This window comes from Hibiscus syriacus, unplaced genomic scaffold, assembly GCF_006381635.1.
Source record: "Hibiscus syriacus cultivar Baekdansim isolate YM2019G1 unplaced genomic scaffold, ASM638163v2 tig00003398_pilon, whole genome shotgun sequence".
Lineage (NCBI taxonomy): Eukaryota > Viridiplantae > Streptophyta > Magnoliopsida > Malvales > Malvaceae > Hibiscus > Hibiscus syriacus.
The window spans coordinates 741,222-800,051 of record NW_024061969.1 but is presented as its reverse complement, the minus strand read 5'-3'; the positions used below and the strand labels follow the sequence as shown (position 1 = coordinate 800,051).

Below are 58,830 nucleotides of genomic sequence, written 5' to 3'. Positions count from 1 at the left end.
GCGGTCATTTCTTCTCCAATCGAAAAAAGAAATATTATTATTTCGTTCTAAATCATATTAATTCAAGTGCATAAATGATGATAAAAATAAAAAATAATTAAAAAATGAATTACCAATCCTTTTAGAAAGAAGAAGGGTGTTCGATTATTTAAAGACATCGAGATCAGACCTTTTATAAGTTCTAACGATCTTTTCTCGATAAATTTAAATATACGAACATTTCTTTTTCTCTCGTTCCAAATTTTACGTGTAGTCAATTTTAGGTTTCACTTAATGTGATACACTTTCATTCTAAAACTATCGAAAGCAACTTTCTTATACATTAATAATTTGGAACATACTTTAAGCAATACATTAATATTTCACATCTACAAACATCTTAAATAATTTGTACATATCTAAAAACATCTTAAAATAAAAATTAATGTGTATATTTCACATTAATAAATTAAATAATTTGTTATGTTAAATTTAAGGTGAGAGAGCTAAGGAAAATGAAATATTTATAAAATTAATGCACTAGGAAAGTTCCACATCAAAATACACGTCAAATAACAAATAAGGACTAAAGTGCATTAAACCAAATTAAAAGAGCATGATAGTATTTAACCAAAATAACAGTGAACAAATAGTGACCAAAATATAAGATTTGTAAATGACATGGATAGAATCAAATATCAGTAAAATATGACAATAAGCAATAGGGTGACTAAAATGTAAATGTAACAAAATAGAAAGCTCAAAACATAAACTTGAAAACTCCTATTCAGTACTGAAATGAAATTTTTTAGAACCAGGATGACCCCTCTCGTGGTTTCACCAATCGCTACACGCAGACACCCTAAGACCTCTCTAAACGGCATCGTTTTGAAGCCCCCTTATATACCCTGTTATAGATTTTGGAAAAACCTAACCCTTTTATTTCTCCCTCAACCATTCAACCCCGCTTTATCTCAACTTTCTTTCTTTTTTGGTAATTTTTAAAAGCCTTCGGCCATCGCCTAAACAGCTCTGGTGAGGGTCTAGTGACCCCTCTCGACCCTCTAAAACTCCTCTCTTCAAACCCCTAAACAAATAAACACCCAAATTATAAACTCTATGCCTTTCTTTTTCTCAAAAACCCCAACATGAAAAAGAGAAGAAAAGGTACCTTAAAACTACTTTGTTGACTCTGAAGAGTGAGGCTTCTTCCTTTCTATTTTATTTTCTTTGTTTTTTTCTCTCTCTCAAAATGGTTGTTGTTCTCTCTATCATTGGCTCGAACCATTTTTTTAATCCAACTTAACTCCTCTTCTTCTTTCTCTCAGGTTTTTCTTTTTTCATTTTCCTCTCTTTTTCAAAATCGAATACCCCTTTCTTCTCTCCTCCTTGTATGTTTTATCTGAATCCTTTGTGTGTTTGGTGCTGATTCGGTAAGGCTTCTTTATAGGGGCATGATTTCCCCTAAACCTAACAGTTATCATCCCAGATTTCTCGGGATTTAACTTATTTTTTAATAGGTTTAGGTGTAGATTTAAACTGATTTATTTGTTTTTCACTATTTGCAGAGATTATGATGATGGGTAGTTGAAACGATGACTGTCAAATGATAGGAATCGATAACCAAAACACTGACGGCGACGAGAGCCTTCTTTTACTAGCGGTGGCCGCTGGAAACCCTAGGGTTTCAAACCCTAGTTGTTTGGTTTTGTTGGGCTAGGTTTTGGGCTAGTTTGCCCTTGAGTTGTAATTGGGCCAATTTGGGCATGTTGTAATGGCCTGTAAAAGAAAGAAATAATATAATAATAATATTTAAATAATAATTATTATTAATAATATTAATGAAATATCTGGGTGAAAATGGATGTATACAGTTACATTTTTTCAAAATAAATCAATAATGACGTGTCATTATCTTATGATGACAATTAACACACCACAGTTGAATTCTTATAATTTGCTTATGTTGTAACTAACTTTTTTTACTATGTTTTTTTGTCATGTACTTATTGTTGTAACAAACCTTTTTTGTCTAATCTATAAATTTAGTACTTCTAAAAATTATTATTTAATCAGAATTTATATAAAATAATATGAGAAAAAATATCAATATTTTAGTTCAAGATTTCTCTCTTCAATGATGTCATTTTTTCGTTTTTTATTATCAGAAGGGTTGACTAACATGCTTCCTCCATATCGGCTTATTTTGGTAACAAACTTTTTTTAAGTAAAAAATGACTTCTTACCTTTTATATTTATACTTTTACTCATTAAATTTAAAAAAAATTACTTTTAGTAGTTTATGTTATCGTTTATTAAATCTGGTCACTAAAACGTTAAATGTTATTAGTTTGATAATGTGACACATTAATAAATGATTTAATTTTATTTTAGCCCTTTAATTTGGGATAAATACTAATTATAAGTTTTTTTATAAACCAAAAGCAGTTAAGGGAAAAAATAATTTAGCCTTTTAAATATGTTTTTTTTTTATCTTTGTCGAAACTTTACCTCCCCTACGCCATCTTCTCAGTATTCATCTTCAAAATGCAAAAAAAAAAGTATTTTCTTAAAAAATTAATTACAAGTAGGAAAAAACATAACCAGACGAGTGTTAGAGAGAGAAAGTAAAAAAGTATTATTTTTTTTTATAAATTTTAAGTCTAATCTTAATCTTATCTAGAGAGGAAGAGAAGTGGAACTCTAAAGGAATGAATGAGAGTGCTCTTAGTAGATTTAGAACATATAATCTAAGACAATATGAGAGAATAAAAATGAGTAACTTGACCAACCAAATAAATATGCTTACTCATAAAAGGGTTTTTTTAATAAAAGCATCTAATTTTATTAAAAATAGAAAATATCTAAATTACAATAAATGTTTACAACCAAACCATAAACTAAACATATAATAAATATATTTTCTGAAAAACAAGAAAATTAGCCACTTAAGATCACAACACAAGGACCATAATAGGAAAAGGTCAAAAAACCGAACTAAATAAACTCGAACAAAAGATAGATACGAACAACTCTAACCGCGTTGGCAAACAAACAACGAAAGGGGATGAAGTTATTGAAAGACCATCGACAAACCGCAAATTAGACACGAGCGATGTGAAACACTATCCACGAACGCAAATCATGTATCAAAGTCCAATTTGAGGGTTTAAAGTACGAAAGATCTTCATGATAAAAAATAACCCAAAATTTTTTAATCAAATTTTCTTCCCTTTAACTGTTAACCAAATTAATTTTTAAATTTATTTAATCAAACCAAAATATTAAATATTCAATACTTTCAGTTAATGTGATTAAAATCAAAGTTTAAACACCCCTAATGCTAAGTATATATATATATATATATATATATATTTTCGGTTAATTCATTTAATTTGATTAAAAAACCCTCCGACCATGATGAAGATGAGTCATTGTTAACCCTCTCAAAAGGACCCTCCCATCGGTTTATTATGCCGACGGCGAAACTAGAGAGCTTTCAACGAGCAAGAGATTCTGGAATGAGCTTACAGAATGTCGTTGTGCATAGTTATATACCGCCAACCCTTTCATTACATCAACAACAGCAGCAGCGAAACATACTAGGGTCAATGGGAGATGAGTTTTTTCATCCTCATCCTCAATATCATCTTCCAGGCCTCAACTATGTCGAAGACGAACCTGCAGTGCGTTGGACGAAATCATCAACATACCAGGGTCATGGCTTGTATTGAGCAGATAATGTAATGGTTTTTTAGTATTAATAAATTATTTGGACACTATTTTCCGCCTTCTGCTGTTCGAGTAGTAGCTTCTGAACTATGATATAAGGGAGGATTTTATCGAGGCCTCTTTTTTCCCCCAAAAGAACCTCACTTTAATTTATCTACATTCTATAGATATTCTTAAAATCTTTAGTCATTTTATTGTAATTATAACATTTTCTAGTAATATTTTAATAACCAAGCTTGTTCGTTAATAAAAATGAATTTGTTTAACCATTTTTTAATTCAATCAGATAATTTTATCAATAGAATAAACAACTATCAGCAGTAAAATACAAAGAGTTTAAACTCCAATACAAACTAAAACGTCTCACACCCAAGTCTCCAGTTAAAAAGCAAGGCTTAGAATCGATTTATACTACTAGATCCAGCTGAAACTCACACAAAACATAAAATTCTGCCTCCAATTCAAACTAGTTCCATCAACATAGTTTAAAGAAAGTATCATCTTGGATGGCTTTGGCCTCCCACAATCAAGGGCTGGTAGCTTTCTAGCTAGAAATTATAAGAGAGTTGTCAATGACCGCATGCTGCAATTGGCTAAGTGAGAACCAAGCCTAATTCAGCGACCGGTGTTGATAAGGTTTGTACCAGTTTGTTGGCTCTGTCAATCAACCTTCCATTGCAGTCTCTCACCAAAGCTCTAATTCCTGCTACCTTCATTATATCGTCAAAGGATGCATTAAATTCAACTTAAGTAAATTCTGCGGTGGACAGCTCTAATTCCTGCTACCTTCATATTCTAATCTTTTTTTTCTTCTGGTATTATAATTCATGTTGATGTCATATTGCGTTCAAAGTTAAAGGATCTGATTTTTAATAAAGAAGACACTTAACCAGCGTTCATTTCATCTCAATCCAGAACCTGAATGGAACTCAAGTTGCCACTTGTTTACAGTTTTCCTACTAGCAAAACAACTGCAGTCCAGTACAAAATTGCAATGAAAGAAATTGTCATACATGGATTACTGCTAATAGCAAAAGCAATGCTTTTCACCATTATGGTGATTCTTTCAGCAGCTTGAAACTGGGAATGTACTTAGGATCATCCCACTGCATATGCTGTTCCAATGGCTCTGGACTAGCTGCAAAAGAGTCGAATTTCCTTAACAAAATATGTTTTGGAGGAGATGGCTCTTCGATCAGCATCGCAGTCATCTTGTTCAATTCGGCATACCTTGGGGGATCATAGGCTGTAACATAAGTAAAACCAGTATCTTAAGACAATGCATATGCTAAAGCTACGAGACAGCTAAAATGATTTGAATGTTTTACCTCCAATATGTTTGACAATGAATATTCCCTTGCTGAGGCGAATGTTTGGAGAAATCTGAACAAAAAGCATGCATACAAAGGTGTGAGTATTCAGTCATCAAATACTAACTCAAAGTAAACATATGAATGCCTAGCAAATTTCTTTACCATCTAATCCAAGAATCCGCAAAAATTCATTAGTGCTTATAGCTCTTTTCTGTGTTTTGATGCAATCTTCATGATTGTGCAGACACCCTTCCTCTGCAATATCTTCGAGTTGACATCGATCCTCTTCCGGATTACCCAACTTTGCCTTTTGGTTCTTCTTTGATGTTCCTTGCGAGTACGGCTTACCTGACTTGGAAATGTCACAGAGAGCTTTCCTGCCAGTTGCTTGCACTTTCTCAGCTTTATAGACACTCTTTGTTTTGCTTGAATCATGTGTGGGAGATTCCAATCTCTTTCTCAATGAATGGAATGCTTTTGGCATTCTCCTTCTTTGATGACTGGTTTGGTGTTGGTTTCACTGAATTGGATAGATCACCAAGTGGTTTTCTTCCACCAATACCAGTTTTCCTCTGTGCTCTAGAGACATTGGTCTTGCCTGATACGAAGCATTTTCCATTATCAAACTCAACTTGAGAAACAAAATTAACAAAACGAACAACAGATCAGAAAGTGTTGAGAATAGTACCATTGAACCGAGCATTTAAATCCTGATTTTGAATCAAACCAACAGTATGTGTTGCTATTTTGGAAATTTGTTGATAAAATACACCAATCCAACAGTACCTGTGAGGTTCCAATACATAGGGAATCATTCATATACTTGGGAAAATAAAATCAAACACGCAATAGTGGAGAAAGAATGCTAAATCCTGCAGAAAAATCTGAAGTATCTTTGAAAGGCTCTTTTTACATTAAAGCTTCATCTGAAGCACATGAAATCAAGAGTATTACTTAGTTCAAAATGAAAATTGCAAGTAAAATCCAAACTCAATTTGCAAAACCCAAAAATCTTTCGGTATCTAAGACAAATGTGGTGAACAGGATGGGACAAAAACCGAACTAACGTGATAATCACAAAGGAAAAGACAAACAAAGAAACTAGAATAATCATGTTCATACAGTTTAAAATGATCCATTTAGTCCTTTCTGTTCTAATGATGATACAGGGAGGATTTCTTTAAGTTAGTAATTATATTCCCTCTCTGTATTTTCCATTCACTACAAGCCCCAAGATCATCAAATCAGTCCCACAAAAGTAAACCCAGAAAGGGAGAAAAGAAACATAGGATACAACAAACTTACAGATCATTCTTGGAAATTTTTTTTTTCCATTTTTCCATTCGTTTCTCAACAACAAAACAGAAATTCTTGTTTTCATGTTTCTTTCCATGACAAATACTTTAAATCGCCTTTGCATTCTCAGAATAAGTTTGAAAAACATAAAAATATATACTTTGATAAGTTTTCTTTCGGATAATACAGATCTTACTTATCTGTGTTTTCCATTAAAACAAACGAAACATTGCTCATGAATAAATAACTTGTAGACACTCGTTTTTGTTCGAGTTTTATATTATATTTATAATTATTATTATTAATAAATAATTATCATTTACATTGCAGGTCCAATATGAGAAACTCAATTACATTGCAGGCCCAGCCGCTGAACAAGACCCATCGATCTAGACCCGATTACAACAACTCATACCTATGCCAATTTTTAGTTCCCACGTGAAGCACCAACATATTAGTGCAATTACATGCAGCACTCATTATTCCACTATCTATATTTAATAAGGTAGTGGGTATAGCATTAAAAAAAATGGGGAGCAAATAAAAGTGGGGTGGGGGAATTATTGTTTTAATAATTGTAATTTTGCAAATATAAAAGAAAACAAAACGTGGGATACAAGGGGAGGAGGAAGGAAGAAAAAAAAAAGAAAGGAGGGGAGCCATATATTAGGCGTGTAAAAACGATTCAGGAGAAAGGGTAAGGTTACGCCTATGACCTCTCAATCAGGTCATATAATGAAAGTTCAACATTCTATTTTGAGCTCTTTATTTGCTTCGCATTTTATTTTAGTCCTTTACTATTTGCCATTGTTTGTTTACATGTTCAGTTTCTTGGCTGCTAATTTTACATATTCATGTTTTGGTTCTTTATGATTACTGAAATATAGCTTTGTGCAATTTATGTTTTGAATATTATGTTTAGCTCCATATTTATTTTAGTCAACATCTTTAGTATTTAGAACTTGTGGTTTATTGCTCATTAGATCCCTGTTATTCTGTTTGTCTATTATCTTAAAACATTATGTGATTTTTTTTTCTGACTTGTCTATATATATGTGTAGTAATTTTTACTTGTAAATTTATGTTAAATGTTACATTTTTTATTTTAGTATTGAATGTCATTTATGGTTTATTTGTATTTTTAGTACCGTCGTCGTTAATATTTTCGATTATTACCCTGATTGTTGTAAGTGTTGTTACGTCTTTTAAGTTACTATTTATGTGATTATGATCCTTTGAACTACCAAGTTTGCTTAATTTCATATGTTTGAATTCCAGTTTGCAATAATTCCATTTTTTTAGTCCTTTACATATTTTGTACGCATATGTATGTGTATATTATTATAGTTTTATCTGTTTTGCATATATTCTATTTACTATATTATACACATGTGTTTACCATATATATTTATTAAACATTTGTGTACCCTTTTATATATTAAATGAGCATACATACGCATATAAATTAAAACCATCAACCAATTTTTTTTGTTTATTTATATTTACGTATATGTGATTAAATGTTTTATTATTATGTAATATTATATCTGTATGTATATGTATAACTAATTTTCCGTAACATTAATATATTGTATACATATATGTGATTTAACTAATTTTTTTATTATGTGATATTTACGTATATGTTAATATATTGTATTATTCCATTTCATTCATGCTAATTTAGTTTATGAATTAATCTTGTGTCAAAATTTTGCATATTTCCCGTACTTGATTAAAATTTTATCAGCTCATTCGAATATTTTCAAGAACACGTGCAGAACTTGCGTAGAAAGTATTACTTGATAGAAATAGCACAATCTGATATGACGTTTTAACGAAATTGAAATATTCAATAAATGAATCATATTTTAACTTTATATTCAATTTCTGATTTTCCACCATTTACGACAATATGTAAGCAACACAGTACTAGTTTTGGGCGCTGTGGGGGTGTTAATCCTTCTCCAAGCGTAATCGACTCCCAAACCCATTTTAATCGAATCTTTGGTAAACGCATACCAACTTTTGTCTTAAAAAATGATTTTCTTAAAATTGTTTTTAAAAGACGTTTTTAGGTATTCGACCTACCTTACCCAAAGGTTGATGGCGACTCTATCCAATTTTATCCAATTTAATTCAAAATCACTCATTTTCAAAAATTAAAAGTCGTAACTTTTTTTAAAACAATAAATAATTGTGCCGCCTAAAAACGGTTATGACAGTTTGGCGACTCCGCTGGGGATTTTTGTAAAGAGTCAGGCTGTAAGTCGCTTACATATTGTTGTCTGGTGGAAATTATGAGTTCGAATATTTAGTTAACTTATTATTCTTTCATTGAAGTTTTTAATTGTTTCTTTTTTTTTGTTATACTAACATTTTGATTTTTTGCTTTCAGATCTGTCCAAGTTTTTGTTGAGAGGTTTCATTTTTCTTTCGAGTCAAAGAGTTCCTCCTCATACACATCAGATGCATTTGCATAACATAAGCTCTATACTCGAGCTACAAACCCTTTTTAAGTGGGGGTGAAAGCTACGCCTTCGAGAGAATTTATTCTCTCTGCAGGCCTAGTAAGTAACTTACGGGATTCATATACCTTATGTCTTCGAGGGAATTTATTCTCCGCATAGGCATAAGGGAATGTATCATGTCGAATTGAACTCGTTCCGTTTGAAACTTGTAATGGGTGAGGATCGAGGGCTTGGCAGCCCAAGGGGGCACTGACATCAAGGACAATTCGAGTACCTTTTCTTGTTAGAGTCGAAACTATACGCATAGTGAACCGTAGAACAATCACCCTAGGTATAGACATACCAAACCTCTGTTTGTCAGTAGATACCCAAAATAGGTGTATACAAAGGAGGAGCATTTTTAAACCTTTATCTTTTACTTTAAATTTGTAGAATATATTTTCTTTTCGAATAAAAGCATGCGAACTAGATACTATGTGGTTAGGATTAATTTCTTGTAAATACATCATTGTGGGTAGAAAGCATGTTTGGGTAGATACCATGATGGGGTAGGTGTTATATTCATCTTTGAATGACATTTTTTATATGTATCGATCATCTTACATGTACTAACTATTTTCTTTTCTTTTGTTTGTCTACACTAACTTATTTCTTTTGTTTGTGTCATTTTTCATCTTTCTTTGCATTGCATTACATCAACATAACATAATGCAAAAGTGTTGATTTGCAAGGGGATACTCAAGTGGAAATTTTGCACATAAGATATAAAAATTTTCAATCAAGCAGTCGCATACACAGACATGCGCTGGGGGCTAAGAGAAGTTCAGAGTACCAGAATGAGACTTGTTCGAAGATCGTGCAACATTTTGAGATTGGAAAGATGATTATTTGATCCAAGAAATAATCCAACAGTAGATTCTTATCTACGATCATCACATAACTAGTTTTCAAAGAGCGACGTATTAACTTCAGCACTGTGGAGGCATTAACGAAGTTAGTTTACAGAGCATTGAGGGGCATCAATTCCAAAGACGAAGATCCAAGATGAAGCAGTGAGCTCAAAGATCGTGCAATATTCGAGACTGAAATGATAATCCACTGATCCAAGGAGTAATCTAGCCATATATTTGTATATACGATCATCTCATAACTAGTCATCAAGGAGCGATGTACTAACTTCAGCACCGTCAAGGTATTAACAGAGTTAGGTTACAAAGCCCTTGAAGAGCATAATTTTCAAGGATGAAGATCCAAAATGAAGTGGTAATCCACTTCAGAATCAACATCTAAGCGAAGACATGTCTATGAAGTGCATTGTGTTATATTGTGAAAGCTTTTATTTATGGTGCAAATTATTCTACGATATCCATCGTTGGGATCAACATTTTTTCATCTGCATTTGCATCATTGCATTTTGTATAGCATTCATTTTACATGCATTAATTGTACATTGTGAGGACTTTAAGGAAGTGTTTCTAATGGTAACTGCATTCATACAGTACTGAAAATGGAAGCAAAATTTGAGCAAATGAAGAAAGAATTAGAAGAGAGTTTGCAAAAGATGCAAGTATAGTGGGAGATTAAAATAGAGCAGGCACAAAAGGCCGCCATGGATCATATCTTGCAAAACTAAGACGGCCTGATTAATCAAATTATAACAAAGCTTCATGGACATAACCAAGAAAGAGGCAAAGAGAAAATTTCCTTGACCCTAGAACCTTCTGAATGTGTAATTTCACATACTAATCCACAAGACTTGTTTTGCCCGAAAAACTTCCAATTCATCCCGTGAGCTTCTCTTCCAGTAAAACTCAAGCAACAATGTTAAATCCTCAAGGTAATTCTACTTATCATAACATATCCGCTCCAGTCGGATTGGTTACATCGAGATGTGTCCAGCCATAGTGGCCTCCGAATGAGAAATGGACCTATAAGGTGATTCCTTGGATAAACCAGAATGAAACCCCAGATTGTTCATTTAAAGTTCCTAACAACTTTGAGGATCTTTTAGAGCAAACAATTCAAAGGTGCAAAGTAAAAGAGAAAGGGGTTAAAGTCAAAAAATCGAAAGTTGTTGCTTCAACAGAAATTAATACAATCAATTCCTATGAAGAACACAGGGCACAAGAGGATGAGAAAGGAAATCAATGCAAAAGGGCTTCCATGAATATAATATGAGACTGGCCCGTGGGTTTAAGAACGAATGGGACAGATACAACCTTGAAGACATCTCAAACACCTATATTAGTTTTCCTGAAGGCAAGTGGGGTTTTGGGCAGTACGTCAATCATAGTTGCAATATGTGTTCAAAATCTAGCCAAAAATATCATCACCAAGGAAAATCATTTCGGATCAAAATTTGGGCCAAATTTCCAATCAGGGAAGAAAAAATTGATGAATAACAATAAATTGGAATTTTACAAAGAAGTTGCTCAAGAGGAAGCATAAATTTGTGCGTCGAGGGTACATCGAAAGGAGTCATGGCAAGTGAAATGGTCGAGAAATAGGGAGAAAATGAGGATAAAGATCCTGGTCCAACCACACGCCCAACACTCTAAGAGTAATGGGGCAGTTAGATAAATAAATGGAAGTTGTTATCTTCCACAATTGCATTTCATTTTCAACATCTTGTTTGAACATGTTTTTTTGTTCCTTTTTATGCCTTTTTGTGATAAATAAATTTGTGTTGCTTTTATGGTTATGAGCAAGGAATTAAATTTTAATCTTGAAAGTTTTTTTAGTATCAAGTAAATTAAATATTATTTTATTTTTTTCCAAGAATTATAGATCTTGGCAAGTGGTAAAATTATACCTCTCATATTCCATACAATTACATGATCTATTTTGGGTCCTTACCAAAATCAAATCCTGACACTACATTTATCTGAGGATTTGAAGTAATGTCTCTACCAATTTTTATTACACCAAATCTAGATATTTACCTTCTTGGGTAGAGTTGATTGGTTTATAACATTCCACCATATAGGACTTCAAAAGTCACACATTTGTCATTCCAGATACAAAAACATCATACTGGTGAAACCAACAGACCTCAAAAGAACCAAACTTTTAATTATCCGTGAATCTTCTTGCAAGAAGAAACGAGATGGGGCATCATGGACCAACTTGTCGAAGAGAATTTCGAGTAACTGGGGCATGCTCGAAAAAAAAGAAGAAAAAATAAAAAATAAAAAGGATTGTTTTAAATAATTATATCATGCATTAATTACATTGTTTTCATGTAAATAAAAGTTAATCCTAAATATTCATCCCCTGGGGATACCTCTTTTTACATAGACTTTTGTGTATGAAATGATGAACGACCTTCTTTCATTTATTCCTTCGCAAAAGAAAAATATATCATTTGTTATCCCCATTTGAGCCTGAATGATTTTTCTTCTGATTCAACCCTAACAAAGGGTCACCCTCCATATTGGGGGGTAAGGTGAAGGATATCTACTTACAGGAATAAACATTGTCAATCTAGTTTTTATTACGAAGACTAATCTCCATGAAGTAAAGAGAGTTTTGAACCACAAGGCAGGTCAAATATGAGGTACTTGAATCTCAAATCTAGTCAAGAATAACAAATGCAAGAGTAAAAGGAGGTACTCAAAGCAATTGAAGTCTTATACTCATCCATAAGAAAAAAAAGAAAGAAAAAAAGAAAAGAAAAAAAGAAAAGAAAAAAGAAAAAAAGAAAAGAAAAGAAGAGATGAAAAAAGAAAAAAAATTGAATCAAGATGGGTGATTCAGTGAGCCTCAAGTTATAAGGTTGATCAAGTGCAATTAGTTCAAATATTCATATTCAACAAGAAGCGCAAGAAATATTGGAGATATGAGAAAATAGAAATGAACCCAAAAATTGGCAGTCTAGAGGGATCCATAAAAAGAAATGATGAAATACAAGTGGTAAAGCAGATCCAAGTCAAGCAAGGCAAGATTAAAGGATTCAGAATGAATTGATCCTTGGTTCAATTACCCTTAAACACTTGTTTGGGCCTTTTTTTCCTTTTTTTCATAACCATGAGCTCTGGCCTACGTTACGTCCCTGAAAAGTCCATTCTAATCATACATGAATTTCTAAGTAAAATAGACTATTTTCATATTTTATTACACCTCTCATGATTGATTTTTATTTAAAAAAATTGGTTTTTTAAAATATTTAATGCATGATATTATAAAAGGGGGTTCAAGATGTAAATTTTGAATAATATCTTGAAACCAAAGGAGGATTCGAGTTGAACAACTGAAAAGGCGGCTCGAATATTGAATGGTGAAACAACGACATAAGAGATTATCTTTAGCCCTTGATGAAGAACCACATATTCCAAAGATGTTCCTAAGAGTCTGGAACCAAGAAGTATCTCAATGAGATGAGCGTAACAACTATTTCTTCAAGTTAGTGGAAGTTCAAAGAGACATATATGCTGGACCAACCTGAGAGGCCTTACTTTACCAAAACCAACCTACACCTTAAACTAGTTAATAATTTTGACACTTGTCATAGGACTATGATTTTTGAATGATTTAAAAAAGTATATGATTTATTTGATATTCATTAAACTCATGTTTTATGATTTGATTCAATTGTGACCTGTAATGGGCAATATTTTACAAAATTCTTTCATTCTTCAATAAAGAAAGGAGGAAAAACATTTTCAAACAAGACAGTCTCAAATGAGGAAGGTCCTTGAGGTAAGTTGATGCCTATTCTACCTCTATTGGAGAAAAAGAATAAGCAATGCTAGAATAATGAAGCATTTCACAGAAAATGGTCCGAAAGACCTGAAAGACTGGAGAATTGAACTTGTAACACTCTCTAGTGACATTATTAACAACTCATCAAGAAGGATTACCCTATTCAAAAGGAGCATATATCCCAATGCATAGCAAAATGGCAAGAATGCAACTAATCAAGCAGAAGATGACTACCTTATTCAGAAGAGACATATATCTCAGACATTCTATTAGAAGGATTGATCACTTCGTAAGTTTGTGATAACATAAAGACATTCCCTCAGGTTACTTGACAACACTGTGTTTAGTAACACCAATGTGAGAGCATTCAAGACAAACACATTTGGGCACAAATAGAGCCAAAATGATCCACAAATAGGGCATTATCAAAGTTGTACCTCGAGGGAATCATTAGATTCAAATTCAATGGACATTGAGAGTAAATCTTTTGATTTGAAGGTTGGAGGTCCATATTATCCATGTAGGGCATCTTAAAGGCTCATATCAGCATAAAAAATAGAAGTAATCCATGTGGGGCATTTTGAAGTCTCACACTAGCATGAAAAGGTTGGTATATTTTGAAAGTTCATTTCAACCAGAAATAGAATGTCGGGTATCATGAAGGCCTATTTTAGACAGAAATGATCCATGTGTGGCATTTTGAAAGCTCATATTGAGGCATTTTGAAGGTCCATATTAGCAAGAAACAGTTTGGAATACATTTTGAATGTTCATATCAGCAAATGTTGGGGTATGCTGAAGGCTCATATCATCATGTGTCAAGATCATTGATTTGAGCAAATATTTCCAAAATAAGACAAAAAGTTTCATTATTCTGGTAATTCGATGTTGGCAAACCAAAGCGTCCCACTTATATTCCCACTGAGTTTTGTCCTTAGGTGTTCTTGTGATGTCCTACAAAAGCTCTGAACACTATGCAAAGAGTGTCACTGATTGAGAAATCTGGGCAGAAGCCACAGGAAAGGATGAATGTGTTGTCAAATGTTTTACGAACCAGTGATTATGGTGCTAAATCAACGTTGCAATCATATGGTATTTCCATTTGTTGATCAGAGATGAAGATTGACTTCTTCAACCCCAAGGTTAGAAGTGAGAAATGATGAAGATTTATTTCCATAAAAAGGTGTTGGAATTTTAACAACAAAAAAACTAATGGAGTCAACTAAGGTTGAACAACAGGTTGTTGTTAAACATCTCGACATGATATGGTCTGAATTACTTTGTTCAAGATCTGATTAGATGTGGATACACAAACAAAAACCCGTAAAAAGGTTATAGAGAAAAAAGTCACAATGGGTTTTTGACGAGTCGATGCTTCTTGCTTTTGAATCACTGATTCAGGCGCTTTGCTTTGCTTTTTGGATTTGTTTGTTATCTTCTTTGAAATATATTTTGAAAGAGAGGAATTCCATATCCACTTATAAGAAGAGAAGTTGCAACGGTAACTTTTTCGGCTTTTACAAAAATACCCCTCCGTGGGCTTACAATTAAATAAGCTTCGGATTTCTCAATTGGGCCAAATTCGCTTTTGCAGAAAAATAAAGATGCTTATACTGTTGTTTCGACTTTTGGTATAATGATAAATTTAATCCATAATGTTTATTATTTTAGTAATTTGACCCTTATTTTTTGTCTACTGTTACCTCAGTGGTAGAGGAATTATTGTTATTTCTTAAGATATTGGGTTCGAGCACTAAGAATGTTAGGGGTGTGAGGGTTTAATGTCAAATAGTTAAAAGTTATCTTTGAATAGATAGTATATTGTATTTACTCTCAAATTAATCAGAACAAAAATCCCCACCTAAATATTAGTGTAAATATATATTTTTCAACATGCTCTTCTCTGTTATGGGATTATGTAGAGTACAATGATAGTGGCCAAAAATATAGTTTCATATCTTATTCTTCGAAGTATCTAAAATTTTACATTCTCTAAAATTTTACATTCTCTAACTATCTGTTATGGGCTTCGACTTGAATAATTGGGTTAGAGTCGTCACCGACCAATTTAAAAACCTTTAGGTGGATCGGACACTATCTTACCAGATCTGCGTTTTACCAGAAATGTGTCGGGTTCGGAAGTCAGTTACAGTCAATGAAGGATTAGCACCCTTGAACTGCCATTTCGGTACATATTAATTTGTCGGTTGTCTTTAATTGCGAAAATTAAAAATTTAAATTGAAATTTAAAAACTCGATTCGGATTACTTACCTTTGATTGATTTGAACGAAGACCCTTAAAAAGATAAAAATGTTAGATTTGTAATGAAGTGTAAGATCGAATTAAGATAGAAATGCATAATTATAAAAATAATAAACAAAACTAAAAAATAACAAAGAAAAAAAATAATAAAATAGAAATAAAACAAAAAAAAATGAATAAAAATAAAAAAATAAAAAAAAAATAAAAGAAGGAAAAAATAATGGATAATAATAGAAACATAAATAAAACGAAGAAATATATATATATATATATATATATATAATGTTAGGTAAAAAGAAAAGAATAAAATAATATAAAAAATAATAAAGCAAAAATCAAATCACCTAACGAGAGGAAAATTTTGGCTAAGGAGGACAAAAGTATTTTGAGGCCTACCTAATAAATGTGAGGTGATATATAATATAGTGTAATAAAAATAATCAAATAAAAATATTAAAAAGTATATATATTTATATAATAAAATATTTCAATAAATAAAATAAGAAAAAAATTAAAATATTACGGGACTGAATTGAAAGAAAAACAAATCAGGGGCTAATTTTAAATGAAATTTGGGATGAAATTCGATGAAAAAATGTTAAATTAGAGGTTTAAAAATGAAAGGGACCAAATAGGTGATTTACCCATTACTGCGTGAAAACACGCGGGTCACGCGTGTACGAGTCGGGTCGGACGTGGTCCATTTTGGCTAATATAAAGCCAAAAAAATGTTTTAATCCTCATTTCTTTCTCATTTCAAAACCAAAATCCCCCACCCCTTTATGTTCCCTCCCTTTATCATCGGTGACGAACATAAAAATTTTTGCCTTTTTTTAATAGCCCTCGACATTCGGTTCGAAACCAAAATATTTTTTTTAAGAAAACAAGCCTCAGGGAGTAGATTTGGGTTCGAAAACTTTGAATCCCTCCCTTTTTCATCGGCTATTCGAATGAAATTTCGAGAAAAACATCATGCACATACGATGAATGAAAAAATCAACGTAAAAAATTATACCTTTTATTTCCTTTTCAAATCGTTTACAATTGCTTCAAAATCGCTATTTCTTTGCTTGTATTTTCCTGGTATTTTGTGCCTAATCCTTGTGCATAAATCCTCTGCCCCCTTGTGTGTGGTGATTACATTAATTTATAGTACACAAAATACCCTATTTTTAGGAGTCCTAGTTGCGTTGAAATTCTCTCTAGTTCTGGTTTGTTGAGAGTCCCATGGCACTGACTTGTTTTTTTATTTCCATGAAACCACAACACCGAGAAAATCAGTTGGTTAGCTACGTGTGGCACGAGGACTCCGGATGTGGGAGCTTCGAACAGTGCGGTGCTGGGGTGAGAGGTGGAAAACGGCTGGAACATTAAAAACCCTAATTTACCTTAGGGTTTCATATTGGGTCGGACATAAGTGGGTTGATTTGGGTTGCAGACGGGTCGCGTATGTGAGTTTTGGTCTGGCTGCTCCACTATAATTTTGGTCGTTGGGCATCAAGTCTCCTATGGTTTGGGTCACGCTGGGCCACTTGGGTCACTGGTTTTGGGTTGTGTGACCAGTACATAAAAAAATGTAACATGTAAATAAATATATATATATATATATTGTTTATAATATTATATATGATATAATATTAATATATATATATTATAATTTAATCGGACGAAATTAAGTGTCTACAACTACCCCTCTTTGTCCTTTTTCGTGGAACAAAAAATTGGAAAAAGACAAAAGGACACAAATTTCGTTCGGTGGAGTTGAAAATTTATTCTGATATTTTAATTAAGAATAACTCCCTATCGATTTGAGTTGCGGATGGCTCATCCGTCGTGAAGTTGAGTCCATCTTGAAATGACATGAGACTGAAGCTGTAGTTCAAAATTTGAATCAAAATATGGCTTCTCGTTGCCCTCCATTGGTCTTCTTCTCGGTTTAAAGACCTTAGTTTAAAAATTTGACTGGAAGTAATTATTTGATTCCACCCTATGGTTGACAGGCCCTTGAACTGAATGAAATCGAACTTGAAAGATCTTCGTTGACAGATAGCTTTTCTCGGCTTAAGTTGTGCTGCCAAAAAACGGTTTCTTGTCACTAAGGCACGGCTAACCCAGGTCTTCTTATTGACTTGAAAACCTCGGCTACCACCGGAAAATAGTGTGATTGATGTATCATCGAGCTGAATGGAATCGAACTCGAAGGTTTTTATTGACAGATAACCCTTCTAGCCTTGAGTTATGCTGCAAATGATGTGCTTTTGAGCTGAGTGTAATCGATCTCGAATGTCTTCTGTTGGCAGATAACCCTTCTCGCCTTCAGCTATGCTGCAAATGTTGTGCCTTGGAGCTGACCGCAGTCGAACTCAAAGGTCTTTTGTTGGCAAATAGCCCTTCTTGCCTTGAGCTATGTTGCAAATGATGTACCTTGGAGCTGAGCGTAGTCGAACTCGAAGGTATTTTGTTGGCAGATAACTCTTCTAGCCTTGAGTTATACTGCAAATGATGTGCCATGGAGCTGAGCGTAGTCAAACTCGAAGGTGTTTTGTTGGCAAATAGACCTTCTTACCTTCATCAATGTTGCAAATGAACACGATATCCTTCGTTACGAAGTTAAAATCATGGAGGGCCCCTTCGTTGTGCAATTGTGCCTTGAATTGGATATCCTTCGTCGTGAAGTTGAAATCCAATATGAAGATGAATGTTGCTGGTAGGCATGATTCCCTTTGTCGTGAAGTTTAAACCGTGGATGGCCCATTCGTTGTGAAGTTGAGCCTTGAATTGGATATCCTTCGTCATGAAGTTGAAATCCAATATAAAGATGAATGTTACTGGTGAGCACGATTCCCTTCATCGTGAAGTTGAAACCGTGGATGGTTCATTCGTTGTGAAGTTGAGCCTTGAATTTGATATCCTTCGTCGTGAAGTTGAAATCCAATCTAAAGATGAATGTTGCTGGTGAGCACGATTCCCTTTGTCGTGAATTTAAAACCGTGGATGGCCCATTCAATGTGAAGTTAAGCCTTGAATTGGATATCCTTTGTCGTGAAGTGTAAATACAATCTAAAGATGAATGTTACTCATGAGCACAATACCTTTCATCGTGAAGTTAAAACTATGGATGGCCCCTTCGTTGTGAAGTTGAGCCTTGAATTGGATATTCTTCATCTTGAAGTTTAAATCCAATCTAAAGATGAATGCTGTTGGTGAGCACGATTCCCTTCATCGTGAAGTTGAAACTGTAGATGGCCCTTTCATTGTGATGTTGAGCCTTGAATTGGATTTGTTCTGAATTGGTTCTCGAACCCAAGTAAATTGATTATGAGATATGTTGGTTGAAGTGTAGCTTCTCACTGCTGAGTCAATCAACCACCATTGATCTTTAAAGGAGCTTTCGAATCGAGTATCTTTCGTCATGAAGTTGAAACTTGACTCTGAAAGCTGTATGTGAAAATGATAAATGTAATGCTCTTAAGTATGTCTAAGATGCATGCAATATGAATTAGCCTTGGACGGAGTCTTGTGCTTTGTCTGCCGATCTTGATCCTTAGAATCGATCATGCCCCATTTTCTTCTCGGGTTGCAGTCTTTCACATTTGAGACTGTCCTGTTTGAAAATGTTTTTTTCCTTTCTCTTATTTAGGAGGAAAAAATGATATGAAAATAGAAGAATTCTGTAAAATATTGCCCCTTAATTCAGACTCACAATCAAATCGAATCAAATTATAAACATGAGTTCAAAGAATATCAAAGGAATCAATAACTCTTTTAATGCTTTCAGAGTTATAGCTCTTTGATAAATATTCAAGTGGATGAGTTGGCTTTAGATTGACCTAAGGTTTCAACAATAAAAAAAGTCATTTTTTCGGTCATTGCAACATGTTTTTTCTTTTGCTTGACATTTTAATTGAATGCGAACAAAATGACACAACTAGCATTATCAATTACTAGACCTTTTATTTCGGTTCTCTGAAATGTTCCATTTGTTCAAGTTTTGTAAGCTCCTCAAACAAAGGTAGTGCAGAAATATCAGTCTAAAAATGAAATTCTTGAGTGCTCATGTGAATTTGACTATAACAGGTGTTCCTTAACTCCCTTAGTCCATTTTTACCGAAGGTCCTTATTTAAATTTTCCATTGTCTGGCTAGTTGAATCCATAAAGCCGGGGCATTTAACCAATTTCTCTAGAGGGACAACTTAATATCATTGTATAGATATTATAATCACCTTTTATCAGGCTAGCTGAATATTATCCATAAAGCTGGGGCGTTTAACCAATTGCTTAGAGGGACAACTCAAGCTTTATTGTATATTATAATCACCTTTATCAGGCTAGCTGAATCTTATCCATAAAGCCAGGGCTTTCAACCAATTACTTTAGAGGGACATCTCAAGCTTTATTGTATATATATATATATAATATTATAATATGGGTATACAGATCCAATTTCTTAAGTTTGTCAAGAAGAACTTGTTATAGTATTGGTGTTGTTGAAAGTCAAGGAATCTCATCTTTAGAGTTCAATTTCCAAGCAACTGACATAAACTAGATTCGCCTACTCGACTATTCTATCTGTGAAGATTATTATCATCACTGAGAGACTTAAACAAAAACTATAGTAATGTCATATGCAAAAGATGCCCCATGTTGTCTGTATTTATGCACATCTAAATACCAAGCCTCTTTTCATTCTTTTATGAAAGGAGAAGGATATATCGGTTCTTGTAAGAGAAAGGTATGGTATTCGAGCGTATCTTTCGAGGTAAGGTCAAAGTCCTTGTTTTGCCAGTTTTAAATCATGTTACTTTGTCAAATATCTGGAACTCTAAATCATTTACAGAGTTTTTTAATTCAGTTAAGATTCAAAGAATTGCAAGTTTGCAAATTTGATTTGGTGCTCGTCATTTTTAAAGTAACATAAATTTATTTAAATATCCTTACAAAAACTTGAGAAAAAAATGAAAAAACAAATTCAAACAAAATGCCTCAAATGATGAAATGATCTTCCTCACTTGGATGCCCCCAAGTTGTTGAAGTCGATCCAGTTCTTGTTACGCATTTTCTGCACGATTCTCTTGAATGCGGAGTATTTCTCGATAATGTGCCTTGAGACACCGCTATGATATTCGCAATGAGCGTTCTCATCATATTACCTGGGGTAAGGGGGCTTCATGGGTTTCACCGGGTATGGTGACACTAAGTAAGTGTCAAAGGTTGTTGATAAAGCTCATTGTAAGTCATGGGAATAAGATCAAAATGTTCCCATTTTTTATGAGACATGTGAAGGTAATGAAAAAGAGAAAAATAATGTGAAATATGCTAAAATACATGATGCATGAAATGTTCGAGGCATTGTTCCAAAAATGTGTCTGCTATTATAAATAATCCGTATTGGGACAAAAGTGTTATGTCTTAAGAGACAAAAAACATTTTAAAGGTATAGATCCCGAACAGCCTCTGACAAGTTGATTCATCTTCCGTCTTTTTCTGTCACTGGTTAAATAACATGTCGAACCGTTCTAGCTCCTTTGGCTAAACTGTGCAAGTGACGAGCTGCTTGCCCCAAAAAGTCTCGAATGACTACATCTCCGGCTTTCACTCTATGTTGAGTCTGTACGCTAACGGAAACACCATTGGAGGAACTATCTGAAGCCTTTTTCTTAAATTCGTCAACAATGGCCTTCTATCGCTTTGCCATCTTGTTCTTGATGTATTTAAAGGGACTCTCCAGGTTAGTAACCTTCTCTCGTCTTGCCCCTGCAACCTTTACCAGCTCAAAAGGTTGACTTTTAGTGTGCACAGTGTAAATCCCTGTCCATCCTGAGTATTCTTTGACCATAGCTGGACTTCTGAGCTTTTCATCTCTCATATTATAACCCCTTTGTCTATTAATACAGATTATTTACGTTTAATGAACACGTTTTTGGTGGATCAACACCTCTTTCGAATGATACATATGATGCAAATAAAATAAACTTACCCTTTTCATTAAAAAGGCAACTGGAAATTATCTTAGCCTGACTCACTTACCTATCCCCAGTAGAGTCGCCAAGCTGTTGGAGCCGTCTTTCGGTTGGGCCTTGAATTGGGCTTCGACTTGAATAATTGGGATAGAGTCGTCACCGATAAATTTAAAAACCCTTAGGTGGATTAGACACCATCTTACCTGATGTGCGTTTTACCAGAAATGTGTCAGGTTCAGGAGTCGGTAATGGTCAAGGAAGGATTAGCACCCTTGAACCGCCCTTTCGGTACCAATTAATTTTTCGGTTCTCTTTAATTGCGAAAATTAAAAATTTAAATTGAAATTTAAAAACTCGATTCAAATTACTAACCTTTAATTGATTTGAACGAAGACCTTTAAAAAGATAGAAGTGTTAGATTTGTAATGAAGTGCAAGATTGAATTAAGATAGAAATGCATAAATATGAAAATAATAAACAAAAAAAATAACAAAGAAAAACAAAAATAATAAAATAGAAATAAAACAAAACAAAATGAATAAAAAATAAAAATAAAACAAAACAAAACAAAATAAAAGAAAATTAAAAAAGAAAAAAAATAATGGATAAAAACAGAAACACAAATAAAACGAAGAAAAAATAAATATATATATATAATATTAGGTAAAAAGAAAAGAATAAAATAATATAAAAAATAATAAAGCAAATCACCTAACGGGAGGAAAATTTTGGCTAAGGAAGACAAAACTGTTTAGAGGCCTACCTAATAAATGTGAGGTGATATATATATATAATATAGTGTAATAAAAATAATCAAATAAAAATATTAAAAAGTATATATATTTATATAATAAAATATTTTAATAAATAAAATAAGAAAAAATTAAAATATTACGAGACTGAATTGGAAGAAAAACAAATCAGAGGCCAATTTTAAATGAAATTTGGGATGAAATTCGATGAAAAGGGGTTAAATCAGAGGTTTAAATACGGGTCACAAGTGTACGGGTCGGGTCGGACGTGGTGCATTCGGGCTAATATAAAGCCAAAAAAAATGTTCTAATCCTCATTTCTTTCTCATTTCAAAACCAAAATCCCCCACCCCTTTATGTTTTTCTCTGGTTCGTTCATCCTAAAGGATGAACACGGCCGGGTTCTACAAGAACCCAAAAAACAACCACCCTACGCCGCCTCGTCAGCCGCCGGTCATCGGCGGTGAACATAAAAAATTTTGCCTTTTTTGAAAGCCCTCGACTCCTTCGTTTCGAAAACTAAAATATTTTTTTAAGAAAACAAGCCTCAGGGAGTAGATCTGGGTTCGAAAACTTCGAAACCCCCATTTTTCACCGGCCCTTTTCAAATCGTTTACAAATGCTTCGAAATCACTCTTTTTTGGGTCGTATTTTCCTGGTATTTTGTGCCTAATCCTTGTGCATAAATCCTATGTCCTCTTGTGTGTGGTGATTACATTAATTTATAGTACACAAAATATCCTATTTTTAGAAGTCCTAGTTGCGTTGAAATTGCTCTCTAATCCCGGTTTGTTGAGAGTCCCGTGGGACTGACTTGTTTTTTGTTATTTCCATGAAACCACAACGTCAAGAAAATCGACCGGTTAGCTATGTGTGGCATGAAGACTCCGGATGTGGGGGCTTCGAACAGTGCAGCGCTGGGGTGAGAGGTGGAAAGCGGCTGGAACATCAAAAACCCTAATCTACCCTAGGGTTTCATGTTGGGTCGGACACAAGTGGGCCAGTTCGGGTTGCAGACGAGTCGCGTATGTGGGTTCGGGTCTGGCTACTCCACTGGAGTTTTGGTCGCTGGGCATCAGGTCTCCTATGGTTTGGGTCATGCTAGGCCACTTGGGTCATTGGTTTTGGGTTGTGTGACCTGTACATAAAAAATGTAACATTTAAATAAACATATATATATATATATATATATATATATATATATATATATATATATATATATATTATAATTTATAATTTAATCGGACGAAAATAAGTGTCTACACTAACCAATTATGATTTTTATGTGATCATCAATATGTTCACGTGATCTACTTTCATGTGATCTGCTAACTTTGTCAATTAAGTATATTCATTCTGTTTATATATAATCGTTATGACTTTACATTTGACACTGATATTAAAAATCAATATAAAATCATTTTGTCAAGATCGAGAGAAATATTTGGATTCTCGTTTTTTATTCATTTCTCTTATATTACCTTGGGAACAAAAAAACTTTAACACCGATTAATTATCATCTGACAATCGATTGTGATTCTCCATCTCAACTAGAAGAGATGAATCGCTTAAAACCATTGTGACTCATTTGTTATTATTCAAAGAAGCTTCAGTCGTAACCAACTTTTTTGGCATTCCCCGGGATTCATGTTAGAAGTAGTTAACGGATATATCAAACGCATTCACCTGGTATTGTTCTCCACCACCAACCAATTTGAGAACCTTATTCTTTCGTCACTATAATTAGTGATGGATGTATGTATTTTTTAGGATAGACCTACTTTAAATTTGAATTTCTTTAAGTTAATTATTTATTTTAATGATAGTGTCCGAAAAAGTTATATTATTAATACATACATATTCATCCTAAAAATATTTTATTAGTATAAACACGAAGGCGTTGCACCTCCTTGAGCATTTATTTTCAAACTAAGGAATACAATAAGAAATAATCAGAATCATTTATGTTTTGATAATCTATATACACTTTATAAATGTAAATGTAACTATTTGAATTTAAAATCTTTAAAGAAAATATTATTTTTTTAATACAAAATTTTATGTTAAAATTAATTATTTAAATTTCATTATTATATGATTCAAAAAGTTTATTTAACTAAATTAAAGTTTACGTGCCCGTATAATTATATATTTGTAATTATGATTTTATGATTTTATATACCTTTGTGAAATTATCTTGTATTTGTCCCTCACACAAAAAAATTTCTCTTTCTTTGCTCGTGAATTTTATCGTTTAAGATTTTTAATGTAAAATTTATGTGTTTTGTTTATAATTTTATTTTTTTTAATCTCTAATTATCATACCGAACCACTATCAATATATGGAGATTACTTGATTCGATCGAAATAATGATAATATTGAAATAGGATATTTCATTGTTAGATCACAACACTAGGTCAAACGCCAATCGTCTTTTCTTTTCCGCAACCAGATAATCCTACTCTAAATTGTTGTTTTGGTAAATGACATGATCTCGTTTAACCTACTTGTCTACCACTTCAATGAGTGTTGGCTCATAATCACTAGGAGCTACAAAGCCATGGAGGTTCATCACAGTTGCAGCCACATTGGCGAGTCCACCGTCCAGAACATCTCTCTGGAACCTAACACCGGCTGCCAATCCCCGACCTCATACTGCAATAGGCACCTAATTCACAATTTCCAAAATATGCATCACCAAATTGAGTTCAACTTTACACCGACAGAACAAGGAGAAAGATGTTGGAACTTACAGGGTGACAAATATGAGAGGTGAGTATTCGGAGCTCCCTACTTTTATCTTATAGAGGTTCCCCGGACTTACTCCTCTTCACCATGTCCTCCGCGTTGCCATGGTCAGCGGTTACCACAAATATTCCACCAACTCGCTCTATGGCGTCAAGGATCAACTGCAGCCCAACATAGTAAGAAAAGTTCTATTAAAAGTTCCGAGTGAAGATGAAAGATTGAACTAGAGTCATCACACCTTGACAGCTTCATCAGCAGACTTACATCCCACAATTGTAGCCTGGATATCTCCTGTATGTCCCACCATGTCACCATTTGGTATGTTCACACGTACGTGGTCGAATTTGCGGCTCAAAATCGCATCTCTAGCCTTCTCCGCGATCTCCAATGCCTTCATCTTTGGTTGAACGTTGAATGTAATGCCAATATCACTAGGAATTTCCACATATTCTTCCAATTCAGGGTTGAAATAGCCAGAGCGATTTCCATTCCAGAAGAAAGTGACATGACCAAATTTGACAGTCTCACTGTTGATACAGGAACACTTCTTTGTTAAAGTAAGAAACATCATAGTCATGGATTATAATGACTTGCTCTAAGCATACCTGCAGGCGAAAATTCGGATACCGTTGTGCACCAAATATTCACAGGATGTTCTATCGATAAAGGGAGGAGAAACAAGGTAGTGACTTGGAAGCTTCAACTCGCCATCGTACTGAAGCATACACGCATATCAGATTTTAGGGTATCGTACACGATTGAATTTGTCAAAATCTTGTTATTCGAGTGCCTTAGCCAGCATAACCATTCGATCTGCACGGAAGTTGAAAGTAACAACAGCATCACTATCTACAATTGGACCGACAGCCTTGTTGTTCTCATCAACAACAACAAATGTAGGTAAGTACTGATCATTTTGCATTTTCCCTCAGTTTCTTTACAGCTTCAACAGCATTTGTGAACTTGTGTGGGACTTCACCCAGAACTTGAGCATCCCATCCTCTTTTCACAACATCCCAATCATTCTGCAAAAGATAATCTCACAAGAGCGAAGAAACACCTCGAGTCAAGGGGCCAAAAAAGGTGAATAAAACGCTGATTTCTCACCTCGTAGCTGTCCATTGTGACATACATGCGGCCTCCACCAAAGCAATCCGAGCATCAACACCTTTCTCACGTAAATATGCAAGGTCATTCTCAAGAGTCTCCACAAAGCCTACTCTCGATCCATCTGCAACATCACGACCATCTGTGAGAATGTGAACTCGAATCCTTTTAGCACCATGCCACTAGTTCCCTTCAGTAACAACTGCATACATTTTGGAAATGAATTATCATGAACATCCAAAAGGTAGGAGCCTGTCCTGAATCACCAAAATTACCTGCAACTGATCAAGTCGGGAGTGAACATCGCCATCGCTAAGTAATCCGATCAGGTGCAGAGTTCCCTTTTCAAAAGATTCACTTATATACTTAAATCCTTCTCCCTCGTAAATTTTACCAGAGGCAAGAGCAAGATCAACAAGCTTAACCCTGCAGTTTCAAATGAATACTATTTGCATTAATAGGGACAGTGTCGGTTCTCACTCACGCACACGCACGCAAAAAAGGCGAGTAAAATCGAGGAAGGAAGCATACCCTTGAGCGAAAATGCGTCCATCACCAAACGCATAGTGACCAACTTCACTGTTTCCCATGTCATCGTCCGTTGGAAGCCTACAGCGGTTCCATGAGCCCTGATTAATCTCCATTTCTCGGGGGCACCCTGCCAACATGATCAGTTCCATTCAAATTATGGCATACATGATTCTTTTATGAAACAAAAACACTGTAATAACATCCAAATGGTAATCTACATTCCTCTGCAGCGCGTACATGCGTTGGCAATTGTTAAGAAAGCTTCTAAGTAGATATTATTTTATAATCAATCTAGACAAATAAAAAAATTTAAAATTGAAAGATATATATATGATTCTTACATTATGGCATTATGGCATACATGATTCTTTTATGAAACAAAAACAATGTATCCTAAGTTCCCAACCCATAAACGCTAATAATATTTATTTATCTTAGTAAAATATATTAAAAATAATTTAATTAAAATTATTAGTATACCAATAAAACTAAATTACTATTATAACCTTATGGATATATAATTTTATTTTATACTTTAATTTTGCTTACTTTCTCAATTGAGTTAAATAACACCATATTGAATTAGACACCTCATAAATATAAAATTCTATCATACTCAATTTAGAAGTAAAACTAATTACATTAGTAAAATTTATTAAAATTTAAAATTATTATTTATCAATATAAAATAAATTAGTATCATCATAATCTTGTTTAAAAACTATTATTAGAATATACATAATAAAATAATTCTAAAATTATTAATAATAAATATAAATATTATTAAAATATAAATAAGAAATTAGTTTTAAATTTTTCATAAAATAGTTGAGTTTTTAATAGGGATGGATTGAGGAGAGCGAACACCTTAAAATTTTTAAATTCATTATTTTCTATTGGTAATCTATTTTCATCTCTTCTCCATTCTCAATCTAAAATTTTAGAAGTTCATCCCTTAATATAAAATTTGAAGTTGGTGTTAATATAAAAAAATAAATGATTAGAACGTTAATACTTCCTCTGTCCCATTAAAATTGTCTTTTATTGACTTTTCGAAAGTCAAATTTACTAAACTATGAGCACAAATAATTTATTTTGTCACGACAATTACATCCTTTTTACCACAACATCTCCACTTGTTATCACATTACACCATCATTCCATCCCCACCAACATACATTTCATTTTGTTTCAGCATTTTCATTGGTACATACCATCACACTAACTCTACTTAGATAATGCAGTTCTTTGATTTATTAAACTCATAATTTCCATCAATCCTTGTAGAGACCATACTCACTCATCACTTTATTACTTATTGTGATTGTGTATTCTTGCACAACATTTGCAAATAATTTTATAGTACTCACACACGCAACAAGAAACTTCACGAATACTCATTTCTTAAAATTGGCTACAATGCAAAATCGAATTGATCACCTTCATAACCATATTTGGACAGATCATAAGGAGACGAACATGTATTTAAGCAGTATTTATTTACTTCCCGTATGGTAATAGTATTAGGGATGGTTGACCTTGTTAGGTCGTACTCTAAAAACCTCATAGATGTTACAACATTTTAAGCTTCACCGTTATCTTCAGAAGTTATCCAAAGGAATTTACTTAATCCAAGTCATGAGGATATTTATATCATTATGGTATTCAAGGTAGATTTATTCAATCTAGAGCATAAGGGTATTCAGTCATTCTAGGGTTTAGGGATATTTTTTGTTAATTCACACTTGGTATTTCAATCCTTTCCTTCCGTCCTGTCTTTTCATTTAATTCAAACTTGTCATTTATTTCAATCATTTCAAATAATTCTGACAATAAGAGTACTTTCGATAAGTCAGCCTTCGGGTGTATGCTCATAAATCATAAATTCTAGGTATATTGCCTTCTTAGAGGTTACAAACTGTTTATCTGTAATCTTCCGTACAAAATAGGAACTTAATAGTTAAATCAATAATTTAACGGATTAGATATGAATTCTCAAGTACTTTCTCAACCAGGGTCAATCCGAACTATTTTTACATCTCAAGGGTAATTCTATAATTTCTCATCTAGGTATTTTTAGTGTTTTAATTTTTAACAATAGTAATCAAATCTTAAGGGTTATAAGGCTAAATGCTTCACTCGTTAATCACGAAACTTGGAATTGTTCTTTATAAATCTTATAATTTCTTAGACGATCCATAATATTTTTTATTCATTTACTTACTTTTTATTGCATTCAAATCGAGTTTAGAAATTATTAACTATACAGATGAGATGAGACATATTCATCAATGCACTTAGCAATACCAACATGTATCGTAAAGCATGCATATGGTAGTAAAGTATTACCTCAATTCTTGAGCTATACCGATCAAACATTCAAACTCTATTCGATCTCTTTCAAACTTGAATCCAACGTCCAATAATATCTCAGGTACATATCAATAGAAATTACATCATAAACAGAGCTTAATTACGAAAAATAGATTGAATCAGAAGGTTAATCAGTGATAATAACTTTCTAGATTTGAATTTGGCGAAACATACCTAAAAATGGACTCAAGAAGTCAAAAAAATCAAGAATGGTGATCCCGGGAAATTTCAACGGTTGATCAACGACCGGTCAATGCCAAGTCAACGCCAGGTCAACGACTCAGCGTGGCTCGACACGGCTCAGCTCGGTTCAAATATCTCAGTTCAAATAGCTCGGTTCATACCAGCCCAACCGGTTCAGCCAGTCAATAAACCCCCTGGATGACAGACGATGCCCATGCGCAGGGAGCGACAAGTGTGCTGGACAAGTGTCTATTTACTTAAAAATATCAATAATAATGCCTAGCCTAAACAGTTAGGGTATGAGCGAGCATACTTGAGGGACAAGTGTTCGAACCCCTCAGGTCATCAAATCCATTTTTTATTTTTTCCCTACCGATGGAAAAAGGAAAAATTTAGGGTTAAGTCCTTAAACTTCCTATATATTCTAAATGGGGCTACAAGTTCTGAATACTTGTAATTTTATCCCTAAATTTAAATAAATTTATATTTTTTTTCAAAATGGGGGTTGTGACAATTCTCCCCTCCTTCATAGAAATTTTGTCTGAAATTTACCTAAGTTAAAGAAATATAAAAACTGAGCTTGCATTAATTCTTCAATCTCTCAGGTATCTTTTACATGAAAATGATTCCTCTAATAGACTTTAACCATCTGAATAAGCGTTCTTGACAAAAATCTTCCATATCAAAATTCCAAAATCTGAACAGAATTCTCCTCGGAAAACCAAACATACCTTAAATATCAATCCTTAATCAGACTAATACTTTCTTAACTTCAGTGCAACATACAGACATAACTATTTACTTCCAGTTGTAACATAATCGTCTCGAGATTTACAATTTTACCAAGTATACTAACATTTTCCTTTAATCTTATACATTTCAACTCATTTAGGTTTATGGTTTTGCACCTATCGGGTTTTAATCTCATAAAATTTGAACAAGAATGATTCCAAAAATTCTTCAATTTTTTTCATCAATGCAGAACTTTAGAGGGAAAACACCTTGTTAAAGCTTGAACCAAATACATTGCTCTTTGGCCCACTTGGGTAGCAATTCTTAATATCGAAACTTGACTTATAAGGTTTGGCTACGAGCTTATTATCACAGAACGTTTAAGGAGTAACAAAACTCAAATTCAAGTTAGAAGTCAGGTCAAAATTCTCGAACAAATAATCTTCCACGTTACGTGCGGGGTAACTTCCAAAATTGGGACGAATACTGACAATATTCCCTTTTTTGCACATATTGATTCATAACAAATAAGATACTTTGGTATAATTTTACTCGCATGATAACTTCCAAAATTGGGATGAATACTAACAATATTCCTTTTTTACATACATTGAGTCATAACATATAAGATACTTTGTTATATTTATTACAGAATGATTATTTGACATCAGAGTTCCAGCTCAGAAGAGTACGGACATAATCTAGGGGTATTTACAGACCAAACATCCTATGATCTTTGATCGGCCAATCTACCAGAAGACTCGACTCGACCTAACCTAAGCTCTGATGCCACTAAATGTAACACTCTCATACTGATACAAGTGATCTAATCCAATCTGATGTGTCACGTTAGGGTCTCCAGAGTGAACTAGATCAAAATCTTGGAAAATTTAAAATTTTTATTTATATATTTAAATTGTAAAATAATTCATAGATAAAATACAAGTTCAATAAATTATTTATATATTAAAAATATAATTCAATATTATCAAGTAATAAAACAAGTTTCAACCTCGAATATAAAACATAATACAAACTCCAGGCACTCTAATTTACATGCATATACTCCGCAAGCAACGCCGGTGAAACTTCTTTATTGATGTCGATAAAAGCACGTGATCAAACTCTTTAACCTGAAATGGTAAGTAGCAGAGTGAGTTATGGAAAGCTCAGTAATACAGAACTACCAGATGAATGCAATAGGTCATCATGTATATGGTAAAGTATAGCTTCCCTTAGCAGGACAAACATCATCAAATTCTAGCAGTGATTTTAGATTCCCTTAGCTAAGTCTTCCGTTACAAACATGAATTTACGGTATAAAGGAAGTATTCAGAAAGATAGATTCAAAAGATTAAATCAGGAGTCTAGTGTGTTCCAATAAAATAGAGAAATGTGTACAGATTATTTAAAAACATTAGTAGTTTAAAACTTATTTTAAAACCAGAGTAATACCCTTTAACTGAACATCGATAAACAATTCCTCATAACTACATCCATAAGGGCTTACCCTAGGCCTATTGGGGGTTGGAGCCAACTTAAGGGATTATCATGGGGTCTGAGAGCCTACCCAAGAGTGTACCTTGGGTCCTAAAAGCCTACCCAAGGGAATACCTTAGGGCATTATAGCCTACTCAAGGAAATAACTTAGGGCCTTAGAGCCTACCCAAGTGTCACCTTAGGCCCGTAAGGATTTACCAGCTTGATCAGAGCTGAACCTCCACACTGTAGAATCATATCCAAACAGTGCCCCAATAAATCAGTTTATATTGTAATCTAGCAATTTCCATGATCCATAAATCAAACATAATTATATTTTCTAGTGAAAACAAGTATCTAGAGAGCACATATCATGTAGCCATAGTTCATAAACAATAAATCAATACATCAGAAAGATAAAATATCGAACAGTTAAAATATTCAGTAATTCAGTAACTTCAGTGAATCATATTTCAGAACAGATAAAATAATCATGTAGCACAACGGGAATACACTAGAGGAACCAATTATTTTTTGAAGGTACTTGGTAATTATCAACTGGTGAAAACACGAAACTTCTGCAAACTTATTGAATTTTAGAAATGATATCCCTATAAAAAGGAGGTTTGATATCTAAGGAATTCATCAATAATTTAGGGAGTGATTTATTAAGATCATAATATTCAGATATATTAACAAGGTGTTAAAGAATTATTGCATCAAAATTTATTTAGGATTCGAACATTCCTAAAGTGATTCCATCAATCAGGCTTATAAAGGCAGTCATCATTTGATTCATGAGAAATCAGTTTAATAAGGGCACGTAGTGATTTATAGAATTCCAGATTTCAATCATCTTAACTTGTTTTCAATTCCAATCGCAATGTACAATTCCCAACAAAGGCAATACTTATCAATTATGAAGGTAGAGAAACTTCATGAATACTCATTTCTTAAAACTGGCTACATCGCATAATCGAACTGATCACCTTTAGAACCATCTTTGGATGAATAATAAGGAGACGAACATGTATTTAAGTAGTATTTATTTACTTCCTATATGGTAATAGTATTAAGGATGATCGACCTACTTAGATCGTACTCTAAAAACCTCAGGGTCGTTACATCATTTTAAACTTCACCATTATCTTCAGAAGTTATCCAAAGGCATTTACTTAATCCAAGCCATAAGAGTATTTAGATAATTCTGGTATTTGAGGTAGATTTATTCATTTCAGAGCTTAGAGGTATCCAGTCATTCCAGGGCTTGGGGGTATTTTATGTTATTTCAAACTTCAAGGGTATTTCAATCATTTTCTTCCGTCCAGTATTTCCATTTAATTCAAACTTATCATTTATTTCAATCATTTCAAACAATTCTGACAATAAGAGTACTTTTGATAAGTTAGCCTTCGGGTGTATGCTCATAAATCAGAAATTCTGGGTCTAGTGCCTTCTTAGAGGTTGCAGACTATTTATCAAAAAAAATTCATACAAAATAGGAACTTAACAGTTAAATCATTAATTTATTGGATTAGATACAAATTCACAGGGTACTTTATCAATCAGGGTCAATACATGCTATTTTTACCTCTCAAGGGTAATTCTATAATTTCTCATCTAGGTATTTTTGTGTTTCAATTTTTAACAACAATAATCAAATTTCAAGGGTTATGAGGTTAAATGCTTCACTGGTTAATCATGGAACTTCAAATTGTTCCTTATAAATCTTCTAATTTCTTATATGATCCATCAAAGTTTTATTTAGTTACTTAATTTTTACCGCATTCAAATCGAGTTTAGAAATTATTAACTATACAGATGAGACGAGACATATTCTTTCATGCACTTAGCAATACTAATATGTATCGTACATCATGCATAGGGTAGTAAAGTATTACCTCAATTCTTGAGCTACACTGATCAAACATTCAAACTCTATTTGATCTCTTTCAAACTTGAATCCAACATTGAATAATATCTCAGATACATATCAGCATAAATTACATAAAAAATAAAGCTTAATTGCAAAAAACAGATTGAATTAACAGGTTAATCAGTGAAAAATAGCTTATCGGGTTTGAATTTGGAGAAACATCCCTCAAAAACGAACTTAAGACATCAAAAAACATCATGATAGGTGTTCTTGGAAAAAGTCAACGGCGGATAACGGATGGTCAACGGCCAGTCAACACCCGATCAATGCCCGATCAATGGCCAATCAACACCTGACCAACTACTCGGCTCAGCTTGACTCAAATAGATTGGTTTAGACTGGCCAATAGGTTCATATCAGTTCAACTGGTTTAGACTGATTCAGTAGGTCAACAAACCCCCTGAATGACAAAAGACGGTCACTCGCAAAGAGCAGTGCATACGGCAGCTCCTATCGTCGTCGGACAATGAAAATTTTAGATCGATAGATCGTTGGCCCAGGAGTCTAGTGTAAGTGTTGCTTCATAGTGATGAATGACGAAAGATGTCGAAATAAAGCTTTTTCGAACGATCAAACTCCTCTCTTCGATCTCTTCCACCGCGACAGCGATGGTGACTCCACTAGAATTCGAAGAAGCGGAACAATTAGATGGTTCACCTGGTGTGAGAAGTGAGGCTCATCGACGGTTCGACAACAACGAAATGACAAAAAACAACTACGGCTATTTGGGTTTTTCGTTGCACTATTGAGTGGCGATTTGCGACAAACGATATCATTATTTGGTGCAATGTCGCTCGGGTTTTGGTCACTGGTCGATGATGATTTAAACGAGGGTAGTGTCTGGTTGAATGATGGGTTTTCAATTTGGGGATTTTAGGGATTTAAATCTCAAACCTTAAACATTAAACTATATATTTACTTAAAAATATCAGTAATAGTACCTAGCCTAAATGGTTAGGGCATGGGTGACCATACTTGGGGATAGGGGTTTAAATCTCTCAGGTCACCAATTCTATTGTTTATTTTTCCATACTGACTGACAGAAAAAGGTAAAATTTAGGGTGAAGTCACTGAACTTTCTACAGATTCTAAACCAAACTGTAAGTTCTAAAAACTTGCAATTTGGTCCCTAAATTTAAATAAATTTAAATTTTTTATTTTTTTTAATTTCAAAAAGGGGTTTTGACAAGCATATTAGGTTGAGAGGATCGCCTTCGCATTTGCAGTACCCGATCTAGACTAGTTGGTCAATAGATCGGATATCAGTGATTAATTCATAAAAATGAAAAAGTAAAACAATTATTGTCTGTATTTATAACTTTGTCCCTTATCAAATTATAAATACAACTTTAATAGTATCTACACTTTTATTTCGATGACACTTCTAATACCTTATGACTTTAATAGTATCTACACTTTAATAGTATCAAATTACGTAATTTATGTTATATTTTATGATAACAATATATATTAAAAATAAACGCATAATTATAGATTTTAATCCAACATCTCGATGGTATACCAAGCCTTGGAAGTATTGTGCAGGGTAGATTGAATGGGATGGCGATGCAACTAAGTGATAGGAGACAAGGAGATGTCTATCGAATGGCCAAAGAGACCCTCTCCATAAAATGTACTTGGTTTGCACGTACTCATATCTATATGTACTCGTATCTTACATTTAACAGTAGCGTTCATAACAATGGCTTCACTGATTATAAGACATAACAATAACAACAACAATACTAAAAGTTCCTATATTCATCTTCAAAATGCATTCAAGTATTTGAGACATCGAGCTCTATAAAGTACATTTCAAGTATGAAAAGTGCTCCATTTTGGCATGCATATGCACCTGCAAATAATGATATGCAAGTTATTAGATATGGTGATAAGAGTTGATTTGCTAGGCATAAATTTCACAAATGCACTAAAACAACAAAAAACAAATAGAAACCTAAACAAACTAGTCATCTTCTTCAACATATATAGAATCACATGAAATATAAAAAAATCTAAAATATAAAAGATTTTGAGAATTTTAGGATGACGACTGCCCTACCTGCCCCATTTGTTCTATCCCTAGCTATTGCATGCTTTCATATACATTTACATAAAACAGTTAAATTTTTAAAGATTTTGTTTAAAACAATATATGAACTAATAAGCAAACAGAAAGGAAATAAATACAGTCACCTGGATTTGGTAAGCCGTGCCTAACTCTTAATGTAGTTTTCGACCACATTATTATAATCAATACTCGACGATATTTATAATGTTTTCTATTGTAAATTCAGTTATTTTTTATAACTCTTATAAATGTTGCATGCAAGTAACATGCTCTCTCTCTATATATAATCAACATAATTTTTGTAATTTGCTTATTGTTGTGACCAGTGGCGAATGTATGCTTTGTCCAGGGTGGGCATAGAAATTAGAATTTTTTATATTATTAATTCATTTTATTGAGGGTGCCCACCCTGAAATTTTATTTGTGTCTACCTCATACGAAAAATTTATATTATTAATATACATGTGTCCATCCTAAAAATATTTCTAGATTTATCACTGGTCGTAGCAAATTTTTTTGTCTTTATCATTTGCTTATTGTTCTAGCTAACTTTTTTTTGTCATTATGTAAACTTATTTTATGTATACATTTAGTTTTCTTAACGTGATTGTACTTTATAATAATTTGAAGATTATTATTTGATCAGAATTTATAGCAAAATAGTAAGAGAACATTTTATCAATATATTTTTATTTTTTAATTATTATAAATCGAGTTGACTTGCTTTTTAGCTGGATATTTGATAACCTTGTAAAAATGTCATATTTTGTGTTCTTTCACTTAGGTTTTGGTTGTTTAAAAAGCTCGTTTAACTACATATAGTTGCATTTAAGTCTATAAAGTTGCATTTGGTAGTTTTAATTTTACAGTAGCATTTTATTGTTGAAATTGTTGTTGCATAATGGGAAAGGTCGTGTTTTGTTGACGATGTACATGTAACTGATGCTAAAGGACTGAAGGAGAATTGGATAAATGCTACAATATTTTAAACAGCATTTCTGGCCGCAGAAAAAGACAAAAATGATGAAGATATCTTTAATAGTTGCCAGCTGTCAACACATGAAACCTCCTCTACCAATTGCCCAACCTAAGAATATGATGAGAATATTTCCTTATGTTATAAAAGGAAATAAAATATCATATTTAATGGGGTAATTTAAGAGTCTCTTGGGAGTTAGAGTATTTTATTGTGAATTTAAGAGTTCTTGGAAGATGGAGAGTTTTTTTTTAGTATAAATAAGATAAGAGTGGAAGAGAAAAGGGTGTGGCAAACTAGGGGCAAAACAAAGAGCTCCATTATTTTATTTTATTTATTTTCTTCCTTATTTCGTGGTGTTCTCCATAGCCAAGCTCTAAGGGGATAGCAAGCTAGGCCTTTGAGAGAAGCTAGCTTGCTAAGGTGGTTCACGGTGGTTAAAGAAAGCTCATAGCAACACTTGGGAGTTCTCTTCTGCTTCGTTGTTTTTCACTTATATTTATTTGTGGGTTTTGGAACAAATGATTATTCTTGTGGATGATTTATACCCACCATGAACTAACCTTATTTGGTGTGGGTTTGCTTTGGATAATTATATTTTGTTTTTAATGAATGATTTATGGTTCCATGTTTAAATGTTGGTTTGTTCGTTGTTTAAATGTTAATATCTTACACTTGTAAGAGCTTTCAAGAGTTAGTAATTTTCTAAGTTTTGATGTCTAATATCGAGAGAGTTAGGTTAGATTGACTTGAACAATGGAGCTAATTTGGGATGGCTAGGTTTTAACTTGCCTTAGAGATAAGGAAGTGTTTCAACGACTAAAAGAAGAACTTAACCGATAGGATTATGTTGCAGTTTACACTGAGAGGTATTGTCGTAGCATTTTCTCTGTCAGGTTCCTTACTAGAGATAGGTCATTTATCCTTATTGTAGCTTGTTTGTGAGATATTTTAAAGTTATCTTATTTCATACCCCAATGCTCAACTGTATTTTGTCATAACAATTTTTTGACTTTATTTCATTGTTTTCCATAACATTTCACAATTCACACTTCAATACTTTGTCACAACATTCTTACTCATTTGTTTATACTACCGTAAAGACTATATTTAATTCATATATTTTTGGTGCATTAGCTTAGCTTGGAAATTCCTTCAATCCCTGTGGAGACGATACTCACTCACTATTAATTACTAGTTCGATTATGTATACTTGCACAAATTTGCATTTAATTTATAGCACTCACATGCATAACATTATTGTAGGCATAAACATTTTTTCGAAACGAAGGAGTTGGAAATTTATTTTGAGATCTAGGTCATTTGTTATAGTATTTATGGAATTTGCTATGTCCACAAGACAATTCTTTGAAATATATTAATTTAATGGAACTTGTTGTTTCAACAGGACGAGTTCTACAATATTTATTGTTTAAATTCAATTTAATAGAACTTCTCGTATCACCAGGACGAGTTCAAAAAAAATATTTTTATCCTTGGTATTTTTTCAATTTTTTTTTAAATTTAAAGGGAAAACAACATTCCAATAGGAAGAGTTCCCATACATAGCCATAGAGATAACCATTTTAAATTTTTTTAAGGGGAACCCATCATTCTAGCATGACGAATTCCCCCGTTTAATAGTTGGTTTTAAAAATTTTGACCATTTGGTTTTAATTATTTTTTTTCTTTGTATAAATAGGTGGTTTTGGTTTAGGGTAGAATTTGTTAGAATAGAAGAGAAAATTTTGGAAGAGAAAGCATTGAGATTCAAGCAACGGAACCACGACAACAATTTTCATTTGATCTTAGTAATGAGTTATTTTCATTAGATGATTCCAGCTCCATCTCGTTTTTACTATTCATCTTCGAATTATGAGGAGTTGGATATTACGTCAATTATTTCCAAGCTTCAGTCCGGAAAAAAAAGACCCAACTCCAATTGAGAATGTGGTTATTTTAGACCATCAAACTCTTCAATCATGGAAGGAAGTTGTAGAAAAAAATTTCAAGAAGTTGTATGAGACCTTAAAAAGTCGTCGAAAGAAAATTTTAAATAAGTATAAAAACTTTACACTTGATTCAACAATCAACCAATTAGAAAAGCTATAGAGAATTCGGTGCCTAAACGTAAAGAAAAAATATCAATGGAGGCACCATCATATTGTCAAAGAATAAATAAAAATTCTAGCCATTAAGTTTATTTTGCAAACTATTATAACGGAGCTCTGGGTTTATAAACCTCTTTTAAATGTTGTATGATACTAAGAGCCTTCTCAGATATTTTAGGGGTCCTGAGCGGTGGAGCAAGAATTTATTAATAAATCATAAAAAATAATTAAACATCATCAAATACATTGTTTTCTTTATTTTATTAAAAGAATACAACTAAAATAATAAAAGGCATTCACTAATTTACAAGATTGTCACTTGAAAAATCTCACCCTCTTAGCATTCTTTGAGGTAAATTCATTAATCAACTCCTCTTTTAAATTTTGTATGATACTCGATGGATTTGTAAACTATTCAGTCGATGAAATTAAATATTTGGAACAAAAATTATAATAGTAGTTTTTCGATGGTGAATGTGACAATTTAAGTCCATAAAGATTTTAGGATATTATATTAATTCACTCATCATAGTAAATATATTTGTATTGGTAATAAATTTTAAATAACAGAAAATAAATTACATTTGTGTCAAACAAAATAGACATAAATATTAGATATGAATATTTTTAGGGAAATACAGATCCAGTTAGATGCCAAATCCTTTTTTTTACAGTCATACGATGAAGGTAACACCTTCAAATCTCTACGGGTGATCCGATCCGAGGTGTCACATTAGGGCAACCGGAGTGACTCACACTGAAAATTAGACAAAATTAAAATTTTCGTTAAACCATTTAAAAACCATTAAACAATTTATAGATAAAAACATAAGTTCAGAAATTAATTTATAATCAAAACATAATTCAACAGTGCACTATATAAAAACAAATTTTAGACCCTAATATAAAAGCATTATATGGCATACATGCCCCCTAAATACATCCACCATACTCTACAAAGAATGTATTGGAACTCCATTACTGATGTTGATAAATGCACAAGATCAAAACCTTCAATCTGAAATAGAAAGTAACAGAGTGAGCTTTGGGAAGCTCAGAAATACAAAACTACCAAATGAATGCAGTAGGCCATCAGGTAAAGCTTAAATTTTCTTAGCGATACATGTATCATCAGGTTCTAGCGGTGAGTTTAGATTCATTAATTAGTTTTTCAGGTAATAGTCAAAAGAGTTACAATCCAAAGGAAACATTCAGAGATACATATTCAAGATATTAAGTTGAGGAGTTTAGTGCATTCCAACAAAACTAGAGAAAAGTGTACAAATCTTTTAGAAACAATAGTAGTTCAAAAGTATATTTTTAAAACAATAGTAATACCCTCTAACCGAATACCAATATGTATTTCCCTAAAACTACATCCATAAAAACTTACCCTAGGCCCATTGGGCAAAGAAGCCAACCTAAGGGAGCACCTTGGGTCTAGAAAATTTTCCCTATGCACAAAGAAAAGGAGCATACGATAAATTTCCCCCTATGCATGATGCAAAATGGGCATGCGATAAGGTTTTCCCCTATGCACGAAGCAAATGAGCTTATGTAAGAACTTACCAATTGCACAAAGCAAAGGAGTCTGCGGTAAGGACTTACCCTATGCACAAAGCAAAGGAGCCAGAGATAAGGACTTACCCTAGTCATAGTGTAGAAGCCTACCCAAGGATCACCTTAGGTCTCTATAAGGATTTACCAGCTTGATTGGAGCTGCACCTCAGAGACTCCATGTCAGATCCTAGATAAACCCTAGTAAAAAGGAATTTTCAAACAGTAAACAATAATATCAGAAATCAGGAATCGAGAATCAGATATATTATATCAGACACAGAAATCAGAAATCATACTTCATTTCAGATAACAGAGTCATACTTTTAAAAATTAGAGAAAATATCTATGTCCATAGGGAACACACTAGTGGATCCAGTTATTTTCCAAAAGTACTTGGTATTAATCAGGTAGGGAACCATAAAACTTATGCAATCTAATTGAACTTTAGAAACAAGATTGTTATTAAAAGGATTGGATAGCTAATGTATTAATCAGTCGTTCAGAAATTGATACATTAGGATCATATAGTATTAAGATATATCATTAAGGGCATTCAAGAACTGTTGTATTCGAATTATTTAAGATTCAAAAATCCCTAGGGAGATTTCATCAATCAGACTTACAAGGGGCTGTTAGTCGATTCCTGAGAAATTTTGGTAATTTAGATTAATAAGGGTAAGCAGTGATTTATAGTATTTTAGATTTTAAGCATTTAACAGGCTTTCAAGTCTGATCGAACTGTACAGATCCCATCAAAGGCGATGCTTACCAAGTATCCAGGTAGAGAAACTTCACGAATATTCATTTCTTAATACTAATTGCACTATTGAGTCTACTGATCACCTTCAGAACCATAATTGGATGAATATTGAGGAGATGAACAGGTACTCAGGCAGTATTTATTTTTATTCTCATATCAAACAGTAGCAAGCAGGGTCGTGATTCAACCTTTAGGGGTGATACAACCTTCAATTTTATTAGTACTTTTAGGATTTATCTAAGGTACTCACTTATTCCAAGCTGTAAGAGTGTTTAAGTCATTTGGAACCTCGAGGGTACCTCGATCATTTTGGAGCCCAAGGGCATTTCGATCATTTCAAAGCTTGGGGTATTTTCGTTATTTTAGTGTTTAAGGGTATTTTAGTCATTTTAGAGTTCAAGGGTATTTCAATCCTTTCATTCAATCAATGCTTTCCATTTAATTAAGTCTTTTCATTTTTTAATCATTTCAAACAACTCGAACATAAAGAATAATTCCGGTAAATTAGTCTTTAGGTATTTGCACAAAAATAAAAAAAATTAGGTCTAGTGTCTTCTCAAAGGTTAGAAATCAATTACTAAATTTTTCCAAACATAATAAGAATTTAACAGGTGAAATAGTAATTTTAACGGGTCGATTACAAATGCTCAGGTCAAATCTACTATCAGGGTCAATCCATGTCATTTTACATCTCAAGAGTAATTTTTTAATTATCCAGGTATTTTATGGCCTTAAAATTCTTTTCACAAAAATAATCAGAGTTGAAGATTTCAAGGTTAACCAATTTATTTATTGACCACTGAACTTAGAACTACTAGTCGGTCATCAAATTCTATTATATGAGTCCTCTGAGTCTTAATCATTTGTTTATCACTTTACCGAAATCATATTGGGTTTAAAATAACCAAACGAAACTTATATCCAAGTCATATTCAATCATGCATTGACCAATTACTGGCATGTACCGTAAAGTATTCCTAGAGTAGTAAAGTATTACCTCAATTTTTGAGCTACATCGATCAACCATTTACTCCATTCAATCGCTCTCAAACTTGAATTTGATGTTCCATGATATCTCGGATACATAACAAAAGAAATTACATCAGAAATGAATCTTAATCATGAAAATCGGATCAAATAGGAAGGTAAATCAGTGAAAAATAGCTTATGGGCTTTGAATTTGGTAAAACAAACTTTGGATTCAAACTCAGGACGTTGAAAAACATAAAATATGACTTTTCAAAAAAATTGAGTTTTTGGTCAAAGTTAACAATCAAACTTGATCAAAGTCGAAGTAAAAATCAATTGATCAGGTCAAAGGGTCAGGCCGATTTGGGTTGAATCAAACCGGTTCGGGTTGACTCGTTTTGATCTGAGTTGACTCAGACCGATTCTATAAGGTTTCAAAATCGGTGACCATCGCTACGAGTGTAGGCGGCGCGTGACAATGCGTGAGGCGATGGGAACGATGTTTTGGGTGGTCCGATCACTCCATGGGCATCCATTCAACAAAAACAACCCAAATCAACACTAATTCAAGCTCAAAAACAAGGTGAAACAACGAAAATAAGTGGTTGGAGTTCTTACCCAACGAGGATGACGAAAGATTGTCGGCAAGGAGACGATCCCGGTTGGGTTTTGGTCGGAATCAATTGAAGATTACAATGGTGAGAACGGTGAGGCTCTCAGACATCTATTGTGACTTGGATAAGGGAAAAACAAAAAATTGTTGGGTTTTCTTGGGTGGATCTTCAATCAGTCCTCCACGACTGTCGATAAATAGTACCAAGAAAATAGTACCAAGCAATTCATTGAAGTCCAACGCTGAATTGTTTAGTCCATGACCCTTTCATAACCCATAAATCAAAAGACTTGTCGGTTCCTTCCCTTGGGTAAAAAAATAGCACCAAGCAATCCATTGAAGTCCAAAAGTTGCAAACAGTATTCTGTTAAAGTCCCACCAAATTCAGGCAATGGTAAAACTTTTCACTAACCATATCAAATGAAAGAATAAGTTTACCACCAGAATCCCCATCTGACTGCCAATAATAAAACCTATTGACATAATTATTAAACAAAGTACAACCATAAGCATGAGCCAGAGGAACTAAAATTTCTTTCCATTAATCAACTTTAATCTAATATAAATCAACTTGATTGATCCAAAGACTATAAATGATCCTGCCTTCTTCATTTTCCATGTAAAACAATTTGTAACAAATATTACAACTTTGAGGTCATCAGTTTGAGAATCATACCCAAAACAAAGGCAATAAAAACTAGTGTAATCTTGTCCAGGAGGGCGTTGGACTGTGGTTTGAGGAAGGATTTTAAACTCTCTGGTAGATGGGCTCCAAAGGGAAACATTTTGTCCAATATATGGCTCTGCTAAACATAATATTCCATTACAAAGACCAACAATTTCAGGTCCATACACAAAATTCTCGAAAAAGGGCAAGTGAATATTGTGTTTTACTATAAAGTTTTGACCTTTCTTGGTCGAAAGTTTAGAGAAATAATGGATTTCATCACGGGTGTCACTGTGACAACGTTTGAGGAGAAGATTAAGGTTTTTTTAAGGCTGATGATATTTGGTAATGAAATGATGGGTTTCAAAAGATGAAGACCAGGGCTTGCAACGCACCTGAAATTGGTCAAGGATTTAACAGGAAGCTTTGAAAGAATCTCTAACACCAACATCTCTGGTAATTCAGTTCTATTTTTTTTATCAACCCTTGCATCTTCTTCTTTCCTCCTCATTATCTTCTCTACCTCCTCTAGTATCAATTTGACGCAACAATCGACTTATTCCTTTGAAACCCCTGGTTTGTGAACCATTTGAAAGAACTGTACACTTTTTTCTGAATTTCTTCCTTCAACGCCAATGGTTTGTGATTAGACAGGCTTCTAGGCAACGTGGTCTGCAATAGTTGGGGAAACTTATTTAAAACTTATGTGGATACAAGAATTCTATCCAATCAGCTTGTATTAGCAACACCTCTTCCTCTAAACCATGTGAACCGGCTACCAATTAGTGGCAGATTAACTAGATTGTTGTTCGAAGTAAACTCCCCAAAACTTCTCATTACATTATTGTGGAAGCTTACCCCAATCCTTTTCGAATCTGATTTAACTGTGTTGAAATTCCCTCTGACAATAACGGGGCCAGTAATATAAGAAATTAACTCAGCAAGGTTCAAAAATAAAGACATCCTCTCCCCTGGATCGTTCGGCGCATATACTTTCACCACACCAAACTTCTAAATTAACATGAGGAAATAAATCCACTATAACCACCGTTCTGTTCTGCACAATTTAGCAATAAAAAAGTTTGTATCCCATAATGAGATTAGCCCCCTGAAGCCCCGATGGATGGTGCGAAGGCTAACTCTCCAAAATATCTTCCCATCAAACATTTTGTTGTCCAAGGATTAATGGCCGACAATTTCGTTTCTTGCAATGAGGTTGATTTGATTAGAAAAAAACTCGACTCTAATTGATTTCGAGTTGTAGTTTCATAATCTAGACTCAAAAAAATCTCAAGTTCAAATCGAATTGTAAAATACAACTTAAATAACTCAAAATTTTTAGTAACTAGTATATTAATTTTCAAGTTTGAGTCGAAGTATGAGTCGATTCCCTCGACTTTGTTCGGTATATGTAAATTACATATGAAAAAAATACGAAAAGCATATATGTATTATATATAGTTATAAAATAGCATTTAAATTAGAATAAAGTAATGGCATGATATTGTAAATATTTACAATTAAATTTAAATAAAAACTTGAAAATTATACTCTACTAGACTCGACTCGAAAAAATTTCAAGTCTACTCCGACTTATAAAATATGACTCGTCAACTCGAAATTTTTTTAGTCTACCCGATCGAACGTTCATCCCTACTTGTAAGACGTTGAAATTATACGAGTTATAGCCCTTACTTTTTCATTTTTACCCATCCCTCACCTCGACAATTGAGGGCATAATATTAACCTAAGAAATACCGCCAAACAACATATTATCCCCAAAATTATGAGAAATAATAGCCCTGGAGATGTTTGACTATAACCACTAGTAGGATAAAACACATAAGCTGAGAAAACATTGAGATTCAAGCAATGGAATCATGACAGCTATACGTTTGATCTTAACAAAAAGTTATTTTCATTAGGTGATTTCAGTCTCAACTAGTTTGTTTATTTATCATCTGATTCTGAGGAGTTGGATTACGTCAATTATTTTCAAGTTTCGGTCGGAAAGAAAAATCATCGAAAGAAGTTGTAAAAGAAATTTGCAAGAAGTTGTGGAAAGAAAATTTTAAACAACTATAAAACACTTTGACGCAACAATCAACTTATTTTAGGTGCCTAAACGTAAAGGAAAAAATATCTATGGAGGCACCATCATATTATTAAAAGAGTGAAATGATAAATAATTAAAAAACCTAACCATTAAGTTTATTTTATTTATAAATTTTTATTGTTAGTATTTTTTCAATATTTTCATTTAAAAAAATTAAAGTGAACACAACATTCCAATAGGACGAGTTCCTTGACCATTTAATTTTTATTATTTTTTTGCAGTCATGTGATGAATGATACAAGGCCTTGTCCCACAATATCTCATTTCAGCAAAACCATTAAACCCATGTGATGATGAGCACCAATCTGCCTAGGCTACTCATAAATGTACGTATCTCGTGTTCGTGCATTTTAGGATATACGTACAAGCATATGATCCTCTAAGGACCCTCACACTACATTAAAAAACTATCAGAATACCAATTTTTGACATGTTTGACAGTCGCATACGAGCACCAACAACCTAAAACAAGACCTCTGCAAGATTGCAATCCATTTATCTCTAAAATAAATAACTGAGCTCTAGAATGAAAATCATCTCACACAAAAAGGTCGGAATTCTGACTCTTAAATTGGAAACGCAAACATGTAAAACCAAGTAAACTCTCTATATGCACACACAAAAGCTCATGTGAATTATTATATATATGCAGAAAAAAGATAACAATTTCCAGAAATATTCCACAAAGGAAACAAAACCAAACCATTGACGCTGTTTCATTGGATCTAAAGTATGGACAATAACACATGATCATAACAATACCAACAATAACAGTGTTCCTAGATTCAACTTCAAATGACATTCAACTATTAGGGACATTGACTTCTATGAAGCAAAGTCAAGTAGGAAAAGCACTCCGAGTCTTGCATTTATACGCACCTGCAAATCATAATACACAAGTCAATAGAATTGCAAATAAGAGTTAACAACTAAGCAAATCTAAAGGGATAAATTTTGCGCATCCACTGAAACAAAAAAAAAACAGAAACCTAAACAAGTTAACATTATTTGAGAACATCACAAGACAATATAATTCAGATAAAGTCCATATCAAGAGACCAAATCCATTAAATCTTTCCCTTTTTTTAGCTCCCCATCCATTGTAGTGTTCAAAATCAATTTGATGCACCTCCGGCTGGCTGATATATTATACATTCCTCATGCTTTTGTCTTCCATTTATCAGAACCAAGCTCTCAACATAAGTAATAATCTGCGTTGTTTCCCGATAAGCATGTATACCGAGATTTTTAAGCTCTTGTGTGGAGGGGTCAAACAAGACTAATTCATGATCAGAGCTCTCAAGAAACAATTTATTGTTTTTCCAAAACCCCAAAGGCCTATGAACTCTAGGAACAGATTCAACACTGAATTGTTTAGTCCATGATCCATTCATAACCCATAAATCAAAAGACTTATCAGTTCCTTCTCTTGGATAAAAAATAGCACCAAGCAATCCATTGAAGTCCAAAAGATGCAAATAGTATGTGCTAAAGTCTCACTAAATTCAGGCAGTGGTAAAGTTGAAAACTTTTCATTAACCATATCAAAGGAAAGAATAAGGTCATCACTCATCATAATCCCCAACTGCCTCCCTATAACTCAACTTGAATCACTTTTAAGGGAATATAACTCGACTTGGTTGTTCCAATCTTCCATTAACCTTTCAATTAGATTCTCTTCAAAGTAATTAGTGACAAATCTTACAACTTTGAAGTCATCAGTTTGAGAATCATACCCAATACCAAGGAAGGCAAATCTAGTGGAATCTACTGCAGGAGGTTCTACAAGTGCTCTTTCAATCCTTATATTTTTCTTCGAGACAATAGTTTTCAACTTTGTTTTATGTTTTCTCATTAAAGATTCATCAAGAAGTATAAATTAACGCACTTGCAATGAGATTCTAAGTAACATAATTATCAGATTTGAATATTTTTAGAGAAATACAGGTCTAAGTAACATGCCAAACCTTCTTTTATTCTGCATTCATGTGATGTATGATACAAGGCGTATCTCGTTTCAGCAAAACTATCAAACCAATGAAAACCAATCTGTCCAAAATCTCAATAGGTATCTTGTAAGGGCTTTTCGATTTTGCAGGTATCCCATATCATGCGTTCGTATATTTCGGGATATAGATACGAGAATATGATCCTCTAAGGACCCTCCAACGACATGAAAAAACTATAAAAATACTCATATTCGACACTCACATCCAAGCACAAACAACCTAAAACAAGACCTCAACAAGACTGCAATCCATTTACCTCTAAAACAAAAAACTGAGGTCAAGAATGAAAATCATCACACAAAAAGGTCTGGAAAAACAAACATGCAAAAACCAAGCTAACTCTTTATAAGCACACACAGAAGCTCATATGAATTATCATATATATGCAGAAAAAAGACAACAATTTCCAGAAATATTCCACAAAGGAAACACTTTCAAGAAAGTAGTGCTAACCCATTTACTCCTGCAAATACCCTTAACAATGGCTTCACACAAAACAAGACCAAACCATTGACACTATTTCATTGTATCTAAAGTACAAATAATAATATAATAACAATAGTTCCTATGTTCAACTTCAAATTCCATTTAACTATTGGGGACATTGAGCTGTCAGAAGCAAATTCAAGTACGAAAAGCACTCCGTGTGTGGCATAAATATGCAGCTACAGTCATGATATGCAGGTCAATAGAACTATAGATCAGAGTTAACAACTAAGAAAATCTTTAGGATGTAATTTTGTGGATCCAATAAAACAACCAAAAGCAAACAGAAACCTAAACAAGTCAATATCTAGGGCATGTATATACAATTCAAACAATAACAACAATATTTGAGAACATCACTAGACAATATAGTTGACATAAAGTGCAAATGAAGAGATCAAATCCCATTAAATCTTACCTCTTTTGTTGTAGATCTCCATCTGTCTTAGTGTTCAACATCAATTTGATTCTCCTCTGCTGGTCGTCGTATTATACATTCCTCATGCTCTGATCTTCCATTCAATGGAACCAAGCTCTCAACATAAGCAGTAATGCGCATTGTTTCCTGATAAGCGTGAATACCAAGATTTATCAACTCTTGTATGGAGGGATCAAATAAAACTAGTTCTTGATCCGAGCTCTCGAGAAATAACTCGCCATTTTTCCAAAACCCCAAAGGTCTCTCAACTCCAAGAATAGATTCAACACTGAATTGTTTAGTCCATGACCCATTCACAACCCATAAATCAAAACACTTGTCAGTTCCTTCCCTTGGGTAAAAAATAGCACCAAGCAATCCATTAAATTCTAAAAGTTCCAAATAATATTGTTCTAAACTCCCACCAAATTCAGGCAGTGGTGAAGTTGAAAACTTTTCATTAACCATATCAAAAGAAAGAATAAGGTGATCAATTCCAACTGCCTGACAATAAATAAACCCATTGACATAATTATTAAACAAAGCAAAAGCAAAAGCATCAACACCAGGAAATGAAATTTCCTTCCATGAATCGCTTTTAAGCGAATATAACTCAACTTGATCGATCGAATGACTATAAATGCTCAAACCTTCTTCATTTTCCCATGAAAAATAATTAACAACAAATATTACAACTTTGAAGTCATCAGTTTGAGAATCATACCCAAAACCAAGGCAATCACAACTAGTGTATTCTAGTCCAGGAGGGCGCTGGACTGTGGATTGAGGAAGGATTTTAAACTCTCTGGTAGATGGGTTCCAAAGGGCAACATTATGTCCAACTACTGGCTCTGCTAAACACAATATTCCATTACAAGGGCCATGAATTAAAGGTGCATGCACAAAATTCTTGAAAAAGGGTAAGTGAATATTTTGTTTTATTCTAAAATTTTTGTCTTTCTCGGTCGAAAGTTGAGAGAAATAATGGATGTCATCACGGGTGTTACCATGACAACGTTTGAGGAGGAGATTAAGGTTATTGTTTTCGAGATTGTTTTGATGATGTTTGGTAATGAAATGACGGGTTTCAAAAGATAAAGACCAGGGCTTACAAACGCACCTAAAACGAGTTAAGGATTTAACAGGAAGCTTTGACAAAATCTCCAATACCAACATCTCTGGTAATTCGGTACTAGTTTTGATCAACCCTTGCATCTTCCCTCTTTAACTTCTCTATTTCCTTTGTGTTTTTTAATAGATGATTTTGTTTGGGGAAAGACGATGAGAACTAATATGAAAGAATGCGAAGACAGACATAACAAATCACATCAATCTTCTGTAACAAGAAATCTACAATGGAAACTGATCATTTGTTACACTATTTTGATAGGCCTGGTCCAGCCATTTTAAAACCCATTAGCTTATCATAGACAAGGTTTGCACAATATTGACTATATACAATATATTAGTATTTTAAAATAATTAAAATAATATATTTAATAATAATATATCTATAATCATTTATTATATTTTAAATGATTAATATAATTTATTCTATAATCATTTGTTACTTTTTTACTATTAAAGAATATATTTTAACATTATAAAAATAAAAAACCTCTAAAACTTTAAATATATTATAAATATAAATGAGTAAATTAACACTTTATATAAGATCGGGTTGGATCAATTATTTTTTTACCTGAAATATAGTCTCACCTCAACTTGAAATTATCTATTATATAACTCGTCATGCCCTGAACTCGAAATTAAACAAAAAAAACTATTTTTTGTAACAAGAAAATTATCATAGGTGTGGGCCTGGCCGAGCCTTTGGTAACTTCAAAAATCCATGAGCATAACATAGGTAGGGTTGGCAATATATCATTTTGTAAGCTATTGAAATATCAAATAATATTATGCATTTTATTAAGGGTAAATTATACTAGTTATATCTTATGTTTTTGATTCGTTTAGTTTTTTCACCGGTTTAAAAAGTTTTTGGTTTTTGTCACTTTTATCTTTGGTCCTTATTGTTAATAAAAATGGTTAAATTTTAAGTTGACCTCTGAATTTAGACAAAATATTAATTTGACCTTAAAATTTACATAAAATAATAATCTAACTCTTAAACTTTATATAAATATGAATGACCCCTAATTTCAGTTAAAGTTAACGTCTCTACTCACAACTCATCGTCATTGTCGCCCACAATCAGTTTTCATCACCAGTCATCGTCGTTGGTTGTCATGTCAACATGCGATGCCATGTAAGCTTGATACTTCATCTTCATACGTTGATTGTTTGTTGACTAACGGTTTTCATCCACATAGGAATTCTTTTTTTCCCAAATGAAATGTTGGAGGTTAAAGTGCTTGGCTACATATAGATAGGGTCCAATTACACAATTTAATATTTGTTAATTTTACAAAAATTTAGTACTGTTAGATGAGTGAAAATAGAAAAGTGAGATAAACAATAAAAAAATAGAAGATATTCAATGAAAAAACAAAGAATTAATTTCATTCAACTATCTCTACTCATCCAATAATCTTGAATCTATGTATAACTAAAAATATTTTACATTGTATAAATGGATCCTTATATATACTTCAAACCCTAAATTTTGATTTCAAGATTAATCGGGCTGTTGAAGGATAACTAAATTATCACAAATTCAATAATCCAAAACCTCTAGCCTCATGCATTTTTTTCTTCTATTCTTTCTTTCTTTTTTTTTTTTTTTTTTTTGCAAAATCCCTTCAGTTTAATATTGAAATCACTAACAATACTAGTCAACAATTTAATTTTCAATCCTAGTCAACAATTTAATAAAACAATACAAATCATCATTAATTTCAGTTTAAGATTCATATCAGATGCGACAATCATGCATATTTAAGCGAGTTCAAATTTTATTTTATTAGAATTAAATAAATGTGTAAATGAACTAAACGAACACGAACCAAAATATGTTCATGTTTGTTCGTTCAATTTTTAACTGAACATGAACAATTAAATAAATATTTTTTTATTAAATTTCATATTCAAATTTGATCTCACCTATTAATATTTGTGAATAATAAATTTTATTAAATCTATAAATGCATTTAAGATTTTTATTATTGTTATTTATTTTATTAATTTTGTTCATGAAGTTTAAGGGAGAAATCATAATATCTATATGACAAAAGCCCATAATTGCATCATTTTCCTCTTTCCAAACCTTCTATGGTCAAGTTGATTCAGGTGAATTACTGTCACCAAGATCCACGTGTTTTTTATATTTGTTCTGTTAATGTTCAAGTGATGACTAGTATTATGGAAGGACTTAATTGAAACGATATTAGTACTTTGAGAAGTAAATTAGAACATTTAAAATTTGGGGACCAATTCAAAATATGATACATGATTTAGGGATGTCTAATGCAAATAACATAAAGTATTAATTTTACAATCTCTACTCATTCTCAATTTCTAACATTGATGTTGTTTAATGATATATATATTTTATCTTTATAATTAAGGGTTCCTGATTTAGGTTATTTTTTTGAGAAAATAACCCCAGTGACCAAAAATGCCTTATAATATACGATTTTAACCAACTTGTTTTGGATTTACCAAAATGACCAACTAAATCGCAATGCAATCGATAATTCGCAACGCGATCTCTGGTATCGCAAATCAGCTTCTAGATTCGCAACGCGATTCTGACTATCGCATTGTGATTTCCCAAATTCGCATTGCGATTTTCCTAAATCGCAACGCGATTACGTAAATCGCAACGCGAATACGTAAATCGCAACGCGAATACGTAAATCGCAACGAGATTCTGACTATCGCAATACTGAATTTAAAAATTCGCAACTCGATTTATGAATTCGCAACAGGTTTTAATTTCGTAACACAAATGTTTTGGATATATAACTACGCAGCAGCAGCAACTCATAACCTAAATCCCTAAATTGCAACTCATTCCATCTCCATCTATCACTCTCTTCGGCGACATCCGTTCCTATATCCAACGACATCCTTCCCCATCCGACAACAGGTTTTAGTTTCGCAGCTCGTTTGTTTAGTAAATTAATTTACAATAATGAAATCATCTAATGTTGATCATGTTTTGATAGATTTGTGTTTTGGAGGGTCATGGGAGAATGTTAATGGTGTTTTACAATATATGCCTTTACCCATGAATCTTCAACTAAAACTGTAATAAAAAAAGTTAACTTATGAAACTCTAATGTTACGTGTTGCAAATAAATTAAATTTAGAGCCCCTAAGTGGATTTAGGCTATCTTATCAGAGAAATGGTAAAGTTTATTTGTTAACCGACAATGAAGATGTTGAACAATTCATTGCTTACATTAGTGTTTCAAGTGATGATGTTACATTGTATGTTGTTAAACCTAGAAGTAGTGAAGTTGGGTCAGTAGCGGGTAGTAATCAACTAAGTTTTTCAACCCCAGTTTATGGTGCTCAAAATTTAATGGTTCCACCACAATTTCATCACCAAGAAAATATTGTTTCACCACATTTCCAATACCAAACACAATCTCAAAACCCAAAACCTTTCCCTAATCCAAATCTCAATCAACTTTCAGCACCAAATTTCGGTTTTCATATTGACCAATTAGACGATGATGATCCAACAGAAAAAATTGTGAGTACTAGTCCGTATTCGAAATTTGATCTTGGTCAATACCCGGACTTTTTTGCGTGTAATGATTTTGATATTGGTCAATACCCGAATTTTGATGATGAAACAACCGTTGCCGAGGAAGATGTTATTGATGATAATGAGGAGGAAGTTACGACTGTAAATGAACATGTTGAACATCCATTTTGTAATTCATATAACACTGAAGAAGAAAAAGAAGAAGAAGAAATCCCCAAAGAAAAGTCCCCGAAGAAAATGCCACGGGAGTATAACTGGAATATGCCAGAATTACTTCAGATACCGGAAGAAGAGTTGGTAAAGATAGTAGTTGATTGTTACACAAAAATTATTCGTATCAAGAAAGATGATTGTTTTGATACAAAGGAAGACTTGAAGATAGCTTTGTATACGAAATGTGTGGAAGATGGCTATCAACTAAAAGTTAACAAATCAAGTAAAGATTGTTTCGAAACAAGGTGTATGATTGACAAAAATTGTATGTGGCGTATGATTGCAGAGAGGATAAAAGATTGCGAAATGTTTCAAGTTAGGACTTTTATTGATAAACATACATGTTCAAGAACCCAAGTTTTTCCTCACCATAGACAGGCAAACAAAAAAGTGTTGGGTGGTTTTCTGGCTGAGTTAATGTTTTTGAATGGTAGGGTATATCGGGGACATGAAATTATGACTGACATGAATGCTCGGTTCAAGATTAGTATCTCATATTCTCAAGCTTGGAGAGCCAAATGTTATGACTTGGAATTGTTGAGGGGGTCGCCAGAAGCATCGTTTGCCCAACTGCCGGCTTATTGTCACAATTTAAAGCTAAAAAATCCTGGGTCGGTAACTCATATCAAAACAGATAGAGATGGACGCTTTGAGTTGTTGTTTATCACTATTGGTGCTGCGGTTAGTAAATCAATATAATTTTCTTGACTCATTTTTGTTAGTTACATGCATTTCACATTTAAATGATTATATTTCTTGTGTATATGATTTTGTAGATTCGTTCATTTATTAATTGCATGTGCCCAGTTATTATAGTTGACAGAGCACATTTAAAAGGTCGATACCTTAGAGTAAACTTATTAGCAGTAGCCATGGATGCTAATAATGGGATACTGCCAATAGCTTACAGGGTTGGTAAATATGAAACCTCTGATTCATGGACATGGTTTATGGGGCATCTTAGGGATTGCATAGGTCCTATTAGCAATCTGACAATCATATCCGATAGGGCAAACTCAATTGACAACGCTGTTAGAAGGTGTTTCCCAGATGCTTTTCATGGACTTTGTGGTGTTCATTTGTATAGAAATCTAAAATCAAGGTCTGCTGGTAAAAAAATCACAAATGGACATACTGGAAGGCTGTAAAAGCTTATCGGGAAGTGGATTTTAATAAGCATATAAACAGTTTAAGACGTGTTTTTCCTCAGTGTGCTCAAACACTAGAAGATGTCGGGTTTGAAAGATGGTCAAGAGTACATCAACTTGGAGCAAGATATGGTTTCATGACGTCTAATAGTGCAGAATCAATCAACGCTCTAAGTCGTCATTCCCGGAAATTACCCATTACTATATTAATAGAGTTTTTTCGAGCCTCTATTCAACAGTGGTACTACAAGAAAAGAAACCATGCAGGTATTATTTCTTTAAATTCATAACTTATTATATATTTTACTAAGTATTATTTATTTAAATTTACAGGAACATTGGAACATCGTGTTACACCATGGACAGAAAAAAAGATAACGAAACGTGTTGTGAAGTCAACGTCATGGAGAGTTGAACCATGTTCAAACACTTTGTTTGAAGTACTGGATAATAACTTAAATGGGCTTGTCGATCTAAATGCAAAGACGTGTAGTTGTATGAAATGGAAAACATCTGGTTATCAGTGTGGCCATGTTATAAAAGTTTCTCTTCATCTAAACCAAGATGATTCAAGCGCATACGCTATGGATTGCTACACTACAAAAGTATATCGACAGACTTATGGCGAGATTGTCTACCCTATTCCACATCCTTCTGAGTGGGACATACCAGATGACTTGCAAACAGGTTTACCACCAGCCATGGACAGAAGGCTACCTGGCCGACCAAAAAGTCATGATCGTATATCGTCTAAGGGTGAAGAGAAGAAGAGATCGACATGTAGTCGGTGCAAGGAAAGTGGTCATACAAGGTTGACATGTGGATCACCAGTGCCATCACAATCATCTTTTCCTCTACCAAAATATGGATCCTCATCAAAATCCAAAGCTCATATGGTGTCAAGCAAAAGTCAATCAAAATCGCAATCATCTTTAAAATTCCAATCACAACCGGCTTCACCTTTTGGGACTGTTAACTTAGGTGATTTTTAAATGCAAACGTTGTATTATGTGGATTTTATGTGTGAACTTTTAACATTTTCAGTTAGGCATGTATTAGTAACTTGAGTTTGAAATTTGCTATGATCTGTTCAGTTGTTATCACTTATTAGGCATTCATTTGACTATCGCAACACGGAAATGATGTTCGCAATCATCTTAATGTCTATCGCAACGCGGAAATTACTATCGCAATGAGAGAATCGCAATGCGAAATGAAAATCGCAACGTGAAAATCGCAACGCGAATATGAAAATCGCAACGTGGAAATGACTATCGCAATGCGAAATGAAAATTGGAATGAGAGAATCGCAATGCAAAATGAAAATCGCAACGAGGGAATCGCAAAGCGAAATGAAAATCGCAACGCGAATTTAGTTTCGCGTTGCGATTTTGTCGTTGCGATTTTGTCGTTGCGATTTTCATTTCGCGTTGTGATAGTCATTTTTGCCTTCAACATAATGCAGATTGAAATCAACAAAATCAACCATTACATTTCAATCAATTAAACACGCACAAATAAGAATTATGTTCACATCAATTAAACAAATCAACTTTTACAAATCATCTTTTACAAATCAATTAAACAATCAAAAAATAAGAAATAATTCTTATTTCCTCATCTACTATTGAATCAACTTTTGCAGCCATACATCATTTTCACGCAACTCACTTCTGAGATTAACCTGCAGAAACCAAACATTTGCTCAAACAACACTTTCTACACATCTAAAACCTACAAATAGCAAATTATTGAATTCTAGGTACTTAACCAAACATTTTCAAACCAAAAGCCTATAAACTTACCAATTGTTTATGGACATTTTTATAACGCGGATGCAGGTAGGCAGCGTCTCGTATATATCGATCTAGCCATATAATGTCGAAACCACAAGCCTACTGCAGCTCTATCTCTATCGGTGGGAGGTAGATACTTTATACTTCCTGTGATCAAACGCTCCAACGCCAAGCATACGAGAGGACCACAATCCCCTCTGGCTCCTTCAGTTTGTTGTGGTGCGGCTCGTCTCTGCTAACTGTAATATTGAGCTTCTTTGGCTTCTTGTTTCCAGAACGAGTCAAATAATTTATCGCATCCAAGAATTTAGCCAAATGAGAGCTCCATCCCTTAATAATATCTCTTAAATCAGCCAATGATATGTAATTTATCATGCTATCATATATTATTGCCTTAAGGGATGGGAGCTGAAGCTCGACGAGAAGCCAATGTTTACGTTCCAAAACAGGGATAAACACCTGCAATCATAAGTAATAATTCATTCATTTGCGCACTTATTTATGAATACCTTTAAACTCAATCTAAAATAAATACTAACCTTATCGACCTCCCACCATGCAGGATAAAGTTTAGCTTGTCCATTGCCCAAAGCAAATGATTCATCTCGTTGATTCTTCAAGTGAACGACGTTAAAAGACGTAAGCATAATTGTATATCGTGTATTTCTTTTATTTTTCTTAAGTTTCCTAATTATTAAAAGATGTGACACCCACGCATCGATATGCTATTTTACAAAAAAAGACATATATTAGTGACTTACATAAATTTTAAAAAAATAATCAAATTGAAATATAAGAAAAATATAAGACTTACCCCTCCATAGAAATAGCCATTGTCTTCGACCCCTAATAATACGCCCCACCAAGACCGATCAAGCAATAAATAGATATCATCGTTGAACTTGCATATGTCAGTGAAACACCCCTGGCTCCGCTCATGTAGATAAAAATCAACTGCGGTCTTAGCCCAAAGGGTGTTATCCAGAATTGTTTCCAGTAGTTATCTCCTCTCCACTTCAGATACCGGAATGGTACTGGCCGGTAACTCATACGAGAGCCAACTCTCATCCATCATGTCCGGCACGTCAGAGGGTTTCTCAAGAATCTTACATATGACGCCATGTGAATCGGGCTCTTGAATGGTGGGAGGGACCTCTTCAACGATGACAGTGGCCTCTTGAACGGTGGGAGAGGACTCTCGAGGAATGATAGGGGCCTCTTCAACGATAGGAGTGGACTCTTGAGGGATGACAGGCGAGTCGGGCTTCTTCTTGCGGCGTCTTCGCACTATTGGGGTGTACGGAGACTTAATAGCACGTGCACGCCGTCTGATGCGTGAACTCCGTTGTGCAAGAAAAACCCGACGTAAAGCATCCACCTTATCAGGCCGCTAAATAATTAAATACAAAAATCAATAAATAAATAGACATGATATTTAAACAGTGAAAACAAAGACAAATATGTTTCAAACTTGCATTGTATTCACCCAAGTCATTATTCTATCATAGTTCACAAAATGCATCAGATAACAAAGACAAATATGTTTCAAACTTGCAACACTGTCAAGTTAGTATTTGTCTTTGTCTATTGGTTGAAGTAATGCAATTCATTCAAGTTTCAATTTACAGAAGAAGAATAGTTTCTGGAACTTAAAATCGCAACGTGAATACATAGTTTAGCAGAATTGGCAGCAACCGAACAAATTTACTTTCAACCAAAAGACAAAACAAAGACAAATACTAACTTCACAGTGTTAAAGAATACGCAGTTTAGCAGAATTGGCAGCAACCAAACAAATTTACTTTCAACCAAAAGACAAAACAAAAGACAAAACAAAAGACAAATACTAACTTCACAGTGTTAAAGAATAAACAGTTTAGCAGTATTGGCAGCAACCGAATAAATTTACTAAGCAATCTAAGTGAAATGGTTAATCTAAGTGAAATTACGAGTAAATTTATCATCAAGTTAAATATGGAAAATCTTAAACTTACCTCGTTGCGTAGAGTATGAACCTCATTCTGCAACGATACTACCATCTCACGTAGAGAGGCAACCTCACCACGTAAAGTAGACACCTCCACACACCATGCACCATCGTTATCGCGTAGAGTACCGATCTCCTCACGCAAGGCATTGACCTCATCACGTAACTCCCTTGACTCATCCCGTGGAGGTGGAGGTGGAGAACAGGGAGATAGAAGTTGTGGCATCTTTGTCGGTCGCTTATCATGAGGTGATGGTGGAGAAGAGGCTCGATGATGTGACGGGATAGGTGATGGCTCTCGTTGTAGAGGTGTATAGTCGGGTCGATCAGGTGATGGCTCTGGGTGAGGTGATGGCTCTCGAAGTGGAGGAAGTGGAGGCTGCTCATCGTTCGTGCCATCAAAAAAATGCTGACTAGCTTGCCACCAATCAGTGGCAAGCTCAGCCTCCGTGGGTGTCAGTCTCTGTAATAGAGTGTTGGCCTCCTAAAAATATAAAAACTCAAACAAAGTTAAACGTCTACTATTAATAACTTGTTTATATATGATAGTATTTGTGTTAACTTAAATTATTTATTGTCGCATATGGTATTAAGTCTTCCCAATCCAACAGACGTTTCTTCTTCCAGGAAATAGCCCTAGGAATATCATTTGAAGTTTTTAATGCATATGTCCGCATGCTGGGGAAAGCCTCGA

General features: G+C 33.6%; 1 protein-coding gene and 1 pseudogene across 1 annotated transcript in view; both read right to left on the bottom strand.

Moving 5' to 3' along the window:
* Window positions 1–5,455: 5,455 nt before the first annotated feature.
* Window positions 5,456–43,796, bottom strand: LOC120176002 (annotated as a pseudogene).
* A 4,545-nt stretch (window positions 43,797–48,341) lies between these two features.
* Window positions 48,342–58,830, bottom strand: part of LOC120175992 (F-box/kelch-repeat protein At3g06240-like) — a 19,728-nt gene continuing 9,239 nt past the window's right edge. The window contains exon 4 of the mRNA XM_039182518.1: window positions 48,342–49,150. Coding sequence (XP_039038449.1) covers window positions 48,342–49,150 — 809 coding nt within the window. The remainder of the gene's footprint in view (window positions 49,151–58,830) is intronic.